General features: G+C 37.2%; 7 protein-coding genes across 11 annotated transcripts in view; 4 read left to right on the top strand and 3 right to left on the bottom strand.

Moving 5' to 3' along the window:
• Positions 1–11690, bottom strand: part of LOC122061555 — a 26008-nt gene extending 14318 nt beyond the window's left edge. Inside the window, exons 1-2 of one of the 2 annotated variants that reach the window (XM_042624871.1) lie at positions 11265–11690; positions 10534–10708 (exon numbers count right to left, since the gene is read on the bottom strand). The gene's annotated coding sequence lies outside the window, so the exon portion shown is untranslated. The remainder of the gene's footprint in view (positions 1–10533; positions 10709–11264) is intronic. The other variant, XM_042624870.1, reaches the window with a different exon arrangement.
• Positions 11691–15078: 3388 nt separating this feature from the next.
• On the bottom strand, positions 15079–23326 carry LOC122061557 (protein-L-isoaspartate O-methyltransferase 1-like). Its single transcript, XM_042624872.1, has 4 exons — positions 23075–23326; positions 17310–17580; positions 16266–16430; positions 15079–15551 (listed from the first exon to the last, which is right to left on the bottom strand). The coding sequence occupies exons 1-4, from the start codon at positions 23288–23290 to the stop codon at positions 15301–15303; spliced, it is 903 nt and encodes a 300-aa protein (XP_042480806.1). The 5' UTR covers positions 23291–23326; the 3' UTR covers positions 15079–15300.
• A 3437-nt stretch (positions 23327–26763) lies between these two features.
• LOC122061552 (protein SIEVE ELEMENT OCCLUSION C) lies at positions 26764–31013 on the top strand. Of its 3 annotated transcripts, none has more exons than XM_042624866.1 (7): positions 26764–27196; positions 27444–27551; positions 27754–28220; positions 28466–28578; positions 29068–29195; positions 29284–29775; positions 30256–31013. In XM_042624866.1, exons 1-7 carry the CDS (start codon positions 27032–27034, stop codon positions 30889–30891), a joined length of 2109 nt encoding a protein of 702 aa, XP_042480800.1. In that variant the 5' UTR covers positions 26764–27031; the 3' UTR covers positions 30892–31013. The 3 variants fall into 3 exon arrangements, with proteins under 3 accessions (XP_042480800.1, XP_042480799.1, XP_042480798.1); XM_042624865.1 differs by having other exon boundaries at positions 27444–27668; positions 27754–28124; XM_042624864.1 differs by having other exon boundaries at positions 27444–27668.
• Positions 31014–38621: 7608 nt separating this feature from the next.
• LOC122060613 (protein SIEVE ELEMENT OCCLUSION B-like) lies at positions 38622–41056 on the top strand (the record flags this gene model as incomplete). The annotated part of the gene is made up of 3 exons (XM_042623742.1): positions 38622–38810; positions 38923–39414; positions 40199–41056. Coding segments are annotated over 3 exons (1299 nt in total), but the record flags the coding sequence as incomplete, so codon positions are not given.
• Positions 41057–43289: 2233 nt separating this feature from the next.
• Positions 43290–47213, top strand: LOC122061553 (protein SIEVE ELEMENT OCCLUSION B-like). Of its 2 annotated transcripts, none has more exons than XM_042624868.1 (7): positions 43290–43625; positions 43696–43779; positions 43902–44371; positions 44616–44725; positions 44807–44967; positions 45099–45590; positions 46394–47213. In XM_042624868.1, exons 1-7 carry the CDS (start codon positions 43407–43409, stop codon positions 46898–46900), a joined length of 2043 nt encoding a protein of 680 aa, XP_042480802.1. In that variant the 5' UTR covers positions 43290–43406; the 3' UTR covers positions 46901–47213. The 2 variants fall into 2 exon arrangements, with proteins under 2 accessions (XP_042480802.1, XP_042480801.1); XM_042624867.1 differs by having other exon boundaries at positions 44804–44967.
• Positions 47214–50437: 3224 nt separating this feature from the next.
• LOC122061554 (leucine-rich repeat receptor-like serine/threonine/tyrosine-protein kinase SOBIR1) lies at positions 50438–52737 on the top strand. Its single transcript, XM_042624869.1, has one exon. The coding sequence runs from the start codon at positions 50632–50634 to the stop codon at positions 52570–52572; it is 1941 nt and encodes a 646-aa protein (XP_042480803.1). The 5' UTR covers positions 50438–50631; the 3' UTR covers positions 52573–52737.
• Positions 52738–65190: 12453 nt separating this feature from the next.
• LOC122060612 (protein SIEVE ELEMENT OCCLUSION B-like) lies at positions 65191–66891 on the bottom strand. Its single transcript, XM_042623741.1, has 3 exons — positions 66824–66891; positions 65524–65995; positions 65191–65426 (listed from the first exon to the last, which is right to left on the bottom strand). The coding sequence occupies exons 2-3, from the start codon at positions 65951–65953 to the stop codon at positions 65191–65193; spliced, it is 666 nt and encodes a 221-aa protein (XP_042479675.1). The 5' UTR covers positions 65954–65995; positions 66824–66891.
• Between the last annotated feature and the right edge of the window lie 4148 nt (positions 66892–71039).

Here is a 71039-nt window from a genome sequence, read left to right as displayed (position 1 = left end):
TAGCATACAAATACTCTGAAATTAAATCGTTCTTAACATCTAAAACCATCCTCAATAGTTATGATCAATAATATGGCTCATCTTCCCCCCCCCCCCTTCTCCTCCTCAACAAATCTATCCCGGCCAACCTCCCCCCCCTCTTTAGTGTCATCCCCTCATATTCTTAAATCCTTGCTGCTATCCACACCCACAAGCCTAACAAAGCCCCCCGTCCGGATGGCTTTAGTATGAGTTTTTTCTCCTCCTGTTAGGATCATTGGGAATGATCTCATCTTGGCGGTTAAAAGCTTCTTCCTCAACCCCTCTCAGATCCAAGGAATCAACCATACTTTCCTTTGCCTTATTCCCCAAAAGGATGGGGCTTCCTCCTTGTCTGACTTCAGACCAATCTCTCTATGCAACCTTCTATACAAATTCACTGCCAAAATTCTCGCCACCCGTATTTAGAAGTTTATTAACTCCCTGGTGAGTCCCAATCAATCTGCCTTCATCTCTGATAGGAGTATTATGTACAACATCATTCTCTGTCATGAAATTGATCATGGTTCTAACAAGAATCTCACCCTCGTCCACTCTCCTCAACATTGATATCCATAATGACTTTGATTCAATTCGGTGGGATTTCATCTTCCAAGTCCTCCTCTCCATGTCATTTCACCTCCCCTGTGTTGAATGGGTCTATGTCTGCATCTCTTCCCCCTCTCTCTCTCTATCCTTGTGAAGGGCTTCCCTATTCCTTACCGGATTCTTCACCCCTCAGGTGAGTATCAGGCAAGAATGCCCCATATCTCCTCTTCTCTTCTCCCTCGCTCTTGAGGTCCTCTCCAGATCTATCCAATCCCATACCGATGATCTGCTCATCTCCCCCCTTCCCAAATGTAAGCAATCAATCTCACCCACCTTGCTTTTGCCAATGATCTTATGATCTTCTCTAAGCCTGACACCCAATCCATCGAAACCATTCTCTCCTCCCTCCACCTCTTTGAAGCTATCTGTAGCCTCTGCATTAACCTCCTTGAATCCAACATCTTCCTCTCCAAAGTCCCCGACGACGCCAAGGCCCACCTCCTTAACCTCATAAGTTTCTCCCTTGGTACCTTGCCTGTCAAATACTTGGGCCTCCCTCTCATCACCTCGCGGATGACTGCCCATCATTGCACCCTCATAGTACATACACTGGTCTGGCGTCTTCGCCCTCCCTAAGGCCACCATCAAGGCCATTGAATCCCTCTTCTGCTCTTTCATCTGGAAGGGTGAGGAATCATCCAAATTCCTCCACCCCATCAGATGGTTCTCTGTCTGCCTCCCCAAAGCTGAGGGAGGGCTTAACCTAAGAAGGATCAAAGATGCCAATTTTGTGGGTATTCTTAAACTCATCTAGAAGATTGCTTCGAAAAGCAAAGGTATCTGGATCTCGTGGGTTTACTCTCCCCTCGTCCGCAAGGACTCCCTGTGGACGGTGCCGTCCTCCAATGATGCCTCCTGGGTGTGGAGGAAAATCCTCCAAGCTAGGCCCCTTGCTATCCAGTCCATACATTACAAGATTGGCAATGGCCTCTCCACCTTCCTTTGGCTTGACAAATGGCACCCCTCGAGCATTCTCCTTCTCCTGCTCAGTCGCGGTCTACTCTTTTGGCATTCCCAAAGATTTTCCAGTGTCCTACATCATTTCTGCGGACTATTGGCTTATACCAACCCCCCTAACCCTCTCCTCCCCTCCCCTTTTGCCCACTCACCCCATACCCCCAACTCCTTCAGATGACATCGTGATCTGAACCCCCTCCCCCTCTGGATCCTTCTCCTCCTCCGCTTGGCAGCTTGTCCGCTCCCGTAGAACTCATTGCCTCTATCATAAAATTATCTAGTTCAAATTCCATATCCCTTACCACAATTTCACTGTTTGGAGAGCCCTCTCCAACTATCTCCCAACCCAAGCTTTCCTCAACCATTGTCACATTCCTGCCCCCCCTCTTGCTGCCTTTGCTAGAATTGCTTGGAAAATATCAATCACTTTTTCATCGAGTGCCTTTCTCCTCTTCAGTTTGGAAAAAAGTCCTAGCCCTTTGCTGGCCTTCTAGAAGATCCCCCTCCCCCTTTCTCAGAAATGGATTTGGATAGACATGACCTTTGCTGATAAGAGCATCTGTGACACTACCAGAAAGCTTGCTTTTGGAGCAGCCATTAGCCGCATCTGGAGCATCTTTTGACAAGATTTGGAATGCCATCTACTTCGAGGTCACCCCTTAATTTGCCCTTATTCATCTCACCCCAGTTACCTGGTCCCCCAAGAACTCTCACATTGTCTCCTCTTGGGGCCTCCCTCAACCCATATTGTCTCCTCCTCTCCCCCCTCCCATTCTGGGCCCTAGCATCCCACCCCCATCTGTATTTTCCTTCTTTTCCCTTAGGGGTTGTATATCCCCCCCCCCCACTTTTTCTCCCTCCTTGGTAATGAATTTCTTATTCACCAAAAAAAAAATCATCTTCAACCAACTCCTAACTATCTCATCTAATAGCTGCTTTGTTCTGACCTTCCCATACCTTCAAAAGCATTCAGATCTACATCAATGCTAGCAAAATAAGCAAATCAGATGAAACTACTAACCATTCCAAGACACAAATGATTTCAATTCCTACATTTACAAATTCAAATTGCTCCGAAACAATATCCCCAATAGATACACACATCCAGCCACATGACTCTGAAAAAAATAAATAATTGCAAACCTTTCTTTCTGAACATTGGAAAAAGAAAGACCGTGTGTCCTGAGAAGATCAGCAGCCAAAAAGGACTCCAAACAGCATACCATATGATTGACAACCACTACCTTAAATTTTGAGTAGATGACAAACTACCCCATGGTCCACATCACCACGTAATAACAAGATCCCAGGGCCACGCCAAAAATATGATTAGAAATCAAGAAAATAGATCCCAAATTTCTGTCACAGCGTCTAAGTTACCCAAGGTGTTAGAGGGGGCCTAGATGCAAGGCAACCAGGGCGCTTGGAAACCTAGTCATTGCCTATGGTCACATCTATACTTGTCTGGTCCCAGGCATGTTTCCGGAAACATACTTCTTCATAATCTCAATCTCTTCCACTGAATCAACTTTGATGGATCCACATTAGCAAAAAGAAGTCCAAGCCACCTAACTCCCCTAACTTAGTAGACAAGATTAATGAGATTAAGAAACAAAGACTTGATAGAAAAGAAAAATAACCCGTGTGGACCTCCTAGATGCCATTAAGACACAAGCTAATGCACCTAAGCCTATGAGTTGAGCATAGTTGTCGAGGCGTCGCTTAGGTGACCGCATTGGCATCCAGGTGCCTTGGCAACTAGTGTCACCTTTGTCAAGCCCCCTCTAATGCCTTAGTTCGCCTAGACTTTATGACAACTATGGAGTCAAGTATTGATGTCTGAAGAGGCAAGCCTTATGGGAAAGTTCACTCATGCATTGGTGAATAATTGGCAAGATAACCGAATGGTTTAATTCCGGGGATGAACTGAAAAATTAAATTAAAAAAGAATTAATAGTGGACACTTAAGGAATCAGAACTTAAGATAACAAGAATCATCTCAACAGCTTGATGTGATCAACCAGGCCGGGTTGGTTCAAAATTTGTAAATTTCCATCTCAAAAGACCGATCTGATAAGAAGAGGTGTTCAAAGGTATATGAGGAAATGGATTTTCCCACTCAGAGTCGATGTGGGAATAATACAACTAACACTCCCCTCACATGGTTTACGTGTAGGTGGGTCAAAACCCACCTACACGTGGACATGACTAGGGAGAACGGAACCAGAAAGAAGCCACTCTGATACCATGTAAATTTCCATCTCAAAAGACCGATCAGATAAGAGGTGTTCACAGGTATATGAGGAAAGGGATTTTCCTACTTAGAATCAATGTGGGACTAACAAAACTAACAAAGTTCAATCAAATAATTATCATACCAAATTCAGCTCTGTAAATTAATTCAGCCAAAAAAAAAAAAACTATGCAAGGTGTTAGTAACTTGAAGAAGAAATGGATAAGCATATATAGAATCAGAAGGATGAATTAGATGTTATAACTAAAAGGGAGGTAAGGGGGTATGGCCAAATAAAAGTTCATATGTTTGTAAAAACCAAAAAATGATGTTTTACTTTATGTTTACTACATAGCCATGTAGAGAGTTGACGTTCTAATCCAACAGCTGGAAGGTCAGGGTTCTCCTTGGATCTACCACACGTAAAATTTTGTTGTGCATCTGAATTGCATATCCGAAATGTTTTTTTTAAGTAGTACTTATGTCATCTTGTTTTTCAAATTTTTGATTCCTCAACGTTCTTCAAAATATTTAGTATGCCCCATGGAAAAATGGAAAATTTGTACTATTGTATCCAAATAAATCTAAAGACAAGTTTTCTGCTCTGCCAACCAGAGGCGGTCGGGGGAGCAATCAAGAACAAAATTCTCTTCCCCCCCCCCCACGAAGTGACTGAAATGCCCCTTCATTCCTCTCCTCCGCCGACCGGAGAGACTCTCCCCTAAAAATATAATTAAACTCCCATAAATTACAGATTCTCTCTCTCAAGTGTAAGATACTTGCTCCAGCCCATTAAATAGTCAAGTTCAACAAATCTTACTTTTGACGGCGAGTTTGAGATTGCATTAATGACTTACATTTTTCAAATTTTCCAAAATTAACCTACATAATTTACAATAACTATATTTAATTTCTCCTTCCCCTCTCTCTCTCTCTCTCTATGCACCTCTTATGTCCAAGGGAGTCTAGAAAGTAGGAAAAACTTAGAGCAATCAATATATTTATGACCAAACAAATTGGGGCATAGAGAAACTCCTATACAGAGTCTTATGAATACAATCATAAATGAGGAACTCATTGCAACATGAACGAAATTGATGTTGAAGAGGAAACTAACAAGGATCTCAAGGTTAGAATTAAAAAAGTGTTAGATATACCATAAATTTTCATGTCAATTGGAGGAAGAAACAATGAATAATTATTCTGGTCTTGCTCAGTTAAGCTACGTTAGCCGCTTTCCCTCAATTATGTGTGAAAGAAATCAAGACTAGGGGAGATGCAATCAATACATTACACAGGTGGGAGAAATCTTAGGGATAAATTCAAACTTTTGAGAGAGGTTATCCTTTGTTTTGTTTCTCACTCAGTCAAATAGGAAAATGACAACAACAAACTCAGCCTTTCCTAACTAAATGGGGTCGGCTACATGGATCTGAGCGAGGACAAATATTAAAAATAATAGTAAAAAGAAAAGACACACAACAAAAACAACTCAAAATAATCCCACCTCAAATGGGGTCTGCTACATGTATCCTTGCCCTCCAAACAGTTATATTCGAGGTCACACTTGAGTCGAGACCTAAACTACGCATGTCTTTCCTCACTACTTCTTTTAGAGTGATTTTAGACCTGCCCCTAGCTCTTTTTATTCCTTCAATTTGAATCAGGTCATTCCTTCCTAGTGGTGCATCCCAAGGTTTCCTTTGAACATGGCCATGCCACCTTAAATAACTTTCTCGGAGCTTATCATGTATTAGGAAACTCCCAAATCAGCTTTAATATGGTCATTCTATACTTTCTCCTTCCTAGCTTTTTCGTTCATCCATTTCAACATCTTCATCTCTACTACACTTAATTTATCTATATCATGCTTCTTAACAGCCCAACATTCTGCCTTATACATCAAAGTTGGTAGTACAACTGTCCTATAGAATTTTCCCTTAAGCTTTAAAGGAACACGTTAATCACACAACGCTCCGGACACACCTCTCCATTTCATCCATCCCACTTTAATTCTATATGAAACATCATCCTTTATATACCTTATTTATTTATGGTTGACTCCAGATATCTAAAATAATCATTTTCAGGTATCTCTCTCTACTCAATTTTCACCCTTTCGTTATCTATCTTTGTGTAACTAAAGTTACACACCATTGCTCCGTCTTTGTTCTACTGATCTTAAAACCTCTTGATTTCTGAAGTTGATCTGCATAGCTCCAACTTAGCGTTAATCCCTGCTTTTGTCTCATCCACCAAGACAATGTCATTAGTGTTAAAGAGTGTTCATGATAGGGAGAGTGTCCCCATCGTGCTATGAATTGAGTCTTAGAGCTAGAGTTGTTTTCGGTTTCCTTATTAGATTGTAATTTAAGTGTTTGAGTCTTAGTAGGTTTCCTACCAAGACTCTACTTATGGGATTAAAAAAAATAAAAGTGAGCACCATATTAGCTTAGAACACTAAAACTATCATGGGTTTAGATATCTCTTTCGGTTCTTCTTCTTCTTCTTCACAAGTTTTGATTAGTTCAGCTTTCTTTACATAGTATTAGAGCAGGTTGTCAGTAACTGATTCTCTTCATGATTGCTGGTGTGAGAATTGTTTCAAGGTTCTATGGTTTATGGTGAAACCAAAGTTCATAGGAAGAGAAGAAGATTCTAGGGTTCCTAAAAGATTTGATGAAAAACATACCTGAATGTTTCATTACTGCTACACGCAAACAAACTCTTTTTCGGTTGATTCAAAATTTTGGAGGTGATCAATCCGTTGTTGGAATCGATTTTCTAGGGTCCATTTGTTTTTTTTTTTTTTTTTGGGGGGGGGGGATCGAATATTGTTGGAAGAGTTGTTGTTTGCATTGATCATCGTGTTAGATCAATCCTTCTTTGGGATCGATTCTTCTTATCAGGGTTTTGGATCGATTTCCTCTTAAGATTGAAGGAAGATCAAGCTAGTGAAAAAAAATTTGATTTTTGTCAAGGTTTTGGACAAAAATCAAATTGTCAGGGTTTTTGGGATCTTCTTCTTCTTTTTTTCTTTTCTTTTTTTTATCGATTTTTTGGGAGAGGTTTTTTGTGGATCGATTATGATGCTCTTGATTATGGGATTATTTGGGATGCTGATTATTTTTCCACGTGTACTTCTACACATAAGGAGGAGATTAAAAATTATTATCAGTTTGGGTTATTATCTGCTCAAGATTATTTCAGTTGCAAATTGATTGTTAAGTGTCTGCTCGTGTATGTCCTCAGCAACAGTTTTATCTTTTAAAGACGGTTATATTCAACAACCTGATGTTGTTTGGTATATTTCATAACCTTATGTTGTCTAGTACCTAGCAACCTGATGCTACACCTTTGTTGCACTGCCTTCTTTGGGTAGGTTTTTTATAGAGATGTTGGATGCTACACTTTTGTTAAAGTGTCTTCTTTGGGAGGGTCTTTTGCTGTAGCTGGTGGATGCTACATTTTTGTTGGAGTGCCTTCTTTGGAAAGGTCTTTTGATGTAGTTGTTGGATGCTACACTTTTGCTGGAGTGCCTTCTTTATGAAGGGTTTTTGGTATTATCGTTGTTCGTTCTTGTTGGAGTGCCTTCTTTGGGAAGGGCTTTTGTTGTTGCTATTGTTCGTTGTTGATGGCTTTACTTGGTTTATTCGACACGATATTTCTTTATCTACTAATGCTTGATGTGTTCGAGCAGATATTACCACTAGCTTTATGATGATTGATTGGAGTTCTTTCTGTGCTCGTTAGAGTTCTTGTTGGTCCAAGCTAGATATTTCTTTTGCTAAATGTATACTCCAACGTGAGGGGAAGTGTTAAAGAGTGTTCACGATAGGGCCATAGGGGGAGTGTCCCCATCGTGCTATAAATTGAATCTCAGAGTTAGAGTTGTTTTTGGTTTCCTTATTTTATTGTAATTAGGTGTTTGAGTCTTAATAGGTTTCCTACCAGGACTCTACTTATTAGATTAGAAATAAAGGTTCCATGATAGATGAGAACACTAAACTATCGTGGATTTAGATATCTCTCTCAGTTTTGCTTCTTCTTCTTCACAAGTTTAGGTTAATTTAGATTTCTTTACAATCGCATAAACCATGGAACCTCAGCTTCAATGTTCCTGGTTAAATCATCCATGATAAGCACAAACAAGTAAGGGCTTAAAGCTGATCATTGATATAACCCAATTTTGATTGGGAATTTACTACCATGACCTCCCACGGTTCTCACACTAATCATTGTGCAATCACACATATCTTTTTTAATTATTTCCACATAATTACTTGACACCTTTCTCCTCTCCCAGAGTCCCAGTACATGCCAAATAAAATTAAGTAGAAAACTGAGTAGAACATAAGGAAAATAAAATTGAGTAGAAAATTGGTCCAACCTAGCTTCTCATCTTCCTCTCAAAAGAGTGGAGAATAGCTAACTATAATTCATGGACAACTCAACAACAATAATAGATCTTTTCATGTACTTTCTCTTGATTTACTTGGTGCAATCAAACAACTTATGAAGGAAATATTTTCTTTTGTCTCACTTTCCTTCCCTTTTCTTTAACCCCAGAAAGCAATCAGCTAAATTTGTCTCAACGGAAAATATTTTATAGCAATTGCTTAAAAGCAAAAAGAAATTGTATTAGCCTAAAAAACTATAAATTATTCTATTAAAATACGATACAAAATTAGGAAAAAGTGGTAGCATCATGGTCTATGATACATTCCCCCCCCCCAGAAGAACGCCAATGCCATCATCTGGCTAAAAACTTTTTTCTTAATCACATTTAAAACTGCTTCATGATCATTTAGAAATGCATAAAAGTGGAAATCGCAACGAAATAAAAATAAATAAATAAATAAAAATAGAAGTTGATTTTCAGGGGGGAAAAGTTTGGAAAAATTACATGTACCACCCCTAAAACACCCTATCATCAAGTGAGTGACAATGCTTTAAAAATCAGAACCACTCCCACTTTGACTAACGATGTTAACTTAAAATTTTGGAAAAGAGAAAAATACGGTATTAACCCTGGTGCATCCCTCCATATAACCCATCCCAAATGTTTGAAACCCCAATTACTCACCATTGAAGACCTGCAACACCTAGGGCAACGCCATCGCCTATTGAAGAAGACTATCAACTACATCTCAATTCTGTGAATATTGAAACACCACTTTTCACCTTGACAAAAGTTCTTGTTTTTCTAATCATTTTTGTTTCTATAGTAATTGTTATTATACTTCACCAACTATCCTATTGTTCACTCATCGATTTCACACAAAATGGTATACAACAACAATCAAAGCATTCTTTACTAAATGGGGTTGGCTACATGGATCCAATAAGGTCTAAAAGAAAATAGAAACACGAATTAAAAGAAGTAACAGAAAAGGAAGGAAAAGAAGATAAGGTATAATAATATGCAATTTGACTCAAACTGAAATTCTATATTCAAAAGAAAACAACAAGCAATATGTGACTGTAAATTCTGAAACTTCCTTTATCTCCCCCCCTCTGAAAAAGTGAACGTTTCTGTTATATATCAACAACAGAGAGGGAGAGAGAGAGAATGCTTACAAACCTAAAACCTCCTTCACGGCCTACAAGAGATTCCTCTCTTGGTTGCTTTTCCTCCTTTCCTGCACCCTAACAATTTCTATCTCAAATCTCCGTCAGATAAGACGAAGGAACACCAAAGAGGCAAATAGTTAGAGAATCTCAAATCTCCCTCTCGATTTGTATCTCAAATCTCCTCTCTTGCTCGCCCTTCCTCCTTTCCTTCTCTCTCTCTCAATCTAGAAGGGTTTGGAACGAACGACTTTGAATCCCTAACTGATCGATTTGGGGGTTTGCAATGACAAGTAAACTTACTGTTTTACCCTTCGTCAGGGGTAGTTTGGCCATTGATCAAAATTTAACTGCTAATGTCATCACATAACGGGGTTCAACTAACGGAGTGGACTAATCTCTTATGATGTTAGTAAAGTAGGGGCTGTACATGTGATTTTTCAAAATGCTGTCACTCACTTGATGTTAGGGTGCATTTCAAGGGTGGTACATGTGATTTTCCCCAAAAAAATTCCACTAAAACAACCTGCAGCCATTAAAGAATCTACAAAGAACACTGGTGCATTTTAAGGAACCCACCCCCCACCCCATCAAAAAATAATTGCATGGAGATGAACTTTCCGCAACTCAAAATCCCTCCCCTTTAGGAAGACATGAATACATTTGATAGCTATGAATATCACTTACATAGTGAAACTGGATCAATGTAGCTGATCACATTTATTTAGAAAATCCTTAGTTGAGTTAAGCTGAATTACAAGTTTCCCAGCTATATTTCTTGCTCACTTGGACTTCTAATCATGTTAAAATCCTAAAGAAGCATGACATAATCCCACATGCAACTATAATCCTACTATCAAAGATTATACACCTACGGATCTATCTTCCCTCCATGTCATTTGACCTTACAATTTACATCACAATGTTTTCAAAATGATTTCAACTCAGTTTAATTACATCTATTGATTAACAGAATCTCTAACATTCAGGACCAAGCCAAAGAAAAAAGACAATCTTTCACTATAGATCCCACAAAAGGATCAAGTCCACTAAACCTCAACCCAACTTCCTATAAACAAGTCAAATATAAGAGCTCTGATTTCTAACGAAATTATAACAGGAACATTCTGCTCAAGGTTGCATACCTTTGTTTATTGATCTTAAGAAATACAAAGCACTTCTGGCTTTTCCCCACTTGTCTTTGGCAAGATTAGTTAAACAATCCATATTCCCTTGTCCCCTGTCCCTCCTTCTCTCTCTATGGTTGATTTAGGCACGTCTGCAGGGCCAGGGATCTTGGTGTGCTGGGGACAACATTCCCTGGATATAGTAGAAATTTTAATAAAAAGGCAGATAATATTATCATACTAAATTTATTCTCATCGAAGAAAAAAGCCAACCAAACATAGTAAAAAAATGGAAAAATGCACTCTTTTAATTATTTCCAACTTAAAAACGTAATTTGAGGAATCAGATTTAAGTGAATTGCCAAATTCAAATCGGCAAAGCCCAACTCGATTCCTGCTACCCTTTCTTGAATCACCTCTTGTAGCAAGATTCCAAGTATAATAAATCAAAAAGTCCAACAAATTCCCAAATTTTGAGAAATCTTTACTTCTTCCTCTTGATTTCAATTTCTAGGGTTCTAACTGATTCCAAAAAATCTTTGCTTCTTTTTCCTTATTACAATTTCTAAGGTCTTAATCAATGCCAACCGATTCCCAATTTTAATTTCTAGGGCACCAACTAATTCTGTATATTTTCAAACTTGCTTAAAAATTCACTCCAAATTTACCACCAACCAAAGGGCCTTAGGTTTTGGAATTAAAGATCATATTTATAGATAGAATATAGGATGAAAAGGCATGATAAGTACCCTTATAACACTGTATTTCCAGTAGAGAAAGCTGTGATTTGGAAGATCCATTGATATAGGCGTTCGAAATCGGAGAACCCCTGGAAGCTATAGGGGGATTTCGAGGGCTTCTCGTTGGATCCAAAATCCAAAAGCGGCGGAGAGGGCCGCCGAGTAAGATGATGAAAGAATTAAAAAGAGGGGTTTTTCACCTGAAACGATGCTTCTCCGTGATATTACTGTAAAAGAACTCTGGGACCTCTGGGACCTCTGGCTCTTACTTCTCTCGTGGAAAGCCTGGAGATGATAAATGGAAATAAAGGTCGACAAGAGGGCGACCAACGGATAGAAAATTCAAAACATGATCCTCAACCAGACGAAAGTAATGGGGCTTCTGCGGATGCGGATCATTGAACTCGGCCTTTGGCCAATCGGTATCTGCCGTCGGACGGGTTGAATCGGAAGTTTTAAGTTTCGATCCGGTTTGGTTTCTTAGACTGCGTTTGGTATTATTCAGAAAAATCGTTCTATAAAAACAAAAACAAAAAAAAAAAACGAAATAAAGCGTTTGATAAAGTCGTTTTCGATTGTTTTGAACGGTTTGAGCTGAACTTTCACACCCTTATTGCCACATAAATGAATTCAAATTTCATTTCGATGTTAACATTATCATTTAATTGTTAGATTATTTTTCAGTCTAATTTTGGTTCATAAATGGCTGTTTGGTAGCAAGAGAAATTTAAAGGAAAAAAATAAAAAAATTTCAAACTTGAAACAAGAATATACTTCTATAATCACTACCCACATTTAAATCTCTTGGGTTTGAAAGCAAAATAAAAATACTTTCAAAAAAATATCACCATTAAATATGGTAAGAAATTGAAAGTAATTTATACAATCATGTTGGCTAATCTTACAATGGAAACAAGTTTTCCTCCATCATGGGCGAAGGAAAAGTACACGCATCTAAGATCATAATCACTCCCCTTTATTGTACAAATTCGATAATACCCCATTGTTCCCATGTGACCATCCTAAAGCATTGACACCCATCAATGATCTTTTGTTATTCCCACTCAAACTCTTCCTTTTAGAATTAATCATATCCTTGCATCTTGATCCCTTAAAAAGAGCAATCCGTCCAGTGCATGAGACTCCCGTTACTGCAAGATCTAAGAGGGGCAAATGTACATAACCTCAGTGATTTAACCATTGTGCCATAAACTCACCCACTTAAAATCCTACAGTAGTCGTAGTAAAATATTTTCGGCTGATTAATTTATATCATATGCCTTAATACCTTATTAGGTGTCTACTAAAATCAATGCAAAAAAGATTACGATAGGTATAGTAGAATATTTTTTGAATATTTTTATCTCTTCTTATCAAGTTGCTTTTGTCCTAATCGGCAAATAGTTGATAATTTATCATAGCCCATGATATTTTGCATCACCGGTCACATATGAAAGGTAGTAAAGCTGGGTTTATTGCTATTACATTTAATATGTTGATTTCTAACAAAAAAAACATTTAATATGTTGAAAGTTTTTATGATAAGTTGGAGTGGGGACTTATTAGAGCTGTTTTTGAGTTCTTAGGATTTTGACTCTAAGCGGTGTGATTTGATAGGCATTTGATTTCTTCAGTGTGTATTCTATTTAGTTAGAGGAAGTTGTTCTGAAAACACTTAACCTTCTAAAGGGATTAGATAGGGATTCCCATTATGCCCTTTCATATTCATTACAGCTATATACATCTTGTTTAGATATTAGATGTGTCCAGAGATCTTAAGTTATTTAAGGTGTAAAAATTGCTAAATATGCTCTCAAGATATCTCATTTTTTTTTTGTTGATGATACGTTTATCTTTTGCAAAGAAGTAAGAAGGATGTTTTGTCGAATAAAGCCATTTTAGATTTTTTTTTTTCTTCGGATTTATTTGGTCAGCATATTAAATTTTAGGGGAAATGAATGGTCCCTAGTGGCGCAACCCTACACCTAAACATAGAGAACAGTAAAATAACACCCCACCCTCGTAAAACTCAAAAAAAAAAAGAAAAAAACACCTACTCTATTGATGCTCATGTGAACCCTTTTTATTAGCCACCGCATTGACGCAAGGGCCGTATGACCAAGGAGCATTTTTCCCGATTTATAAGAATAGAGTTTTACTTTAATAGGAATGTTTCTTTAAAAGACAAAATAATTTCAAGTAACTTATTGGAAGTTAAACAGATGTTAGCTACGGATGTTTATCTTGGCACTAATCTTGAAGTTGACCAAGGATGTTTATCTTGGCACTAATCTTTTTTATCTTATACTGAAGACGAGGGGTTTACAGTCTATTATTTATTGAGTTGATAAGCTTCTTGTGATTTGGAAAGCCGATCTCCTTAATCATGCATGTTGCACAATTTTTATACAATTTGTCTTATCTACCATTTATTGGATGGCTTGTTTTTCCTTTCGTAAGAGTGTGTAATAAGTTAGATTATTGTAGGACCTATAGGCAGCCCAAGAGGGAATTGGGTATCAGGAAATTATACAAAATTAAAGACCATGTGCACAATCTTTGCAATCGTTTTTCTCAAAGCTTCATTAGATATTAATTAACAAAACACAATAAAATAGTTGGAAGGAAATAAAGAACGAGAAAGTACATACACAAGATTTACAGTAATTCGACACAACCTCAATACCGTCTTATGTCCACTCCCAAAGTCTTCGCAATTAAATTTCCATAATCACAATTTTATTATCAAGGTAAGAAAAACACCATCATACATATCTCCCAAAGATCAACTCACTTTCCTTACAAAGGTAAGAGATGCACCTTCTCCAAGGATCAAAGCCTCAATACCCTTATCCACACAATCACCATAAAAATGATACACAATGGCTCAAAAGCAAAATTATAAGTTACCACTTTCACAGGCTAATATGCAAGGTTTAACTCATTCGATGTTCCACTTTGCTCAATGGTTCATGTTCAATCGCTGAAGTGATTTGTAAGTTGTAGCTTACAACCTATTTTCTCAATTGCTCATGATTTACAAGTTGAAGCACATAGGCAATTAGGTTTTTCAAGATTTATCTCAGCAAAGCTTCCCCACATATTTGCCTATCATCTTTTAAAACCTTTTGAATTCTCAAGGGTGGCTTGATTTGATTATTCTAGTTGAAGCTCCACCACTCCATAACACACTCTCCTGAGCAGCTTGATATGTTCTGGTTTGATGTTTTGGCTCAAGGACATGTTGCTTGAAACCTGTATATTCATTAAAGCATGCAGAATAGTATTTACACAACAAATAAAATGTGATCTCCAAAACATAAAAACTATTTATAATTAAGATATTTCCTTAACATCATTTTGTGCGATTTCCCACAAGGGGGGATCACACAAGAGCTTGTAACTTGATGGATCATTTTCCTGTTGATCTATGCATCTATTACCTCCAAATTCACAATTAACATCATTTTGTGCGATTTCTCACAAGGGGGGATCACACAAGAGCTTGTAACTTGATGGGTCATTTTCCTGTTGATCTATGCATCTGTGACGTCCAAATTCACAAAAGACCTCATGTTTAAACATCATTTTCAGATCTGTGAAGGATTTTTGCCAAAACCACGGTCACTTCGCGTTTTGGACAAGTTTTTCATCACCCAAGTTAAAAGAAAGAATCTCTTTCATCATATATGATTTTAATCCACGGATCTGACCCTCTAGATTCCTTCTTCACAATAAATGAAAGAGAAAAACTCGGTCCTAATTCCTAATGATAACATTTCATGACTCAAAAGATTCTGGCCACCACCTATGCCAAGTGAAATTGCTGCAACCCATCACCTCATTATAAGAGGTACTACTAACTGCAAAACTCAGGTTAAATTAAGTACAACACTCCCACAGCTCAAAAGTTTCTGGGAACCACATACAGCATCTTATATATGTACAAACTTACAGAATTTACAACGGCTTAATTGGATACCGGGAAAGAACATTTAATACCACACAGGGACTGCGGGTTCAGTTACCTCCCCCAAATCCACTTTCAATAACCACGCAGTTGATCTTCTCGACTTGTCAGTGGAACATATCGGACTGATGTTTCAGTCCGGACACTGATTGAGCCATCAAGATTTTTGTCCACCACTTTCAAATCCTGGAAAAGGTTCCCAACTGGAATCACCATTCTGCCACTGGGCTTTAGTTGATCGATAAGTTGTTGTGGAATCTCTGCAGCGGCGGCTCCCACGTGAATAGCATCATAAGGTGCAAACTCTGGCCAACCTAGCCTGCCATCTGTGGCAATGGAAGTGCTATGTTTAAGTTAACAAACTGATCACAGATAATTTACTATTGGCAACTACTATGGCCCATCTAAGGTGGCATATAAAAAAAACTGCCTTACATTACAAATACCTAACAATCAATGGTCACCCACAGCAAAAATACTCTCTTTTGGAAGGCAAGTTTGTGAGTATTAGGTCGTAATTTGATGGTGAAAGGGTTCCCACCCAAAGTATTGAAATCAGAATCCAGTAAACATGATTTGAAGTATCGGGATGATATCAGGTGGACTGCCCAATCTGCAGTTGGGATCAGTGGCCACTGACACGAGTTTTGAGCAGCCTCACACAGGCAAGTCAGAGATTGGATAACTCGTTCCTACATTGGAGGGATCAACTTGATGGGCCGATACAATGCAGTGTGCCACTGACTTTACCAGTAAGGTATGAAGACTCTACTAATTGAGCACATTCAAAAGGGCCAGGCTGCAGTTCAGACATTTTTGTTTTCTATAACTACCTGTACTCAGCCTTATCCAAACTAAAAAGACATTTTTATTTTCCAATCCTCCAAAATAATGAAATTGACAAAATCAGATTTGCAATATGAGATCTCCTAGATCCTTCCCTCAGTTGTGATTCAAATGCAGCTAAAATGATAGATTTGTGGTCAAGAGGTATGTTGTATTCTGTGTTGATTAGATTTAAGAGACAGGTAAGAACATACCGCCAACATGTACAGAAAGGGAACCTCCTTTCAGTAATGGTGCAGCTTGGCTTTTTTGGATATTATTGATGGAAGTGGTGACCAGCTCAGGAATGTGTTCTACACCCACTGCACAACCTTGTGGTCCAACCATCATTGCAAAGCATGCAGTTAAGTACCCGGTCCCTACATAAAAACCAGAGTAAGGAAACAAAGATTTTGAACGATATCTACTGGATGAAACACCCTATGACCATGCATGTAAGACTATGATAATAGATTAATGGCCTAATAAGCAACACAAATTACTGGCATATCAAAACTCCCACCTGACAGATAGCAAAAGGGCACAGATTACCAAAGTAATAATAAACTTGACAGCAAGGTGACTTTTAATTTCAGATAAGCACCATCTTGGGTATATATTGGCTGTTTCCTGCCATAATGGACACATGGTCACATGCTAATAAGAAAAGAGCAGTTTCGCCGTCTTGGCCTGGTTTACCACACAGTACACAGCATATAACTTATGCATCTATGAGAGTTATTTGGCAACTTTCCCCAAATACCACATGGCAGGTAGTGGCAGGCACGGATAGTACCATGTATAGAGACTTCCAAACTCATCCCACCAGTCAAGCTTCAGCCTAGACAAGCATGTGCTAGGGATCCAAAGTCGCAAAAATTACCCAAGATGCCACTTTTGTAATATAGATCTACCGGCATTCTTGTAACTTTGGACTTGATCTTAAGCCTGCAGCAGGCTCGTCAGCCTAGTATGGGCACCTGGAAATGGGTATAAATGTATCTTAGGTTATCCTCTGCTCATGTGAGAATCACACATATTCTCCTTTTGTTTACCTTTGGGGGGGGGGTATCTCTGTTGATGATCAGTCGTAAACATTATGGTTAGATCCGAAGTAGAGAAAGTGCTTCACAAAATGATTCATGGATGACAAAATTAAAACAAACTGTGACAGCTCCAATTGTCTGTAACATGAATATGAGTAGTATGCCAGAGCATGAAAATAGAGTAGTATGAAACAGATGGGGGAAACATGATACCTGAACCAACATCTAATGCATGCATGCCTGGCTGCAAATTCTTCTCCAACAGTTCAAGGCACATGGCATGCATATGAGGTGCAGATATAGTGGCATTATACCCAATCTGTGTAGGGCTGTCAACATAAGCCGGAATTCCATCAGGCACGAACAATCCCCTATCAACACTCTCCAATACTTCTGCCACCTTACTGGACCTAATCACCCCATACTTCCGCAAATTCTCTATTAGAGCTTTATTCTTGTCAATACGGCCTCTAGTCCAGAATTGCTGGAAAATTATTGTCAGGAACTTCAATACAATCTATTACTTATTGTTGGACTAATGTCTAAAACAATAATGGACTATCCAGCTTTTGTTGCTTGAACTGTTTAGAAGAATATATAATGATGTAGAATTTTATGAAGGAACAAATTAGCTGAAACAGAATTTGTATCTAGAAATATGTGAAGTCAAAGAACTCTATTTTAGGGCAATAAAAAAAAAAAAAAAAAAAAAGAACGACAGAAAAATAAGGAAGAAAAACAGAAAAGAATATACCTTTAACAGGGGAAACACCTCTCTCCACATCAAGATTCATTGAGAGGGTTTTAGATGGTGAAAATGAGGAAGTCCTAGAGAGAAATGAGTTGATCTTAAACCATAAGTGATGCAAGACCTTTACCAACTATTTTCTCAATGCATTAAACTGTGATGGGGATGATAATCCAAGTGGAAAAATATGTACTTTCTTATTGTTTATTGGCATCATTTAGACCAAAACTTAAGTAGTGCCCAATCAGACTATCAAACACATGGTATAGGGGAAATACACTAATTCTGCTCAGCTTTATGTGACGAACATACACATCAATGAACTTCATTAGCTTCCTTTAATTAGGACATGGATATGGTATCTCATCTCATCCTCTAGAATTCCCATTTAAAACCCAGTCTAAGTGATAGATAGAACTTAGTCTAGGAGCAAATAGTCTTCCCCTAATTTATACAATGCAATTTTGCATTAAAATACAGGGGGACATGCAACAACAAGTGTAATTTAAGTTTCTAGTTTACTAGCTGATCTTGAAACAAATCCTATAGAGGGCTCTTTTTTTCTTGCTCTTCAACAACAACAAACAAACTCAGCCTTATTCCAACTTAATAGGGTCAGCTTTCTTGCTCTTCATGATTGATAAATAGTGGAAGGCTTTGCAAAACATGCCAAGGTCCAACCTTCAAAGATGCCAGCATGAATTTTCTCTCATTTCCCTGTCACCACTCATTTCAATATTCCATGTTCTTTTTTCTTGATTTCTTTCATCCTTCTCTCCATTCTAGTTACCTACATTCCTTTATTCCGTGCCTCCTTTAAAACAACTATTTCTTGGTGCCTATTTCGCCCAATATCATTTTGTAATCATTCTTTTTTTTTCTTTTCTTTTTTTTTTTCCTGTAGGTGATCATTCATGAAAATCATGGTAAAAAAATAATCTTTTCAACTGTGTTGCTTGTTTAAATCTACTTTTCTTCACAACAGTGAGCCAAGCTATTTGTGTTAAAATTTATTCCCCCAAAAAAAGGGATTCTGTAAAAACCTCGTACAAGTTCAATCCAATTCCCAAAAGCATCAACGGAACCCCTCATTTGGCCCTGCCAAGAAATCCAGTTCAGCCATACTGCCATACCAATAGAAAATGTCAAAATGAAATCTCTTTTCAGCCATCATTGAAGGTTCCATCGCAGCGTCTAAAACCCTTGTGAAACCCTCCATGAACTCTATGTTTGCTGGTTTCCTTGGTCCATCTATTTTTAAACCCAAAACTTCATTTTATTTTAAAGAGATGCAATCCCAAATGAACCATGATATACCTGCTTTGATTATTCTTCCAACCCAAACTCAACACACTACAAACCGTCGTCCCATGCCAGCAGGTCCAGTCTGCATATAAATCTGGTTAATGAAAATGAAAAAGAGGGGCTATGCTTGTCAGAAGAACTTGGTCACTATCTAAACCTAAGAATCACATAGTTTTCTTCCTTACTATCTAAACCTACAGATCCCAACCACTAAAAAGTCACTAGATTGCACAGTGACATACCTAGGCAGCTCATTTATTAGCGGAACAAGGTAAGCCTATCTTGACTATTGTGATATCGAACTAATCTCTTGTGATTATATTAGCATGGGGCTGCTGCACAGGGAGGTATTCACCTGGAATGATGTTCACCGATTTAAAAATAAATGGGGAAAAAGGAGGTGGGTGGGGAAGGGCAAACGAGGCACTCTGGCCACTTTTCATTTTCATTCTTGAAAGTAGAATGGCAACTTGTACTCCCTTAGATCCTGGTAAAAAATATTTATGGTTGAAGCAGAACAAAGAAGGGCTGACAGAAGAAATCTTAAAATATAGATACACCTCAAGATCCTTGTTCTTCTTTTCTAGATTTACCAAGCAAAGGATTAATTAGGTTGCAAAGTGTTTGTCCAGAAGAACTAGCTAATAAAAGGAAGAAAGATAAGCTCATGCCAGCTATTTATAAGTACCGATTAGTCTGAGTTTCAAAAGGTTATCAATAAAACCCACAAAAGAAATGAAAGATCACTGTAGAATAACATTTGGCTTGATCTCCAATAACTGACCTTTCCCCCATAGGGCTATAATGTGAATTACACGGTAAAGTTGATGAAACATTAAGCATTCGCTGCTCAACAGGAAGTTTATTTGCTATTCTCGACAAATGACTGATGGGAAACCATGTCATTCCATTGTCATTCACGTTCTGTTGTATCAAATGAATTTACAAAGGAAAAAAGAAGTTTCAAAATACCTATTTTAGTGTTCCTTGTTTTTGTCTCCCACAGTGTTTGAACCATTGACCATCCTGATGTTGCTTTTTGTAAAGTATAGTAGTGGGAATTGTTTAGTCCCACATTCTTATGGAAGACGGTAGAGACGTATATATTGTATAGGAACTACAATGGAAGGTTTCCTTGGAGGAAAGAGTCGCTATGCTCTCTGGTCTCTAGGGGATTTGGGGTCAGATTTTACACACACACAATAACCCGAGTAGGGCTGAGTCGTGGTGTTTAATCAGCAGACATCTAGAGGAATGAGTTTAAGGCATATGACACAAGTCATGTGATGGACGCATCCTATATGAGAGGGGATCCCAGGTACTAAGTTCAAAGGGTAAAAACAAAGTCACCAGATGACTTGTGTGCAAGGATTAAAGTATCGGTATCGGTCGTCGTATCGGTCGGCCAAAATTAAGATACGTATCGGAGGGTATCGTATCGTATCGGAGATACACTAAGATACGCTAAAGATACACACATAAATGGATATAAAACATTTTTTAAACACTTTTGCATAAAGAATTTGTTAAAAAAAGCTATTGATAACATGTATTATGCATAAACACTAAATTGAGGGTATCGTACTAAGAATTCAAGGTCTATAGTTGTCCCATAAATGTAAAATTCTTGTCCCCAACCTTGATTTCCACTTTAGTTAGGGAAAAATATGGCTGACAACAACTTTGGAACAAAAACCCTTCAAAAAATTGTTTTTTTTTTTCTGAAAAATTATCCATATTGGCCATTATATGACCGTAGCACCGATACGTATCGATACTCACCGATACGTATCGATACTCATCGATACGTACCGATATATATATATATCGATACTCACCGATACGTACCGATATATATCGATACTCACTGATACGTACCGATATATATATCGATACTCACCGATACGTGCTGATATATACCGATACGTACCGATCGATACATACCGATACTCACCGATACGTACCAATACATACCGAAACGTACATTTTACCTCAATTTTATATTTTTCATAGAATCGTATCGAGGCATGTCATATCGTATCGATGTGTATTAGTGGTGTATTGATGCATATCGGTATGTATTGTAGGATATATATCGATACGAAATGATTTAAAAAATTCAATGTATCGTATCGGTGTGTATCGTATCGGCCGACTAAAATTAAGATACATATCGGAGGGTATCGTATCGGTATCGGAGATACTTAAAACCATGCTTGTGTGATACTACTATTTTTGGCTCATTTTGATTAGACAAAAAGACTAACCGCAATGAAAGGAGGATAACCTATGAACTCTTAATCAGTTGTAGCTTATAAATGTGGGATGTGTTAGCTGTGGTGCACGTTATGGCCTGACCTAAGTGGCATAGGAATTGTGGATGCTTCCGATGACAATTTTAAAGGCAAATTCTCTAAGCGCTCATGATTTTGAGATGGGGACAAGGCAGGTTCAAAATGACCACATATTCGAAGGGGACACTAGTAAGGTCGAATGCTAGGATCTGAGGAAAGGTTCAAGAAGTATAAGTTCACCTATGCTCTGTAGCATGGCTTGTTAGACCTAGGGTATATTCATTCAAGTTCAAAAGACATCTACAATTATGCATCCTAGTATTCTTATGTACTCAATCACTTCATTTTGTTTAGCCTGTATTTTCTCACTTGTGGGGGAATAACTTAAACTAATTTACAAAGGAAAACGAAATTTCAAAATACTTCTTTTAGTTTCCCTTGTTTTTCTCTGTCACAAGGCTTGAACCATTAACCTCCTCCATGTTACTCTTTGTAAAGCAAAGTAGTGGGAATTTTTTAGTCCCACATTGCTTATGGAAGAGAGTAAAGTATATAATGGGAACTATAAAGGTAGGGTTCTTTGGAGGAAATACTCACTATGCTCTTGTCTTGGGGGGGGGGGGTTGAGGTTGTTTTCATACATTGTGTGCCAGGACAGGGCGTGACGTGGCATGGCAAGGTCTCAGTGTGTGTGAAGTTTTTTTTACACTAGATTGGACTTGTATCTTTTTTCTCTTTTACCGATGTCTGATAGGTACGTTCTAATGTTGAAAATGACTTTTTCAACATCGGATGAGAATCATCCTATGTGTTACTGATGTCATAAATCTTTCGTTACGCACCGTCTAGAATGCTTTGGATACCGGTAACAACTAATTTTCTTGTCTTCTCTTTGTTGAGGACATATTTTTTTACCCCCTTTGTAGAGGTGTTTTAAGGGGCATCTCTCCTCTACACATAAATAAAGTTTTTGACACTTCAGACATTCTAAGTGTTTTATTACCCCTTTCTTTCTCATTTCTCTTTCTATGATTTTGCCTTTTGCTTATTGTTTTGAGAGTTCCTTTTGTTCCATTCTTTTGGTTGGGTGAAGACAACCTTAGTATGTCCCAACATGGCCCAGTAAGTGAGTGCAACAACTATTTGAAGGCCTAAGGAGTTTTTTATCTTGGAGGTCGATTCACTATTACCCATATTACACCATTGGGGGTGGTACTACCATCTTAAGAAGAGTGATTGGTGGCATGACTTAGCCCCACCAAGTGTTCGTGGTTCTATTCATGTTTCAAGCTCTCCTATACGTGGTTGAGATAAGTTCTGCATTCTCCATTCATCTGATTAAATCATCTTTCTAGTAGAACACAAATTAAATTTGAAGAAAAATAAAAGGGCAGGTCGAACAGAACCTTCATTTTCTTTTAATAACACAGACTGCTTAATCAAGAGCCAATCACTGTACGTACCTGTATCATTCTTTTCATAACAAAATCTATCAAATAAAGCCAGAAGGGATGGAAGGCAGAAGAACTTAGTTTAAAGCAGAATTCTGACGATAAATTCGATAAAGAAAACGAAAGAAAGTATTAAAAGAGAGGATATACTATTACTGAGGAAAGAGAGAAGAGACATACCTCCATTGGTAACAAAAGAAAGTTTCCAGTGCAGAAACTAGTGTTAGGAGACGAAGACGGCGAGGGATTGAGATGAGCTGAGAGGGTGCCGACGAGGGGTGGAGGAGGGCGGCGATGGAGGGGGCTAAAGTTCAGTAGCTGCTTCAGAGGCGCACAATAGCGGCAACCAGACGCGACCATGGAGGGCTTCATCCTTATTCTCGCAGGTTCTCCCATTCACTTTCTCACGCTTTCACTTCATGCGCACTTACACGAGGCAGACACATCCACCTGATTTCACACGTGTTGTAACCATTTTGGTTTCTTTGATGCAATGCCTGTCGTAACATAAATAATCGCTTATCGGCATTTCTCAGTTTTCCCGGTACGTTCTAGAATGGAAACATCTTAACACTAAGAATCTGTTTGGTTGCAAAGGAAGTAAGAAGAAAGGAATGAAGGGAAGCACACAGATTTCAAAGTATTTAAGCACCGTTTGATAATGTTTCTGCTGTTTCTATGTCTAGAAATAGTAAAAACGGCTTTTCAAGTTTTGAAAAATAAAAACAGATTTTTTGATGTTTGATAAATCTGTTTCTGGAAATGTTTTTTGTAGACATAATGCCACTAAAAAACCCAATAGTATCATCAGATGCCCAAAAGGGAGAGAAGGTTTGATTGCCATTTTTTTAGGTTTAAATAGTTGAGAGATTTATCCAGCACAACAACCTTTTTTTTTTTTCTCTCAAATTTGTTTCTAGAAACGACGAAACAAGTCAGACTTGTTTCGTCAAAGTCTTTTCTAGAATTGTAAATAATCATAAATTTTTATTTATATTTATAGAAATGGGTGAAATATAACAACTTTATCAAACGCTTTTTAGGTTGTTTCTCCGTTTTTTAAAATAAGAAAATACATAAACGAAACATTGTCAAATGGTGTCTAAGATGTTTTTTGCTTACATATTAGCACTTTGGAGTCCCCAGAGAGAAATGGGGATTTAGGTAGTCTTAACAAAATAAAGAAATTGACGCAGTAAGATGTATGGGGATTAGATCTCATTTTTGTACTAACGATTTTCGATTCCACAAGGTAAAGAAATTAACACAATAAGATGTAAGGGGATTAGATCTCATTTTTGTACTAACAATTTTCAATTCCACAAGCTAGAGAAATTAATTCTAACTCCAATGGAGAAGAAGAGGGAACAGAGCTAATTGGATTCTTAAAATTCAAGATGATCTTTATTTTATCCAAAACGACCTATACATAAGAAGGTCAGGTTACAAAAGAAAGAAAATCAAAATAAATCAAGTAACGAAATAGGATTGAAAAATAAAGTAGAAAACTAAGATTTCTAGATGACACACAAAACTTTGAAGAACAAGTACACCCTCTAAAATGTGGGAATTTGATCCCCGAATTTATGGTCCCTCTTGAACAACTTTTATTTTATACAAAAAAACATTCGTCACTCCTTTGCTTTTTCTTTTTCCATAAACAGATTCACTCGTTTGCTTCTCTTTCTTTTTCCTCTTTTTTTTTTGCTAACGACGGGTAGGTTTGACTAGTCCTGTGGACCTATACTGACCCCACAACCAAATGGACCAGATCATACTTGGGTTGAGTGAGAACCATTCAACTTTTACCGAAAGTAGTGAAGAACACTAAACACCGTACATGAGTGGCCCAAGGTATGCCTAGTGGAAATCGACTTAGGACATCCAAGTTTACAGCTAGTACCAGCCCAGTGAGCCCACCTACCTAGTTTATAAATGGAGTTTGTAAATGGGTTGGAGGTCACCCAGTTCATCCCAGCCCAGTGAGCCCACCAACTATCAACCCCTGTTTTGTTGCTTTGATTCTTGACAAGAAATGATCAGGTATTCCAATTGTTTCAGTGGCTGTCTTCTAGTACTCCATTCAACGCTGCTCTGTCTTGTTGGGGAAACGATCTAGGATATGTTTGGTTTGTAAGAAAAAAATGAATAATAACAATAATAATAAATAAATAAATAAATAACGAAGAGGTAATGATGAATGAGAACAAAAAATTAAGTGGTCTTTTCTCTCTCTCTTTTAATTTTTTATTATTGCAAAACAAAGTAACAAACAGAAAAATGGTTATTTATTTATTTATTTATTTTTTTTAATGATGAATCAGAGAATAATGTTTTCCTTCTCCACAACGTTGGGTTCAACATTCTCTCATATCTTATTGGTCATGGTTATAAATGTTTTCCAAAGTTTCATCTAAGGTTTTTAAATGCCTATGCTTAGGGGATTCTTCTTTCCCATGGATGAAAGAGAACTTGACTCATTCTTTAGATACATAATCTTCAAACGTTGAACTAATGAAATCAACAGAGGAAACGTCCTCAGCAGCTCCTTTTTGTTATAATAATGAACCTAGATTCAGTAACAGTTTATGTATCCCAAAAGGAGTAAAGTAGAGATGCCATATCGAGTAAAGGTTCATATCAATGGAAAAAAGGGAGACATAGATCATATGACCTCCCAGGGTATCTAATTAATTAATTTGTATACTTGGTCCCCACTTCCAAACGAAGCAATGAATTTGTAAATTCGAAAGTACTTTAGCTGGTGCAATTGAAGTTTCAAATGGGAAACTTTTTTTTCAAAGGGGAAACTGATGGGCTATGTTTGGTGCTCCTGAAAGGATTTCATTTTGAATTCCCATAGCATGTGTTTCCATAAAAATGAACCCAGCACAACATATATCAATAAATCTAAGATGTACAAATGAAAAGCCAAGTTGGTGGCACAAACCCTAATCATGTTTAACAGCCTCCTCTGGATTTACATCACTGGCCTGACTAGTCTAGTGGGTTCATATTGACCCCACAACCACATGGAAATGGTCATGTCATACCAGGGTTAAATGAGAACTATTCAACTTTCATCAAAAACAGTGAAGAGCACCAAACACCCCATGTGAGTAGCCCCAATAAGGTAAGAGGAGTCGAACTTAGAACCAAGCATTTTTTTAGTTTGTTTTGTAGCAATTTTTAGTGGTAGGATGTTGTTGGAAATAACCACGTAAAAAACTTTAGAACCTTGGATGCCTTCATATATAAATCTCCATCATTTTCATTTTCATTTTCGACAGATGAAAATGAGTCTAGTTTTCTTTGGAAGACCAAATCTGCAATCAGTAGGGGACAAGCACACTGCAATTAAGCAGTAAAAAAAAAACATTGAAGTAGAAGAAAGAGCAAAGCATTTATTCTTAATTGCTCATAAAGCAAAAAAAAGGTAAAAGTAAAGTTCGGATAGTGATATAAAGGACAACTTCAAGGCAAATCAACATGCTATGGGAATTCAAATGTACTAACAATCTTCAATTGATCATTGTTGGGCACTTTTCCTCTCAGATATGTGAATCAATCACAATCTTATGTGATAAAGATTTTCATAAGGAAGAGAAACTAAAATTCTCTATGCTGAAGGTGCTTGGATCACTTCACTTCACTGAGTTAATCAAGAGCCCTTTTGATTCCCTAAACATAATTAGACTAGAACCATAGTACTATTTCTCTTTGGGTGAGGGATGGGCTAGGGTCATACTTTAAAAAAGTATACAATAAAAAGGACTGGTGAACAAGGCCTCATATCTTGTTATTCCTGTCTTCTACCCAAGGGTAATAGAATGGCAACTTTCTTTCATCCTCCCTGGATTTTCTCTGGACTCACAGATCAGTAATCAAGAAATGTTTTAAACTATTATGAACACTAGAAGAATCTAGTCCACACAGATAATGCAGGGAGTTTTAAGTTACATATTAACAGATGCATACATGCCCAGGAACATAAGGAACAAATATTTATAAGTAACTTTGATCAATTTAACCAAAGAAAGTAGATTCATCTAGCTTTACTCTTCTATGAAGTCAGTTATAAACAAGGACACATGCCCGTGTGTTATTTTCATGAATTAACTCATTCTCTTTCTGGCCATGCAGTCGGTCCGTTGTCCACGTCCCCAATGTTCTTCATCATTAGCAGAAGATGTCCTGGTGAAGAAGATTCTCCTCACGCATGATCCTGATGGTCATTGTGTTGATTCTGAGTCGCTGCTTCAAATGATGGAAAATGTCATGTATTATGCTACCACATCAAATGTACTAATATGATCCTCACATTTGCATGTTCTTTAATGATTTTGTGGGTTAGTTTTTCTAAATATTGTGGTAATTCAAAGAAAACTAAGGCTGCCTGATGATCTAAGAACCTAGAGGAGACACATTGATCTGCTTTATTCTTTCTCAAACAATGCACATAAGTAAATTGTACATAACAAATATACTAGTTAATCAAAGAGAGTAAGCATGGGCTGTCCCTTAATTACCTCCTCATGCTATGTTTCAGGTTTCTAGGCTAGATCTACGAGCAATTGCGATAGAGAATTTATGGAACAGAGTAGTTGGTTCACATGAAGTACCTCTCTCAGATACCATCTATGGGATCTCACATGAAGCACCCCTCTCAGATACCATCTATGAGATCTCACATGAAGTACCCCTCTCAGATACCAGCTATGGAATCTCACATGAAGTGCCCCTCTCACATACCATCTATGGGATCTCACATGAAGTACCTCTCTCTCTCTCTCCCTGTTCCACTTCCCTTCTTATCTCTGTCTCCCTTAGAAACTCATTACTACTTCTCAATTTTGCAGATATTCTTCTCAATTTCACAGATATTGTGCAAATGCTTTGAAGATGGAGACTTGCAGGCAAGAATAATGGATGTGTTTGAGTTATTGGGAAGTTATTCATGGGATGCGAAAGTGGTTATAGTGCTTCTAGCTTTTGCTACAAAATATGGGGAGTTTTGGCTAATTATGCAGCTCTGCCCTCTCAATCCCTTGGCTGTATCAGTTGCAATGCTTAAGCAACTGCCTGGTGATTTGGGTGCCTTCAAGCAACAGTTCAAGGCTTTGACATTGCTTGTTAAAACTATGTTGGAAGTGACTAAATGTGTCATCGAATTCGAAGGTCTGCCACTGCAACATGTAAAGCTGGAGGCTGAAGCAATGGTTGCTACAAGGTCTCAGATCTATAGAGCAGCCTATTGGGTTATTAGAAGTGCATTGATCTGCTCTTCTCAAATCACAGACTTGGTGGCTACCAAAAATGAGCAAGAGCATGTTCTTTTCCCTTCATCCTTTCTAAACTGAGAACATGGTCTATTTGATTTTCTGTCATTGCTTAAATTCAAATACTCAACTCCTCATTCAGGAAGACAGAGAACATTTATCATTTGGTTATTGAGTATTATTCATGTCAAAATTTGTGATCTCATTCATGTCAGCAATGGAACAGTTCCCATTTGATGATTTTATTTCGCTTAATTAACAATAGCATTTTTTTTTGTGCAACACTCTTCAGGCACTCAACATCAACCACCATTGCAACATGGGAAATTTCAAGTTTGGTCTATTGGGTAAGCTGCATCCATGATAACCTTAGAAGGCAGGTGGATTTGTGCCACAATCAGATAGGTTAGTACTTGGGATGATTTAGAAGCTCTATCATCAGTAGTGATAGATCATGAAACTCTCAATTCAGAATTGTATTTGCTCTCTCTGAAACCATGGAGGAGCTAATGAATAAAACTGAATTAGGAATTTCTATACAAGAGATCTAATAGTAAACATATACAAGTGTCCTATTCAAAACACAACTCAAATCCCTCTCAAGAGATTGCATGTGATATAGCTCAATAGGTAGGGTTGTTGCTTGTGACTAGGTGCTTTATGGATCTCAAATCTGAGTACCATGGCCCAAAGGACCCACCTGCCTGACATTTACAATATTTCTAAGTATTAATAAGAGACAAAGGAGGAAGGGGAGAGTTATTTAATTGTTACATTAGAATTGATCTCTAGATGAATCCTCATATGCTCTGGTTGATTATGTGTGTATGGTTAGGATGCAATCCCTCTCTCTTTGTTTATACTGATCCCCTTCTTTAATTGTTTGGCTCACAGAGACAAAGCTGGATAGGAAGCTTTCAGATCTCTTTAAGGAAACCCATGATGACAACCAGGAGATACTTAAGAAGCTATTTGCACTAGAAGATGGCTTCCAACTAAAGCATGGCTATACACAAGCAAAGGTCTGCTTATATTAGGGGTGTGGGTAAAGGAAGCTCATTGATGTTTTAATTCTAACTTCATTTTCTAATTCGATGTGATTATGTTCAGGTAAAAGTGTCTGAGCTAAAAAATAAAGAAGTAATTCTCTTCATAACAAAGCCTAAGATAGGTTCTGTAGAAGATTTGTTATTACTGGTGCAACAAACATATGATCATCCTCAGCAAAATGAGTTTAAGAGACAGTATGAGATCATATGGGTCCCAATCCCATGTTCCTGCAGATGGAGTGATGTGGAAGAGAAAGAATACCATCAATTCTCTAATGCCTTACCATGGTATTCTATATGTCAGCCATGGAGACTTAGTGCAGCAATAGTGAACTATATCAGAAGAGAGTGGCATTTCATGGAGGAACCATTGATGGTTGTGTTGGATAGGTTTGGGAGGGTAAGCTCATCAAATGCAATGGATATGATATGGATATGGGGTGGCCCCAAGGCTTTTCCTTTCTCAGTTGCCAGGGAACTACAACTTTGGGAAGAAGCAAGATGGTCACTGGAGCTTCTAGTGGACGAAATTAACTCCTTGATGTCCTACTGGGTATGCTTCTCTCTCTTAAAACCTCTCATCTCTCTTATCATTTATCACTTATTTCGTTTGTTTGTTGAAGAATAAGAAATGAGAACATCCTATGAATGTTTTCAACTAGGATCTAGATGCCTTTCCATTTCTGCCTACAATCACAATCAGCAAAAAGTACCAAAATTCTTAAGAAACGAATGAGGTATAATGAATGTTTTATTTTTCTAAAATGAAATAAAATAGTGTCAGTTCCTCCCAGCTGTAGGATGCTCACTGCCATTCACTGTCAGTCGCAGAGGATTTGAGTCCATGTCTCTCCTACTCACCCTAAAAGAGGGCTAATGCTGGGAGTTCAATCAGACATTGGCTGCTAATTAGCCTACATGTCTCTCCACCTATCATTTCAAACTTTTATAATGCTAAGTTTACATGGTATCAGAACGGGTTTTCACAATATTCATGTGCTACACCTAACATCACAGTGATATATGATCTCAGGTAAAACAGGGAAGAACCCTATGCTTATACGGAAGTGATGATCTAGAGTGGATCAGAGAATTCACTCATCTAATGAAGGAGGTAAGAAGTGCAGGTGTGCAGCTGGAGCTGGTGTATGTTGGTAAGAAGGACTTTGATGAACATATAAGGGATATCATAGATACAATTACCAAAGGAAATCTAGGTGGGTCTCTTTCCTACCTAAAGATGCACTTCTTTTGGCTTCGTTTGGAGAGTATGAAAAGATCAAAACTGAGGCTAGGAAGGACTAGCGATGCTGATGGTGTCCTGAAAGAAGTGGATTCTTTGTTGAGTCCAAATGCTAGTGTTGATGGTTGGGGTGTAATAGGAGAAGGGTCATCCACAGATTTTATGAAGTTAGGAGGAAAGCAACTCATCGAATGCTTCAAGCTTTTCCAATTCTGGGGGAATGATATAGGGAAGATGGGTTTCTTGGGTGCAATAAGAAATGCTCTTGAACCACCATCACCACCACCCCCTGTGGTCAAGGACCCTTGTAACCGCTCTAGTGTCATTCCTTATATCGAAGGCTTAACCCAAGGGACTCAGGTTTGTGAAGAATGTAAGCGTCCCATGGAGAAGCAAATATTATACCAATGCCTTGTGGCAGAGTAGGGCTTATCTGTATATGTATGCTTGAACTCCAGGCTATGTTATTTTTGGTAAGAGAACTCTGGCTTTGAAACCATAACGAAAATACTAATCTCACTAGCTTTGACTGTGAAGTCACCATCCAATCCCATGTCAGATAAAGTTTTACTTATATTTAACCCCTTCTGTTTCGTACTTTACATGATTTTTGATGCCTGAGGTCCTTTGTGTATACATTCTATAATAAGCCTTTAGTACTCTTCACTTGATCTGAAAAAACCAAAGATTACCATGTAAGGATGTTGATAACTTTGTAGCTAGCTTTGGATTTTTAAATACAATCTTTTCTTTTTCATCAGAAATTAAAAAAAGCAACAAAATGAAGTCTCGAGTTCCAGTATCTTGGCTGATACCTTCCCCCTCACCCTTCTATAGTCTTTTAAGTATAAAAATTTCATTTTCCTATGCTTTAAATTTGTCTTGCAGCTAGGGGTGTCAAACCCTAAACTGAACTGGTAAAATTGGCTGGACCGAACTGAAAATAGCCCAGATCAAAACGAACTGAAGCCTTATTTGTTCAGTTTCGGTTTGGAGTGTTGCAACCCCAAAACCAAACCGAACCAAAAACTGAATGAACCCAAAACCAAACCAAAATCGACTCAAAACCCAAACCAAAACCAAAACCAAACTGGTAAGAAACCAAAAACAGTCCAAAATTCTTTAGAAAAACCAAATTTTGCATAGTTTTGTATACATTTGTATGGAAAGTCGAATCCAAACCGGACCAAATCGAAACCAAACCAATTACAAACAGAAATAAGAAATGAAACCAAACCGAAACCAAATCAAAATTGGAATTTCCTTGTTGGTTCGGTTTTAGTTTCAAAATTTTCACACCGAAACAGACTTAACCCGGACCGATACCAAGCCGAACCAAACCGTTGGCACCCTACTTGCAGCTAAACATATAGCCTATCTTATTAGTGCTCATACATGTATTTCTTTATAGATCAGGAAGGGTAAGATCAACTATAAAGCATGATAACAAGATTTTGATCATTGTTTATTTTTCCCTAACCAAACAGATTCTTAATGAGAGCAGCTAATGCTCAAGCCCTACGTAAGACAAACCCTTATGTCCTTCACTGTTGAGTAGTTTTTTTTCTTTTTTGGGGGGTTTGTGGGGATGGACTCAAATCCTTTGCGTTGAGCAATGAATGACAATGAGGATTCAATGGCTGGGAAGGTCCAGCCATGCATCCTATCTGTTGGATCCTTACTGCCGCTCGCTCACTGTCTCTCCAAGTATTATTTTTGTGAGGGAAGAGGACGGGCCTGAATTGAGAAATTAGTGAATTTGAAAGATTTGAACCAAGCCCAGCCCAATTTGGTTTGGAGTTGAGGTCGACTTCAGCCAAGGGCCTGCATTAATTGTTGCTAACTAGGCGAAGCCCAATCGACATTTTTAACGGCCGTCCTTGGGCTCACCTTTTGGGCCTACAAGTTGTTGGGCTAGTTCAAACGATTAATCGAAATTGTTAGAAAGGGTCAATTAGGTTCGGAGAGCCTGATTTATTAGCTCAGACATAGAGCTCTATTTGGTTGCAAGGGAAGTGGCAAAAGGGAAGTGAAGGAAGGGAACTGTTTACTCTTCTTTTTTTTTTTTTAAATAAATGCACATCCCTTGCAACCAAACACATAAAATGAATATCCCATAAAATACTTTTCACATCTCTAAGAAATATTTACATTTCCTTGTAACCAAACAGAGAAAGAAAAAGAAATCAGATAAACGAAGACCGGGCCGCTAGAGAAAAAGAGCATAGTGCAGACTAGGTTTGTAACTCAGGTCGAGTGGGATTAGGATTGATTGTTTCCAAGATGGATATGTTAGAATGGCCTTCAGAATGTTTTTCTCAGGATCTCTCTATGAAGGTTTGAGAAAACGGAATTAGATTCAGGATTTGTCAAGGCCAATACTGATCTAATCCTGATCTGGTTTGGCAAATAGAAATACCCCTAGATTCAAATACAAACTTTTTACTTTACTCTCTCTCTCTCTCTCTTTTTTTTTTTTTTTAAAGTTTTATCCTTTGTTCGTATCAATCAATCCACTAATATAGTATTGGCAAATCGATCAAGGTCGATACTGATCCAATTTGATTTGGTTCCTCAAACTCTGCTCTGTATTCTACAATTTTGAGCTACAGTTCCAAGCATCAAATGAATTACACAAATTTGTTGGTTTCTACTATTTATTGTTAGAATTTAAGTTTCAAACTATGGTCAAATTAGTCTTTTTAAAATGATCATTTTGAATTTAGTTTTCCTCATCAAAAGTGTCTTTTCTTTGTCTTTAAGACTTGTGGAGGTGTAATGAAGACATCTCACAATGTTAGTTCCGCATTGGTTTGGGAGGAAAGAAAACTTGGACATATGTAGGATTGTTTCTTATGGAAGCAAACCCTTTAGAGAGGAGCTTTCCTTTGTCATGTGTGTCTGTGTGTGGATTTCATGGGGTGCTTTTGAATCGTGCACGCACGTTAAGCCAAGCTGGTTCAGGGTCAAGTACAGGTGTGGGTTAGTCAAAGAACCCACAATTCGAATTCAAAGGCCTACACTCTATAAATACTGAACTATGGTTCTGTTTATAGATTATGCACATCCTACTGTATATGTTGTTCTATATGAAATGCGTACATACATACTATGGGAAGTTTATTGTTTATTGCTTATTGCAAGTGTTCTATTCCCTATTTTGTACTTCTCTCTTCGGTTCTATTGGATTCTTAAGCATTACCTTTGGACATACCTGTTAGAATCGCTTATTGGAGCGCACCTTAAGTGATAGAGAGTTGTTTTATTTTGCAGGTGATGATGTACGGTCAATAGAACCGCATACGTATATGGGAAGTTCAAATACTTTAAAGAGAGTAATTCGACTCAATTCTACATAAGTTAGAGGATTTCTTCCCCTATTTTAGAGGATCAATTTGAAAAAATAAGTCAACTTTCAATTTAAAATTATATAATTTTTACTATCAATATCTTATACCTATTGCCTGAACTATTGCTTACAATCTTTAAGGTATTTGAAATTAGGTATCATAAATCCAAAGAAGTTTTGACTTCAACCAAGGCATCAAAGGATAGCCCAACCCAGTCTGTCTTGGGTTGGCATTATATTATGATCCAACCATGAACAAGCCCACGGGCTGAAGTGTTAAGTTGAAAGTTGAAGTTTGTTATTGAGAAACATCAGGTTCGGGTCCAGGTATGGGCTCACGGGTCACCATGTTTCACGTTGCTGAGGTACAGTTTGACAGGTGGCAAACAGTGAAAACTGCCAACTTTAAGAGAAAAGTGATTGGTTATTTCCACAGAGTGGAAAAGGAAAGATAAGGTTGGTGGGGTCTACCAAAAAGCTGAAAATGAAAACCATATCCTACAGAGTGGATAAGGAAAGATAAGCATAACCCATCTGGAATTACTGCAACTAGCTTTACTTTGTTCCTATTATTACTTTTTTATTTTTTTGGTAAAAGTTCGTAGTACCACTTTAATAAGGTAAATCTGGTCGGTGGGACCCATGATTATTGATCTTCTTTGGGAATTTCCCATGGCCAAGCAAAGCTTGGGCCCACTTGTCTTAATTCTGTCTGATCTACGTTGATAAGGGGGTTCCCTCGTCCCTTAAATTGGTGAAGAGAACGGATCGAAAGCGGGTTCAGTTTGGTTTAATTTAAAAAAAAAAGTTAATAATAATCAAATATTATATTTAAAAAGGTTAAAATTTTGTTTTTCTTTTTAAATTTTAGAAATAACAATTCTACTTAAGAATCTTTTGAAGAAAACTTTTTTTTTTCCTTTAATTTTATATTGAGGATTTGAGGGAGGCTCTTGACGCGGAGGAATTCGCAAACCACAAAAATAACAATGTGGAGAATAATATATCTACAAAGGGTCTACATGAGTAAGAAAAGAAAGAAAATAATAAAAAACCAATCATATGTGAGAGAAAAATATTATTATTATGTGGATTCTTTTTTCTCTAAGCATATATATAAAATAAACAATAATTCTAAGAAGTGGAGGGTGAATCAACACTTAAAAAAATAATAAAAAAAAAAAGAGAAGGTGCATCAACACCTTGAATTTTATGTCTTTTTCTTTAGGCGATGAGGTCATTCCATGCCTAGAGGAGAGAAATAGAGAGCAGAAAGTGATGATGCCCCTTTTGCTTTCAGAAAGATAAACCTTGTCCATTATATAATTTATGGGAAAATATTCTCTCAACAACCAGGGTAGGGTAAGTTGTCACTTTTATGTCTATTTCTTACATCCTTATATGAAAGGACCCCTTCATTTATTTTGTTGCTATGAACCTATGCTTTGGCCTGAGGTGGTGTGCTTTTTCATTTGTTTGTCGAGGTATCATATTATTCCGTTATTTTTTAAATTTGGACGGGTCTCTTGGAGTTGTGCCAATGATATTATAAGGATTCATCAATGAAAGAAAATAATAATGAGATCACAGCGGTGGATGAAGGTTCACATGGGTAAAGGAAAGCAAAATGCTTCTCCTAAACCTAGATATGAATTAATCTAAATATTTATACTATGGTATCATATATTTTTTAGCATACATACAAAAGGTATATGTACATAATATATTATATTCAAATTCATTTTTGTATATATTTGAATAGTAAAATCACAGTCAGCTGAATCTAAGAAACCAAGAAGGATTGAGGAGTGGTGGAAACGATATCATAAAAATAGGGGACAAAGTTGTCATTTTATGTAAAGAGGAGAGAGAAAGGGAGAGAACAGATCCTTGTGTACTTTAATCATTCGCTCAAAAAAGCTTTTCCTAAAACTTAGTTACTAGAGTAGAGGTTTGCTACCAAGTCGTGTGACCCGTCCATCAACACCTAGGCCAATGTGAGAGCGTGCATGAACATCTACACAGGGGCTAAGGGCCCAAGGTAGTCTAATTTTCACGGGACTAAATGTCTAGGCTGAGGGCACAACCTGACAACGATATTTTCTTCTAATAAAAACTTGGTTCATGTTTTCTTGCTTAATAGCTAAAGGTACTTGGACAGGCGAGAACCAGTGAGCACTCTCTATTAAGGATTTAGTTATTGATATTGGTCTCTATATCGGTCTAATTTGAAATTGATACGATAACAATCCAAAATCGATTGTATCGAATTGGATTGATCAATATTACTCCTATTTTTCATTAAAAAAATAGTTTTTTTTTACTTATAATTTTACCCCTCATATTGATACGATACTTAATCTTAGATTGATCAGGTATCGAGATCAATCTTAACCAATATGATATGATAGATAATCTGATACTGATACCTAAAACCACCCTCCGTATTGACAAAATTTACAAATAGTCCATTTTAGGGTAGGAGAGACAAAAGAATGATGAGGCGCTAGCGGAGGCTCCCATGCAGGAAACATAATCCATAGAAAACTGACATAAAATCATTGTGGGAATGAATGTCACGTTTGACCAACGCCATATATATATATATAAAGCCCCCGACCGTGCTAGCAAAGCAAATATAGTGGGACCCTACAATACGTATACATGTTGGCGTCAGCATTCTTATGCTAGGTCCACGTAATTACAACAATCAACATATGGGTCCCGAGGCAATTTGGACGAATTACAGGAGTCAGTCAAGATCTCAAGCCCTGCAGATTGTAGACACTCCAGGACTTGAAGACCACTCCTCTCCTAACTCCTAAAGCTCTGAAGCTGTATCAAATGTCGGTTTCCTTGGGACTCCCAACAGATACTTGTACTTTTGACCTGTAAAGGACTCTCCCCCTCCGCAGTTGGAAGCAAGGAATTGAAGTAGATTAAACATTAACCCCATCTCTGACCTCCTTTACGTGATTTTTGATGCCTGAGGTCGCATGTATATACATTCTAATAAGTCTTTATACTCTTCACTTGATGATTGGTTGAGAAAACCAAACATGATTATGTATGATGTTGAAAATTTGTAGCTATTTTGGTTTTTAATACAATATTTTTTTCTCACAAAGGAAAAAAAAAAAAAAACCACTATGAGGTCTCGAGTTTGAGTTTCTTGGCCGTTACCTTCCCCTCCCTTTTTTATAGTGTGACCATCTGAAAAACATTATCTCTTTGAGTATAAAAATTTCATTTTCCTTCTCTTTAAATTTGTCTTGCAGCCAAACATATAGCCTAACTTATTTGTGCTCATACATGTAATTATTTATAGATTAGGAAAGGTAAGATCAACCATGAACTATGGTAACAAGATTTAGATCATTGTAGTAATGTAGTTGGGCATAACAAATTTTCTCCTACGGTAATAAATTTGTGTTAGTAAAGTGAAGTGAAATGAAAGGGAAAGATAGAAAGGATATTTTTCAATACATTGTTTATTTTTTTTTTCAAACCAAAGATCCTTAATGAGTGCAACTAATGCTCTAGCCTACTTAAGACTAACCCTAATGTCCTTCACTTGTTGGGCGTTTGGAGTTGGGGGGGGAAATGATTATTTTCTGCCGCGAGTGCAGTGGTGCGGCAAGCATCGGATGATTGAGATAACATCGGCACGTGCCCTGATATCGTCTCGACCATCCAATGCTCGCCACACCGTGGCACTCGCTGGAAAGGATGTTTTCAAGTGGGGGGGGGGTATGCACCATGGACAAGCCTGAATTGAGAAATTAATGAATTTGAACGATTTGAACCCAAGGTTGGTCCAATTTTCTTTGGAGGGTTGAGGTCGACTTCAGCCAAGGTGCTACACTACTATTTGTTACCAAGGTGCCGCACTAATTGTTAGTAACTAGGCGAAGCCCAATCGACATTTTTAACGGCCATGCTTGGGCTCTCCTTTGGGCCTACAAGTTGTTGGGATATATAAATTAAAGTTGTAAAAGAGAGTCAATTAGGTACTGAGAGCCTAAGATCTCCGTTTGGTTGCAAGGAAAGTTGCGAAAGGAAAGTGAAAGGAGGGAACTGTCTGCATTTTTTTTTTTTTTGAAAAATAAAGGCATTTCCCTTACAACCAACACAAAAACGGAATATCGCATAAAATACTTTTGACCTCAGAAATTATTGGCATTTTCTTTACAAGCAAACAGCTAGAGCAAGAAAAAGAAATCATCAGTTGGACAGAGACCGGGCTACTAGTGAAAATAGCATAGTGCATGACTATGTTTGGCTTATCAAAAAGGAAAAAAAACGTGACTAGGTTTGCAACACGGGCTGAGGGTGAGTGGGATGGATCGTTTTCGGCCCTACCTTATAATCAAGATTGATATGTTGGAATAGCCTTGAATGTTTTTCTTAGGAACTCTCTATCAAGGTTTGAGAAGATGGAATTAGGTTTGGGATCTGACAAGGCCAATATGATCCGGATTGGTGTGGATCAGATAGAAATAACCCTAGATTCGATTTTTTTTTTTTTTTACCATTATTTGTATCGATCCATTGGCACAGTATCATTTTAGAATTGGATCGATTTAGGCCGACACTGATCCGATTCCTCAGACCACGCTCTGTATAGTCTGACACTTTGACAAGTGGCAAGTAGTGGAATTTCTAACTTTTAGAGAAAAGTGACAGGCTATTTCTTTGTACCCAAACCTAGCCTAGCATAACTTTTTTTTTTTTTTTTTAAAATTCCCATAGAAAGGAAAACGACAGAAACATTTTTCTGGATGACTATCAAATGCAACCTTACTAAATTTCTTTATGTGAACACTGCGGTGGTGGTGGTGATGATGATGCAGAGGAGAAGAAACATGCCGAAGCTTATCTAACACTTGTGCGACTCTTTGAAACGATCCACATTGACAATATGAAGATTCTTAAAGCATTGATTTACGCTAAAGATGATCTACATCCACTTCTTGAAGGCCTCACCAAGAAACGGGTTTCTCTCTCTCTCTCTCTCTCTCTCTCTCTCTCTCTCTAAGCTGAACCAATCACTTATTTCTGTGTGTTTGACTCATATGCAAAATAATAATATGCCATGACACAAATAGGTTGGTGTTGATGTTCTGAGGAGGAAAAATGTGTTACTACTGATATCGGATTTGGATATCTCCCAAGAAGAGCTTTCGATTCTGGAGCAGATGTACAAAGAATCCCGAGACCAGCCAACAAGGCCAGAGTCTCAGTACGAAGTGGTTTGGCTCCCAGTGGTGGACAGAAATTTTCCATGGACACAAGAAAAACAAAAAGAGTTTGATCGATTGCAGTCGAGGATGCCATGGTACTCTGTGCACCACCCTTCTTTGATCGATCCAGCTGTGATTAAATACATCCAAGATGTGTGGCACTTCAACAAGAAGCCCATCTTGGTGGTGTTAGATCCACAAGGCAGGGTCGCCAACCCTAATGCTCTCCACATGATGTGGATCTGGGGAAGCCTTGCCTTCCCTTTCACTAGCATGAGGGAGGAAGCCCTCTGGAGGGAGGAGACTTGGAGACTTGAACTCCTAGTTGATGGCATTGACCCACAGATACTAAATTGGGTAATTAAACACCATAACTCTTTCCTTCTTCATCACATTTAACTTAGGCTGCGTTTGGTAGTCATTTAGTTTCAGAAACGAAATTCGTGTTAAAAACAGAATTTTCAGTTTTTGTGTCAAAGTGTTGTTTTAAAACAGAAAAATGGTGTTTGATGAACTTGTTTCAGGAACAATTACCCGAGTTGTTCACTTTTTTTTTTTTTTTTTTTGGATTTGGAACAAAATTGAAATGATAGAACAAGGTATCGTTGTTCCATCATTTTGCATTTCTTTTCCCTTTTCATTCCAAAAAAGTTGGAAAACACTAAGGTCGTGTTTGGTAGTCATTTAATTCCAGAAACAATGTTAAATGTAATTTTCAGTTTGTGTCAAAATGCCGTTTAAAAAAAAAAAATGGTGTTTGGTATGGAACGATTACCCTAGCTGTTCACTTTTTTATATTTGAAATGAAACTGAAATGACGGAATAAGGTTTTGTCTTTCCATAATTTTGCGTTTCTAGCTTCTTCTTTTTTTACCTTTTCGTTAAAAAACCGGAAGACATTAAGTTGATATCAAACACTTTATTCCTTTTTTTGTTCCAATAGAACGAAAAAAATGTCAAAAACTTTTTTCTGAATGATTAACAAATGCAGCCCAAGTTTTTTTTGGTTAAAAAAAAAAATCGATCATTTTATTTCGTTTTTTTTTTTTGGTTTCCATAGAACAGATTTTTCTTGATGACTACCATAAAGCCGCCTTAAAAGAGTTACAATTACTGAACTTTGTTCCATGAATCTTAACAGATAACCGAGGACAAATTCATCTGCTTATATGGAGGGGAAGACATTGATTGGATAAGAAAATTCACAAAGGCAGCAAAAGGGGTGGCCACGACTGCCCATATTCCATTCGAGATGGTGTACGTGGGGAAGAGCAATCCAAGGGATCGAGTGAAAAGGAACAACAACATCATCACCACAGAAAAGCTAAGCAATTGCTGGCCTGACCTCACATCCATCTGGTTCTTCTGGATCCGACTAGAGAGCATGTGGCACTCTAAGATGCAACATGGGAAGACCATCGAGAATGATCATATAATGCAGGAGATTGTGACCATGCTCACCTTCGATGGTAGCGAACAAGGATGGGTACTGATCAGTAAAGGATCTGGTAACATGGCCAAAGCCAAAGGTGACACGATCCTGAGCTGCCTCCAACAGTTTGATAAGTGGAAGGATAACGTAGACAGAATGGGTTTTCTGCCAGCAATCCATGATTACCTGCAACAGCTGCACACCCCGAATCACTGCAGTCGCCTCATCTTACCGGGCACTGTTGGTCGGATTCCAGAGATGGTGGTTTGTGCCGAGTGTGGCCGACCTATGGAGAAGTTCCTCATGTATCGTTGCTGTACCGATTAGCTGCTCTCCATTGGATGCTACTACTATGACAGAGACTAGGCTGTGGTACCTTATAGTATTGATATTGTGTGAAAGTAATTAATTTGATTGTTAAGGGTTCCCTTGTGTGGTGATTGTTTGATCCAGGTTAATTTTCCTTATTTTTCTTCTTTCTAGTAATTGTATTAATTACAGGAAATCCTTAGGTGTGCTGTAATATTTAATAGAATATTAATAATTAATGATACTTATTTAGTAGTATTATGTTTTTCATGGTCAAGGTCTTCACTAAATTTAAAATTGTGGTTAACGATCTCTGATTGCGTGGCTTCAACGCCCAAGCATAGAGGTCAGCTAAATGATATCTCCACCTCTGTGAAATTCAAAAATTCACTTCTATTTATGTTCATGTGCGCCCCCTCATTGGTCCTTGTATTGGCTTAGGAGCCACGTGATTAGATAACATTCTTTTTCCAATTTTATTTAGTTCCAAGATGAGTTCAGTTCTCTGCACATGTGTCATAAGCCAACGCTTGATCCTCTTACTTTCATAAATACCCCCTCTTAAATGGAAATAAATGGGTCTAATGTGTATGTACTGGTGACCACTGGTGACCATATATATACATGTGCAAATGATCATTTTTCAAAAAAATATGGAAAAATCCATCTTAAGTTGTCTCAAGAACAACTTAGTCACACTGGCTCTAGAGTTGTATTTTATTTTTGAATCCTAGGCTCTAATCTAGGTGGTAACAATAGTTAGTAAATATATGTATTATATGCTAATCCGTATGTATGAAAAAAAAAAAAAACATTTATTGTATACTTAATTACTTGTGTCCCAATACCGATACAATCCCATAACTAAATCGATGCTGCTGCCACTCATTCAATATAATACTTAATCACTTGCGTTGTTGAACTTAGTTATGCTTGCCATAAATCTCTTGTTGAGGGTTCGATATGTAGAAGTTAAGCAAAGCTAAGGGAATGTCAGAATCAAACGCCTAGTGAGGGAGAAAATAAGGACTTAACTCCAAGTACGTAGGAGATAACTGCCCACTCCCATCTTTCCATTTCTTCCATGGTGTCCCCCAAGTTATAGATGGCAGCCTTCTAGTATCAACCATGATTGGTTGGAAGAACTTCATAGGCGTGTAAGTCCCTGTATCTGTTTAGCTCCTTTACTAGCAAAGCGGCTGGCCCAAGATTTCTAGGTGCGGAGTCACTTCCAGGGACAAGGGATCAAGTCTGCAATTGGTTGGGGTGGAGGTGGGGGTGGGAAGTAGGTATTCTTAGGGGTTTTGAGGAGAGGGGTGGAGGTAAATATGAAAAAGAGGAAGAGGAATCATTTTCGTTTCTTGTGTCCGTCGATAATGAGGAAGCTTGGAGTCCAAGTACCTAATGAAGAAGCCTCAAGAGCATTCAGTCTTTCTTGAGAGAAAAATCCTCTAGGGCTGGAGAGAGAGAGAGAGAGAGAGAGAGATGGTTTAAAAAATATGAGAGGAACTCTGACCGTTTAGCGTTTTCTCATGTTCACACAATCCCTATTTTTAGGGCCCTCCTAAAAACAGGGGCTGTGTGGGTTGGGAACGCTAGACGGATAGAGTTCTTTTTCTCCTTCCAAAAAAAAAAGAAAAAGAAGACGAAGATAAAAGAACCCTATCCATCTAGCGTTTCCTATACCACAATACAATTGGGTGTGAAACTATCTAGCTGCCCCCACGTATTGGATATTTTCATATCCAGCTATGTCTAAGCGTAAGGGGTATCAAAGGGCAGAGTTCCTTTCCCCAATAAATAATTAAGAGAATATAATATAAGAAAAAATACAACTTCAATATACATATTTTATTGCACTGGATTTTTGAAAAGTACTATTACTATATGTATCCATTCCATATTATTGTCCACTTTGTTTTCATATATATCCCTTTCAATCCATAAATGACAAAAAATAGAACTAAGTGTTAAATCTTCACATGTACACCCAGGTGAATGTACGTGTAACTACCTTGATGACAAACAGGTTCTCCCAAACTTAGAAACATGATATGAGAATCAAGAACTGAGAACAACCCAAACCCAATAAAAATGGACCCCAGCAAATATCTGACCCGGGCCATGTTAAGCCTCGACAGTGCCAGTATATCAAAAGTTGTTGGGTCCTACAATATGTACGTCCACGTCTGCTTTCTTATGTGAGGTCTTGTTTTTAGAATAATCAACAAAAGCCGATGCCAATTTGGATTACAGTTTGATGTGTAGATGAGATGATCAGAATCGAAGGATCTTAACTTTTCCTTTCCTTAGGGCCCCAGTCTAGAGACACTACTTTTGATCTGTAAAGGACCTAGATATTAGGGTAGTGGGACCAAGCTCAATCTCCTTTGCCCCATTTGGAAGCAAGGGAGTAGATTCAGTTTGACTTTATTACAAAAATCCATTCCCTAGGCCACCCCTCTCCTCTCCTCAAAAACCCTACTGACAACCCCACCACCACCACCACCAAACGCATGCAGGGCTACTTATTCCCCCCCAGTAGGAGCCAATCTCACTTCTGATCACCTTCAAGAGAAAGGCCGAAAGAAAGAAGAGTTTGAGGAAGATGGCTAACAACAGTACTACTACTCCAAAGCCTCAACAGAAACCGGTGATGCCGCAGCAGGAGCAGAAGCAACCGCAACCGCAACCGCAACTGATGGACCAGATCCTGGCCACCCACTCTCCCGACGGCCGGAAGGTCGACGTTAAGCCTCTTCTCCAACTTACCGAGGAAATCCTCCAGCGTTCCATCACCACTAACCTTGGAGGCGCCCCCATATATGTACATATATCCTCACCTTTATGGTCTCTTCTTGCTTATGCTTAACAATAAATAATACTAATTTGTGCAGGCATTGGACGAGAAGACCCAACAGGAAAAATTCGTTGGCAAGCTTGAAACATTGTCTAACACCATAAATAAGATCGCCTGCGAGGTTTGATATATATTTTTTTAATTGGTCAAACTGCTGGTCATAGACAGAGCTTTTTGACTAAGGAGTCAACTCCATAATTGATCTTATGATAGATATTGATTTGCAAAGGAAATTAATGGCAGATATCGTACGGATGCTCGGTGGGAGATGATGCACATTCGACAACGATGGCATTGTTTAAGACGATGTCCAGCTACTCTTGGGATGCGAAGATGGTTCTTGGCTTGGCTGCTTTTTCTGTCACCTACGGGGAGTTCTTGCTGATGGCGGAGTTCTACTCGACTCACCCATTGGCCAAGTCCATAGCGTTGCTGAAGCAATTACCAGACACATTAGAGTACTCGGAGTCCCTGAAGCCCAGGTTTGAATCGCTAAAGAGCCTTATCAAAGCCATGATAGATGTGACAAAATGTGTTGTCCATTTCGAAGAGCTACCACCTGACCAACGTCTGTCGTTGGTTGAGGCCCAGGCCAACCCTGTTGTTGTTTACTGGATCATCAGGAGGGACATCTTTGTTGCTGTTTACTGGATCATCAGGAGCGTCATCGCCTGTGCTTCCGAGATCATTGGTCTCATTGGCTTGGCTAACGAGTATGTCATTGTCCATTCACCTAGCTCCTTCATTTAACTTTTAGTGTCAATTGCATGTTAATGCTTTCATTGCCATTCTCGTAAGGGCCGATCCACCACAGAGTTAGTTGTTGGGTAGATTTCATCTGTGAGGATTTTCCCATACAAGAATGGTTCTCATACGAGTACTTGATCCTCTCTCTTTTTAAATGAATGAATTTGAATCTCTTCTAGAATAATAACAAATTACAATTTGGGAATACAGGTACATTCCTTCAAAAACAAAAGCTGGGGAACTGTCCAGCTTAACGCATAAGGTCATTAACATTCATGACCACCTCAAAGAAGTTTTTCCTAATTGCTGTCAACATATTGGTGAGTGAATAATGGGTAGGAACCCTGTTCGAGGTTGAATTTATGCATTTTCTAAATTTCTTTACTGTGGTGGTGAAGCAGATGAGAAGGTGGAGATAAATGAGGAGAAACAAGAAGAAGCATATCTAACACTTGTGGGACTCTTCAAAACGATCCACATTGACAACATGAAGATTCTCAAAGCATTGATTTATGCTAAGAATGATCTACAACCACTTCTTGAAGGCTTTGCCAAGAAACAGGTTTTTACTCTCTCTCTTATATGTACTAATATTATGTTTCTCTCTCTCTCTCTCTCTCTAAGCTGAACCAATCACTTATTTCTGTATGTTTGACTCATATGCAAAATACTAATATGCCATGACACAAATAGGTTGGTATTGATGTTCTGAGGAGGAAAAATGTGTTACTACTGATATCAGATTTGGATATCTCCCAAGAAGAGCTTTCGTTTCTGGAGCAGATGTACAAAGAATCCCGAGACCAGCCAACAAGGCTAGAGTCTCAGTACGAAGTGGTTTGGCTCCCAGTGGTGGACAGAAATTTTCTATTGACACAAGAAAAACAAAAAGAGTTTGATCGATTGCAGTCGAGGATGCCATGGTACTCTGTGCACCACCCTTCTTTGATCGATCCAGCTGTGATTAAATACATCCAAGATGTGTGGCACTTCAACAAGAAGCCCATCTTGGTGGTGTTAGATCCACAAGGCAGGTTCGCCAACCCTAATGCTCTCCACATGATGTGGATCTGGGGAAGCCTTGCCTTCCCTTTCACTAGCATGAGGGAGGAAGCCCTCTGGAGGGAGGAGACTTGGAGACTTGAACTCTTAGTTGATGGTATTGACCCAAAGATACTAAATTGGGTAATTAAACACCATAACTCTTTCCTTCTTCATCACATTTAACTTAGGCTGCGTTTGGTAGTCATTTAGTTTCAGAAACGAATTTCGTGTTAAAAATAGAATTTTCAGTTTTCGTGTCAAAGTGTCATTTTAAAACAGAAAAATGGCGTTTGGTGAACTTGTTTCAAGAACGATTACCCGAGTTGTTCACTTTTTTTTTTTTGGAACAAAATCAAAATGACAGAATAAGGTTTCGTTGCTCCATCATTTTGTTTTTCTTTTCCCTTTTCATTAAAAAAAAATCTGAAAAACACAAAGGCCTTGTTTGGTAGTCATTCAGTACCAGAAACTACATTAAACAAAATTTTTAGTTTCTGTGTCAAAATGCCGTTTAAAAAAAAAAAAAAATCATGTTTGGTGTACCTGTTTTAGGAACGATTACCCTAGTTGTCCACTTTTTTGTATTTGGAATGAAACTGAAATAACGAAACAAGGTTTTGCCGTTCCATCATTTTGTGTTTTTAGCTTTTTTTTTTTTTAACCTTTTCGTTAAAAAACCGAAAGGCGCCAAGTTGACATCAAACACTTTATTCTGTTTTTTTGTTCCAATAGAACGAAAAAATGTCAGAAACGTTTTTCTGAATGATTAACAAAAGCAACCGAAGCTTTTTTTGGTAAAAAAAAAAAAAAGAAAATACGCTTTATTTAGTTTTTTTTTTTTTTTTTTTTTGTTTCTATATAACAGATTTTTCTGGATGACTACCAAACACAACCTTACCTTAAAGAGTTACAATTACTGAAATTTGTTCCATGAATCTTAACAGATAACCGAGGACAAATTCATTTGCTTATATGGAGGGGAAGACATTGATTGGATAAGAAAATTCACATCGGCAGCAAGAGCGGTGGCCATGACTGCCCATATCCCATTCGAGATGGTGTACGTGGGGAAGAGAAATCCAAGGGATCGAGTGAGGGGGAACATCAACATCATCACCAAAGGAAAGCTTAGCCATTGCTGGCCAGACCTCACGAGCATCTGGTTCTTCTGGAAGCGGTTGGAGAGTATGTGGTACTCTAAGATGCAGCAAGGGAAGATTATAGAGAACGACCACATAATGGAGGAGATCATGACCATGCTCACCTTTGATGTTAGCGAGCAAGGATGGGCATTGATCAGTAAGGGATCTAGTAACATGGCCAAAGCCAAGGGGGACATGATCTTGAGCTGCTTCCAACAGTATGATCAGTGGAAGGAAGTTGTAGGTGAAAAGGGTTTTATGCAAGCAGTCAATGATCACCTGCAAAAGCTGCAGACCCAGCATCTGTGAAGTCCCCCCTCATCCTGCCAGGCAACCGTCAGTAGGATTTCGGAGATGGTGGTCTGTTCGGAGTGTGGCCACCCTATATATTGAGAAGTTCCTCATATACTGTTGATGTATGCCTTAGTTGTTCTCCATTGGACTCACCGTTACCTTGCCTTACCCCCTACTATTACTACAACTACTATGATACTATGCCGACGATCGATACCCTATATTAATGATATTGTGTGAAGGTAATTAATTATGGAAATTGTTAAGGGACGATAGAAACTCCTCCCCTTGTGTTGTAGTTGTTTGATTTGAATTTTTTTTTCTGATACATTAATGGGCAAGATATAGTTGCATAGTCTCATGGCCCTGCACCAGCACGAGGCTAATTAGAGCGTGTGCATGCTCATCAATATGAATGAGATTTAATAAAAAGAAGAGTTCTCTATGTGAGAGTGTAGCTCTTGCACCCGTGCGGGACATAATGGAAGCACATGTAAAAGAATCAACATGGCAGCAATTTGCACATTTCATGGGGGTAGGGAAGGCATTTCACCCCCTTCTTTGTCTGGTGCCTGTCTCCACACTCCTGGACAAAGTCTTTTCTCCATTTCTATTTTTTTAATTCACAAGGGTGGGGTGATAACTTTGCGTCCTTGTGTCTACGGGCTAGGCCACATGATCAATCGACTTTATGTTTCCCTACTTTAATTAAGAATTTAGGAATATGCTCATCACATCAATAGTGAACGGATCAGGTTCACGTACGAGAATGTTCTCGTACACTCCTGATCCGTGGATATAGAATCTATTAAATGAAGAGAGAGAAAATGATTCTATATTTGAGAATCAGAACCATTCTCTACATTCTTGCGCGTGAACTAGAACCACTCTCACATCAGTAGGCCACATCAATGCGAAAATAGGGCAAGTGAAAAAGTTATCATTTATATAGGATCACATTTTAAAAACAACTAAATAATAGGGCAAGTGATCGCTACTTGGTTGTATAATCTCTGCATCAATGTGAGGCCAATGAGAGCGCACACAAAGGCATGTGAGAGAAATTGCACATTAGTGACATAGCTTCTTTTTCAATTGAATTAATTATAAATGTGAGTAGAATCCTTTGTGAGATGTATTAATTAATAAAAGGGAGTGGGTTCGTACCCCCTGCCCCTAGCGTAAGGGCTCATATAGGCCTGATTGCATGTGGAAACTTCAATAAAGGTGGGATTTTCATCTTTTATGAGAGGTAGAGCGGTCTTTTCACCCCACTTTGTGTTTGGGCGTAAGAGTCACATTGCCTATTAAGCTTCTTTTTCTCTTAATATTTTTTTTTTAGTAATAAGAATATTGATTACAACATGTGAACTCATAGCTCCTAAAAAAATACAAAAAATAAAATAAAATAAAAGAATCCATGAAATGGATATAGGCCAATCGGTCATACACACCATGGATCGCCCTTTCTGACAAGGGAATCAACTAATTACTGTTTCCTTTCCTTTAGAATAAACGAGAAACTATATGGCTTCATATATGAAGTTACATGAACGATGTCATGAATTATAAAAGCTATAGAAGTCGGAGGAGACAGACTGACGAGTGAGATAAATAATAAAATCCTTATTATTAGATTCAACAATAATATAACAATAATAATATGATCAAATCTTCACTAGCCTATAGAAAACTTTTTTTTTTTACTAAAAGTTCAATAAAATATGTATTAATGAAAATAAAGAAATGTACAAGATTATAGTCTAAACATTCCTAGACCCAAAAAATAAAATACATCGTTCCCTAACCCCATCTTCGATAGAATTCATATCCTCTGCAGCGAGCAGTGAGGTTGGTTGAGCATCGGATGGCTGAAAGCATTTGACCAGGCGTCCCAAAGAGCTTCCAACCACCCAATACTCACTACACCGATGCTGCGGTTGCAGAAGATTTTCATGCCCTTCGGCATGGCCATCAACAAGGGGCTAGAGAGACCTATAATGGAGATAATGGCAGCAGGGCTCGGCATAGCTTGTAGTAGACATATATGATCTCCAACTAACTAACCGAGAAGGGAATAATGCCTATTTATTTTAATTTAATTTTTTTGAAAAGTAATAATACTTATTTAGTAGCATTCTACTCTATGTTGGTTATGGTCAACACTCCCTGTGCCCACCTCTCATCTCCCGAAAACAATGGACAAAAAACATGTCTTCTTAGAGGGAAAGAGAAAAATACAAACATGAGAGTGTAGGCATGGAACATATCCCGAAAAAGGTTCTTTTTTTTCTAAATCTATATGCTAAATGGATCGAGTTTTTATTTTCCCTCTTATGTGTTGACACTTCTAATTAGAGATGTCAATTTCCAACCCATTCGACCAGTTCAGCCAAATCGAATCCTTACTTGTTTGGTTTATGAGACCGGTACAAACCGAACTGGTCCTGAAATTGATTAAAAAAAAACATTATTTTCAGTATGAAAAAACTGAATAACGGTTGCAGACCAATAGGAAACCGTAACATAAAACCGATAAAAAATTGATTTAAAATGGATGGAAACCGATATTTGGTTTAACGGTTTGGTTTTGAGTTGGCCTATTATCACCCCGCCAAAAAAAATTATAACCCGATCAACTTTGCAAGAAACCGGTAGAAACCGAACTGGTCCACGTGTGTTTCTTCTTAGTATCTCAAAGCCCGTTTAAGTCGAGTAGTTCAAGAGTAGTACTGTGGGTCTCTTGAGTTTGCGACTGAGATGAACGATGATCGTCTTCGGCGAAAATCTGATACGGAAAGAAGGATAGAATACTACGAAGCGAGGTATATTCAGACAAGTATAAAGACAAGTGCGACTGAAGTCCTCTCTTTTATTTCATGTCGTCTTCACTTTTCAGCTGTCTTCATCAGAAGCCAATCCAACGGTTCTAATGATCCATAGACTTATTACCACACCCCAGTGGAAAATTGATCCTTTTGTCTTTTCTGCTCAACCAAACCCCTCCAACGGGGTTGACTTGCTTGACCCAATGACCATCATTTGCATATATATATATTTTTTTATTTTTATAATGGCCACACAATTTATAACAAATAGTCTAATCATAGCTATGCTTGAAAATCAAGGAGAAAAAATTAAAAATTAAAAAAATAATATCTCTGATGGAAGCAAAGGAATTGAGTTTGACTTTATTAATTGATTCACAACTTGAAGGAGTATATAATGTACTATAGTTTTGTTGATTGTAATTTAAAGGTTTTTTCAAGTTGGGGTTTTAAAGTTAGTTTTTTATCGTTGCTTGGGTGTAATATCTCTTTTACATAGTGAAACATTTTATTCGCCAAAGGACGTGGCACATTACATTAGCGTGTGAACCTCATTAAATCTCTGTGTGTTGTGCAGATAGATATATATATATATATATATATATATTAGTGTTTGTTATAACATTTGTTTTTTTTTTTAACCAAACATTAATTATAATGATTATTTTTATATTTTACAAGTGTGTTGACTCTGAGTCAAATCTTCAGCCGCAACAGCCCCGCCGAGTACTGCTCGCTCCAACATATTTTCCACGCGGGTTCAGTTCAGAGACTTCAGACTAGTTTTCGTCAACTTTCTTGTACAAATTAAATTGCCAAACGTCTTTGAAGTTTTATAATTTAGACCTTTTTTGGGTCTTTAAATTTCAAGCTCCAAATCTGCTCCAGGGGAGGAAACCTGCTCCTTGCTGCTCTGTAATGGCTTCTCCTATCTTCCAGTTTCATCATCTCTATCTCCTTCTCCTGGTTGTAGTTCGTCTTGTCTTTGTCATCGACGCTAGTTTAGTTCTCCACAATTCGGATTTCCATGCTCTCTCCGCACTCTGGACCAGCTTAGGTTTCCCAACTCAACTCGGTATTTCAGCTTCAGGAAATCCTTGTTATGATACCGAAGGTATCTACTGCCAGAGGAAAACCTCCACAGAGTGGCCGCTGGTTCTTCGAGTAACTGGAATCGTCTTGGACTCTCAAGGCCTCAACGGATCTCTCTCTCCCGTTATCGGACAACTGTCGGAGCTGAAAGAGCTCTCCCTGTCCAACAACAACCTCGTTGACCATATTCCTCCTCAAATAGTTGAGTGCAAGAAACTAGAGGTCTTAAACCTCCAGAATAACCGGTTCTCCGGCGAAGTCCCATCGGAGGTTTCATCTCTGGTACGTATCCGGTCGCTTGATCTCTCTTCGAATAGATTCTCAGGTGATCTAAGCTTCTTAAAGTATTTCCCCAATCTAGAGAATCTCTCCCTCGCCGACAATCTATTTACGGGAAGAGTACCAAAATCGCTTCGTTCTTTTCGAAATCTCAGATACTTGAACCTCTCCGGGAATAATTATCTCCAAGACTCCCAAGTTCCATCTCTGAATCAGCTAAAGACCAGAAGTAATCTCCCCAGGCGTTACAAATTCACCGAGAATTCCTTAAACAGTAACCACAGCAACTCCGCAGTCGCACCATCACCATCGTCGGCCAGGAAATCCAATCACTCAAATTCCAATGCTCAAGCTCCATCTACCTCAGTGTCGTCTCCGGCACTCAAACACCACAAGCACAAAAGAAAGTTAAAAGGTTGGTTGTTCGGATTCTTAGCCGGCGTTGCAGCGGGATTGGTATCGGGATTGATGTTGACCTTCCTTTTTAAGGTTCTATTGGTTTGTATCAGAAGCAGAATAAAAGATTCCGGTCCTGTAATCTTCAGTCCCTTGATCAAGGATGCCGAGGCCATAGCTTTTCTAGAGAAAGAAGACGGCCTTTCATCGTTGGAGATCATCGGAAAAGGAGGTTGCGGAGAAGTTTACAAGGCGGAGCTTCCAGGAAGCAACGGCAAGATTATAGCCATCAAGAGGATAATTCAACCTCAGCCCATGGAACAGACAGATCTCGACGAAGAAGACAGCAAGGCCCTTAATAAGAAGCTGAGGCAGATCCGGTCTGAAATCCAAACCGTCGGGCAGATCCGACACCGGAATCTGCTGCCTCTCTTAGCCCACGTACCCCGGGTGGACTGTCACCTACTGGTCTATGAGTACATGAAGAATGGGAGCCTACATGATGCGTTAGGCCAGGTGTCAGCTGGGGTCAGGGAATTAGGGTGGAAGGTGAGACACCGAATCGCCCTTGGAATCGCTGCCGGTTTGGAATATTTACACATGAACCATAGTCCACGAATCATCCACAGGGACTTGAAGCCTGCAAATATACTCTTGGACGATGATATGGAGGCCCGGATCGCAGATTTCGGGTTGGCCAAAGCCGTACCCGAGGCCGATACTCACGTGACAACTTCCAACGTGGCAGGGACTGTGGGGTATATATCACCGGAGTATCACCAAACCTTCAAGTTCACGGACAAGTGTGACATTTATAGTTTCGGGGTGATACTGGCAGTTCTGGTGATTGGGAAGCTGCCGTCCGATGACTTCTTCCAACGGACGGATGAGATGAGCCTGGTGAAGTGGCTGAGGAACGTGATGACGTCAGAGAATCCAAGAAGAGCCATTGATGAGAAGCTGTTAGGGAATGGATATGAGGATCAGATGCTACTTGTTCTCAAGATCGCTTGCTTCTGCACCGTAGATAATCCCAAGGAGAGGCCCAATAGCAAGGATATCCGCTGCATGCTCTCTCAAGTTAAGTCCTAATTAAAACTGCTATGCCTAAGCACATTGCCACGTGGATTTTTTTTTTTTTTTTTTTTATGTATTTATTTTCTTCTTAATAAAGGTTATTAATAAGGGGGTGTTTGTATTAAAGTGTAAGTGATGCTACTGTCTAAAGGATAGTATTTTATATCCTTGTATATTGAACTTTGAAGTAATCTGTTTTGTTGCAGAGTTTGTGTTGTTCTTAGCATAAGTGGAAAATCTATCAAGGATTTCTCTTCTCTTTTTTTTTTTTTTTTTTTTTTTTTTTTTTTTTTTTTTTTTTTTGTGATTCAAGAGGGGAGGATTATTATTATTATTATTATCATAAATATCTGTCATTATTTTTTAAATGTCACAAAAATATATATTTTGTTATATAGATAGATGATATATCCCATTATGATTGCTGGATAAAAAGGACATGGTCTGGAATAATTGTGTTAAATCGCACACTTGAAGGGTTTGTGAGGGAGAGAGAGAGAGAACTAGTTATTGGTATACATCTTATACATGCTCATGCATGTATATCATTACTTTATGCATTACTAAGCAACTATGAGAGGGATTTTTTTTTTTTTTTTTTTGGGATGTGGGGTTGGGGATGAAAAGAAAACACTAACTAGACATGTGGCCCTGCCCTGGAACAAGCACCAAGACATTCAAGAAGAGGCATGGGTAGTCATTTAAGTGCCCATGTGTCTAAGCTTGGGATCACAATAATGATTTTTTTCTTGCAAGGTGCGCATACCACTATGGTGGCCTAGAGAGGGATTGGGCACCCAAAGGACCCGAAGGTGTGGGGGTGGAACAAGGGGTGCCTTAGTAATAGGGAGAACAAAATACAGCCTCTGGCTAACCTTCAATTGCCTGACTGCAAACCATTGCATTAGACGATGCTCAAATTCATAGGAGCAAATGGTTTTAAAAAAAAATTGTAAAAATGTAGAGCTTTAAAAAGAAATTTCAATAAAATTTATTTTTACCAAAAATAGAAAATAAAAACCTCAAATATTGCCCTCCACTTCTACACTCTTGCACATTTCTCAAATCAAAGCAAGCATATTTTTAAGTGAATCAAATAATCTCTTCTATAAAAATAAATAAATAAAGTTAAACTCATGACCTCTTGGTAGTAAGATGTTGGTTAACATTTTCAATAACAATTGTGAAGCTTTCTTTCATGGTACAAAAATAAAAAGGAATTGTGATTTTAGTGAAGAATATTATTAATTAAGAGAAATGATGTGTACGCTCTTCCGCATTTGTTGGCTTATCGTGTGAGATAACAGATAAAAAAAAAAATATATTGTTTGAATTCTTCACCAATCTGAGGATTTCATGTGTGTATTTACTTCGGCTGCATTTGGTGGTTATTCAGTTTTAGAAATGACGTTTTGTGTCAAAAACATAATTTTCAATGTCAAAATCCTATTTTAAAACAAAAGAATGTTATTTGGTGAACATGTTTCTAGAACGATTACCTTCTTTGTTCATTTTTTTTGCATTTGGAGCGAAACTGAAACGACGGAACAATGTTTCGTCATTCTATTCCATCATTTTGCATTTCTAATGTTTTTTTCTCCTTTTCATTTTAAAAGAACTGAAACACTAAGTTCACATCAAACATTTTATTTCATATTTTTATTCTCGTAGAACGAAAAAACATTAAAAATATTTTTCTGAATAACTATCAATCTCAAAGCCCGTTTAAGTCAAGTCGTTCAAGAGTACTGTGAATCCCTTGAATCTGTGAGAGTAAGATGAACAATGATCATCTTCGGCGAAAATCTGATATGGAAAGAGGAATACTACGACGCAATGGAAGTCCTCTCTTTTATTTCCTGTCGTCTTCACTTTTCAGCTGTCTTCATCAAAAGGGAATCCAACGGTTTTAAATGGTCGATTTATGGACAAATTACCATACCCCAATGGAAAATTGATCCCTTTGTCGTCTCTACTCAGCCAAACCCCTCCAACGGGGTTAACTTGCCTTGACCTCATGACTATCATTTTCATGCTGTTATAACTTTTATAATGACCACAGAAATTATAAAAAAAATTATCCACTCATAATGATTATTTTTATATTTTAATTATTCAAGATGATGATTGATGGCTTCAATAGAGGCTAAATTATTTAAGAAGAGGAACCCTGTCTGTCTACTATTTCTCATCTTGTTTTCATGCGATAGACATCTTTCATAGCCCCTGAAACAGGATATGAAACAGGAATTATATCCAAGTGTGGGATGCTAGATTGAGAATGTTCTTTCTCTTATTATTTAATATGGTGATAAATTCTAAATTATCTAAGCTTCACCATCCTTGTAAACTAGGATAGCCCAAGTTATGTCATGTGGTAAATTGAGCAGACTCGAAATTTGTAGACAATAGACCTCAAGGTTCTCAACCTATATGTCTCGGAGCAAAGAAAGTTTTTCCAAATGGTAAAATAAATCTAGAAATGATACGTTTTATGAAATCACAAGATGAATTTAAATTATTCAATTTTATAATATTTTAATTTAAATGGATTTTTTCTGGTTCAGACTTCAGAGTACATAACATTGTCTGGAATATTGGACCAATGGAACACTAGTAAGGACAAACACGATATGGATGTGAATATAACTTTCTGATTCGATTTGACTATGAAAAAGTTAAATGAGAGTTTTTTCTAAGCCGGCGGATGAATGATGAGACGATTCAGATATGACCCCCTCATTTCTCACATAATCTCTCCCCTTTATTGTACAATTCCAAATCAACTCACCTTAGGGTTTAGAAAAACTTGATCCTAAATTAATTTATGAAACCTCCTTAAAGTTTGATAATTTAAATATTTTTTTTGTGAAACCTCTGTGAGGTGTTAATTAAAATTTTCAATAACAATTGTGAAAAGCTTTCTATGATGGTATAAATTAAATATGAAAACGAATTATGATTTTAGAGAAGAATAATATTAAATTAAGGGAAAATGATGTGCAAGCTCTCTAAGATTTCCTATTAGGTGGGCTAGCATAGTTAAAGATTTGTTTTCAAAACCGGTTTAGTGGTGTTTGACTACAGATGGAGTAAGCAAAAAGAATCCAATATTATTGGTAAGTGATCTCTATGGAGATATTGGATTCTATTAGCACACCTTAATGGTATGAAACATTTATTACTATGTGTGGACCTAAGGTATTGTTTCCTAAATGAGGAGGAAACCCTAATTTTATTGCAGGGTTGGTCCCTACCCTCACCCCTATATATAGTTATCACTGACCCATTAAGTGAGGCTAACGACCAAAAGCAAAAGGGAAAGAGGGTAGACCAAACCAACATTGATCATGTTGTACGAGAAACATACAATAAGACATTGAGGAGTTATTATTCTTCAGCCATGGATTCAGGTATGCCTAAAACGTGTTTATTGTAGTGTTTGTCGTGCATGCTTATCGGTCTTCATGAATCGTTCCGTATTTATTTTCTATCAATGGTATCAAAACCTCGTTCATGAAAAATCGATCGACTGCACCACCAGTAATAAAAATCAATTTCTTCTCCTTGAATCGTTTTGTTTTGAAGAAACGAAAAAAGTAATATATTATATATTATTACTAATGGACAAAACTTGCAAAGTTAAATTTAAAAAAAAAAAAAAATTGGAAGTCTGCTTCCTGTTCCCTTTTACAGTTGGCTACCCGTAAGCTTCCCGTCGTGGAGCCATGGCAAAGGAAAGCTCAAGATCAGGTGAGTTGAAGTATCCATTCTTGGGCGGGTCTCTGATCCTCCCATAAATAGGTTTCTTCTTTGGAGGCGGTGGGCGCACTGAAGCCATCGGGATCCGACACTTTCCATGCTTCGGCGTCTGGCATCCATCTTCTATTCTCCCCATTTGGAATGGGCATGCCAGGAGAATTGCACCATTGAACCCGACCCAACACGAACTGAACCAATGTTCGATCACCTTAACGCCCCACTTGGTTACAAGCTCGCGCTACTGAGCTCGGCCTCTGCATTCATGGCCTTTGTTCCTGCGTTTGTAGACGCTTTCGAGTTCAGTTGAAAAACACATAAGAAAAAAGGGGAGGAAAGCAACATAGTTTATCTCAATTAGTTTAGAGAAAAGAAAAGTTAAAGGCGAAAAGCCAGAGAAGGCCGGCAGGTTCCAGCCATCCAGGAGGAAATAAAAGTGCCAAGGGAATATATTCCGTTCCTGAATTAAAAAAAAAAAAAAAAAAAAAAAAAGTAAATTAACACCATCATTGTCTCCAGAAGCAAGAAAACAGGTTAATAGACTTAATATGTTCAAGAATAAAAAAAAAAAAAAAAAAAAAAAAAACAGTTGCAGGTCGACGGCTGTGTTGTTTTGTTCAAGTAACCCAAAGAAACATATGTTTATCTTTATTTAGGGTTTTAAAACTGCTATGTTTTGGTTTTACATTTATACCTTTAATGGTCTTCACTTATAATGGGTTGTATAGTTTATAACTTTTGAGCCTTTAGGCTTAAGCCCAACATTGAGTTAAGTTTGTTCCTTAAGTTTGGGCTGGTGGACTCAAGCCCAATATATATATATATATATATATTTTAAAGAGTTCAACTTATTATTATGGTTCAAAGAATTGAACCAAGTGATTTTACTTCATTACCCTTAAGCTTTTAAGTCACAATTATTGGGTTTTATTGGATTTGGGCTGGATCCATATGGTTTGACTTAGTTTTATATTCTATATTTAGAAACTAAATGGGCCAAGCCCATGTCCATATTTGTTTAAGTGTAATGGGTTTAAAAGCTCATAGGCATTATCTCAAATAGGATGGATTGAACCAACACAATTCGAACCGGTTAAATCAAACAAAATCTAGTGAATCAGTCAATAGGTGAACCAAATTAGATTAGAAATCAAGTTAACACAAACGGATTCGTGATACGGAAGCTATCTCCAAAAGAGAGTATTGTATTACTTTGGGACGAAGAAAGTATTATGTTAAGTTAACTAAAAAAAAAAAGAGAAGGGAGGAGGGGAGAGCTATATGACCATTTGTTCAATGCATTGAAATAGCTTTATGGGTCTTAAGGAAATCAATCTATACATTAAGCTTCGGTCTAATAAGTTTGCATAGACTTATTGATTGACCCTAGTTTGGTTTGAATTTTGTTGATCATTTAGGATCTGATTTAATTCCAGTTTGACCTGATTTGACTAGCCATACTTGACTAGTCGAACTAGTGGGAGGATATAATTATGTATTTTGAAATGTTTTTATGGTTCAACCAGTGTGTGGATGTTCAATATACTGGGTTGATTTTAAAACAAGAAAATGAGACCCAGATTTTGTGTTCCATAATTGTTTTGGAACAGCTATAGTGTTTTGTCTTTATTCTATAGTGGCTTCAGAATTGTATTTCTGTTTATGCGTATTTTTTTTTTGCATTGGTTTATCATTACTATGATATTAAAAAGTCATTTATGAATGACATAGGCAGAAAATTAATGGCATTTTATGTTTGCATGTCATATTTGGAACACTCTATGATGAATAAATATATTGGAGTTAAATTGGGTGTAAGCTTTCACACATGTTTAGCTGTAAAACGTATTTCTAGGGAACCATGAAAGGGTGATGTGGATTCCACCAAAGTGACGTATCTTGTTCTTTCATGATTTTCCCTAGGGCAGCCTAGTAGGTGACATTTGCCTAAAGATGATGTCACCAAAGTTAAAAAAAATGACAGTAACTTAAGGATTCTGATCCCAAAGGTAAGGGGATCTCAAAAGTTATTGTTCTTTTCATAGTTAATACAAGAAAATGAGAAGACCAATGTATTCATGTCTTAAAGGATAAGGATACAGTTTCAGCTATAACTCTTGAGTGATATGGTCATTACAGTGAATGCACATGAATCTCACCAAGTTAAACTTTCTTATTAGTGTGGTCTATTTAAATCGATTTTTGTGAAGATTCTTTATGGGTAGAGTTGGCATCTTAAAGATTAATATTAATGATAATACCTATACTCACATTTGATATGTTATGACACAAGATCATCCTACGTTGCTTCTACATGTTGATGGTTTATTAACTATTTTCAGCATAGTTTTAATGAAATCCAGTTTTTGAGTCTAATAATTGTATAGACCATAAACAGTTTATGCAAATGGAATTAAAAATTGTTTAATTTTGATTTATTGAAATGACTTCTGAAATCTGTTTATACTGTTGACTATTTTGGCCTTGTTTATTCAAGCCAACAATTAGATATAGTTCTAATATGAACTGATATTGACTCTTATAAATGGTACTTTTATTAGGTCATCTAGTCCTACTCTCTTATATTAGTGGGAGAATAAATTATTATCCTATTGAGGGTGATAGATGTATCACACATATTTTATTATGTATATTACATTTGTCGTTTCATAAATTTTAAATCAATCTGGGGTATTTTGATATTTCTTCGATGTTATATTTATCATCTGTGACATCAGGTTTCGTCACGAGACACATAATTATGAGTTTTGACACCCATTTATGATTCAAAATATCACAAGTGTATTGTTTAAGTAATATTTCTTCGAATTAATATGTCATATTTGTACTTATGATAAAGTTCAATTTTATTGAAAATTCATCGAGATAAAACAGATATATTATATTTGAATGATTTAAATGAACTCATTGAAGTTTTAGTGGTATAAAGCCTATGAAGTTGTTTATACTTACTATGGATCTACGCCAACATTACCTTTATTTATTAAAGGCTTATTGTTGTTTTAGCCTATAAGTTATTCGGTTCATGTGCCCTATTAGCTAAATAATTTTTTTTTGACTTAAAGAAATTAAGGGGCTTTATTATGATTGACTTTAAAGTTTATAGACAAATATTTGTATTAGATATTAAAGTCATTTGAGCTTAAAGATCATACTTGTATATAATTTCTTATATCTAATGCATTATGGATAAGGTGACATATTTCATGTGTTTTTTTTTATCATGAATAAATGTTATGAACTTTCATATTTAGCATGTTGTCATTATAGAAAATGTCATATTTAGATTTTCTATTTATTTATGGTAATGCCTGGAAGTACAAAACTGTCATACTAAGAATGTACTCACTTTGATAACTGTTAAATTATGGTGTTACCATATTGACTATAAGGGTTTATAATGGGTTGCTTTTGTGGACTTATGTTGAATATTTTATTAATTAAATACTGAAATAGCTCATCTTGTTGTTTGCACCCAAAATCTAAACCCACAGGCATTTGGTAGCAATCCAAGTCTATAGGTTTTCATAATTTCAGTTATTATGCTTCCACTCAGTGGCTAGTTACTGAGATTGTGAAATTACTATTGACTATTCAGGATGGGTTGCAGTCAAGGAGACCATATGGCGAATGATGTGCTCTTGCCACCACAGGTGAGTCTTCATTTGGTCGGTTTCGCTTGATAGTGTGAGGGTGACGTTTTGGGCTTCATAGCTTTGAAGGTTCTTGTCTTGCCACTACAGGTGATGGAATCTTCAAAGTGGTGTTGTTTCGAGCTTCTCGCCTTGCATGTGAAAGATTTCACTACGTGTTGGGCGATCTTACCACTACAGGTGTGACCCCGATGACGTTTGATATTTTCCCAGTTTTTGTTTTCCTACAGTTATTGAAAACAATACTGGGATAAATCTGATTAATGGCCCAATTAGTCAGATTTAATTATATTGTTGGGAAGTTTAATATGCCTTCTGTTCTTGCATATTGTATATTTTGGTAAATATGTATTATTATATTTGTCAGTTTTGACTTCTCAGCTATTTTCTGTTAAAAAAGTTTGAATGGTTCCAATTTTAAGGAATGGAACTAATCCTTTAATATTTCTTTGGCTATTATGATAATAAATTTTAATCTTGAATTGATGAGCCTCCTAAGCCAGTGGTTGTTAATTATGTTCAAGCTAAGGTTCTTTATGAAAATGGGAGGAATCGAATAGGTCTATCTAAAGATCAGTGGGAGTAAACTCATGAATCATAAATTTCTGTAGAACTACATTATTACAGATTGTTGACTATATATCTAAACCATTGAGGATGTTCTGTGACAACTCCACTGCGGTTCTTTTCTTTCATAACCGTAAAGGTACTTCAGACTCTAAACACATTGACATTAAGTAATTTTTTGTCGGAGATAAAGTTCAAGAGTCACAGATTACAATGGAACAGATTGCTACAGAAAACATGATTGCAGATCCTTTTACTAAGGGCTTGACTCCAAAAGTCTTTCAAGAGCATGTCAGTAATATGGGACTTGTTAGTTCTTTTGATGCATTTTATTAGTGGGAGTTTTGTGCAATATGTTCGGATTTGACTTTCAGTTTTATTTTATATATATGATCCATTATTATTGTTCTCAAGAATATATATGCATTTTTATCATGGCCATTTGTTTATATGTATACACTTATTTATTTGCCTCCTACAGAAATTTGAGGCTATATGTGGTGTATTTACCTCATTCTGTATCTGAGTGTTTAGTCAATACACACACATCTAGTCGCTAGCAAAGCCACGTTTGATTGAGGTCTAGTGCCAGTGTTTTGGGACATCCAGACCCAGTCCCAATGAGCTTCTTTGATTGAAGCTTGAGCGTTTGGGAGACGCTTGTAGTTAATGAGACCTTCGGTATCTGTCTCATAGGGCTTATATGGTTTTCGAGCCAGGACTAATTTGGAAATAGACATGATGATCACTATTGCATGTTATTTTCATATCACACTTTCATACTGTTCAGACCAAGTCGGTGATGTTATGAGCACTTTGACCTGTGTGGTCTCATATCACTTTAGATGTGATGATCAATACGATTGGGTATTTGTAATTCTCATTCGGACCAAGGCATTTGGTTTAAGGAGCACTTCATTCGACACTGTTTTGTTTGTGGCCACATTCAGTTTATCTAAATCGGAGAGTCGTTTTAAATAAATTTTAAAATCTAAAACTTGTGACATATGCTGCCCAAGTGGGAGATTGTAAGATTTTCTATTAGGTGGGCTAGCATAGTCAAAGATTTGTTTTCAAAACCGGTTTAGTGGTGTTGACTACAGATGGAGTAAGCAGAAAGAATCCAATATTATTGTTAAGTGATCTCTATGGAGATATTGGATTCTATTAGCACACCTTAATGGTATGAAACATTTATTACTATGTGTGGACCTAAGGTATTGTTTCCTTAATGAGGAGGAAACCCTAATTTTATTGCAGGGTTGGTCCCTACTCTCACCTCTATATAGTTATCACTGACCCATTAAGTGAGGCTAACGACCAAAAGCAAAAGGGAAAGAGGGTAGACCAAACCAACATTGATCATGTTGTACGAGGAGCATACAATAAGACATTGAGCAGTTCTTATTCTTTAGCCATGGATTCAGGTATGCCTAAAACTTGTTTATTGTAGTGTTTGTCGTGCATGCTTATCAATCTTCATGAATCGTTCCGTATTTATTTTCTATCAAGCTCTTGTTTGCTTATTGGCTTGTTGTGCGAGATACCAAATACACTGATAAAGCGTTGATAACTCCCCCAATACTTAATTATTATCTTGTAAGAAAATGTCAAGGAATGAATTATTAGAATAAAGAAATCAGAATAAATGATTGCTTACTAGGGAAAATAGAACACAATTTGCAGTAGCAACAAACTCAATTTTTTTGGTAGAAAAATAAAAATGTTATCATGCAGTACCTTTAATGTACTCACTGAGGGGTGTAGAGTGACATAGCGTTGGGTTGGGCTGGGTTTTAAGAACTCTAGCTTCCCAAAACTCAACCCAGGTCCAACCCAATTTTCACAGGCTCATGCCTATCAACTCGGCCCTAATTGATCCAAATTGGGTTGGACTAACCTTGATTTTTGTCAGAGTTGGATTAATTATGACTCACCTTGTTTTTGTAGTCAAGATCAAGGTCGTGTTGAAGAAGTATATCGAATATTGGAAGCAATTATAAAATTTTGTGTTCGTTGAAGTTATAAACTTTTGTATAAATTAGATATAAGAATCAATAACCTAGATTTCATTATTCTAAATAAAGGGATATATATAGGATGACAATCCTAAATTTTATTATATAAATTAGGGCTAAACTCAAAGCCAAGTTGGGCCTAGCGTCAACCAAAGCCTAGCCCAATCTTGAAGTGTTTTTCAAACCTAACCTGCTTTCAGAGTCAGAAATCTGATGCCAGGTCATATTTGAGATTAGGGTGGGTTCGGACGATCAGGGCCAAACTAAGTTACACCCCTACTTTGGGCACATATTTCTATGAAAAATGGTTCTCTTTGAGTGTGCAACCTATGTCAATGCTCCCTATGTTTATCTCTCTCTTTCCCTAATAAGGGGAGAAAAATATTACAACTCAGACCAAAATTGAACCGAACCAGCTGATTGTTAACGTACTTCCAATCTTTACAAAAATTATAAACAAGTAGTTATTAGTAACACAATTGTTTTTTTATAGTTGAGAGAGTTGACCGTAAGGATGTCAATTTGGAACTGAAATTGAATATCCATACCAAAACCTACTGTTTAAAATCGTACTGATTCAAACCAAATGAGATTTGGTAGATTTTGGTATGAAAATGGTATCCTTTTTGGTTCGATAGGTATCAGGTTTTTAGACAAAATGGTTTGATACATATCAAATCGAATTGAATTAATTGTTTTAACCAAAAATCAAATTATCGACTACATATATGATATATCTCGTATAAGGTTTTTACGGTAAACGTTGAAAAAACCCTATCCCTATTCCCTATGTCCCCCCAAAATCCTAAGTCCCTGATCATTCCAATCCTAATTTCTCTAATGCCAAAGAAATTGGAAGGCTTTTCCTCCTTGGTTGTATGGGTGTGTTACTATACTGAATAAGAAACTGTATTTGTACCGAATAAAAACCATATTTATACCAAAAACTATATTCTAGTATACATGTGAATCGACATAATTTATTTATATTGAAAGAAAATAATATATAAAAAAAAAGAAGTAAAATTACAAATTATTAGACACCTTATGGAGAGTGGTGTCAATGAGAAAATCCCAATTTTGATAACCTTTTGGTAGACAAAGATAGATCTACCTCAAAATTTCATGATTCTTTTACCACATCAATGGAACAAGGATTATAATTGTAAGCCTTACGAAGAAGTAGAAGTAGAAGGAAGAAAAAGAGAATGTTGACCCATTTGAGCATGCGTTTATGTTTATGAATGGTTTGATGCAAGAGTTGAAGCCTCCATGTAGCTTGACTCCAAAGGTTGTCCTCTTTGATGGGGATAGGGAAGTTTATGCTTCCCTTCATTTTTATCATGGGGAAGGCATTGGGGCTAAGAACCCTACCTTTTGAGTCCAACGCCACCAGAATGTGGTTCTTGTTAAAGTGCCACACCTCTTTGATGTACTTAATCACTGCATCTGTCCTGTCATGATGCACCCATTTCCATGGCATCTGTGATAGCAGTAATTTAAAGTCTCCCTCTTTGGCTTCTGTCCATTCCCCCAATGTGAGACACACCACTTCGAACTCAGATTCTTCTGTTGTTGGCTGGTCCTTGAATTTTCTGTACATCTCAACCAGAATACCAATATCTTTTTGGAAGACATCCAACTCTGATATCAGAAATAACACATTTTTCTTCTTCAGCACTTCAACGCCAACCTGATTGTGTCATGTACAAAGCATGCATGGAGAGATAAGTGAGCCTTTCATGATTCAGCTTTAATGAGCTTAAAACAGTCTTAATCATAGTTGGAAAATTCGGTTTTGACTTGGGCGAGTCACATGAGTCAAGTCAAAAATTTTGAAAACCTGATCAAGAGTCATGTAAATTCGAACAAGGAAAAATTAACAAGTCTCGGTCATGAAATGCTTGACTCAAATAAGACGAGTCTTTCTTATCCAAGTCACTAAAAACTCAGTAAGCCAAGTTGTTTTTAACAAACTATCAAACTTGATTACTATTTCAATAGTTCATTTATATTATTGAACATCTATAACATTGTATAAGCTCAAAATAATTTTTTTTGGTAGATATAAGCTCAAAATTCAATGATATGTAATCTTCTTGTTTTTTTTTTCTTCATATTTTATATATTTATATGATATTTTTATTAATTTATACATATTTATTTTATTCAAAAAATATTTGACTCACCCTGATTAAGTTTGACCAAGCCAAGTCACCAGGTTTTTCTTAAAGGTTAGTCGAGTCAGAAACCTAGTCTTCCATCTATTTTAATGTGGTATAAGCTCAAAATTCAATGATATGTTATCCCAATTTTTTTTCTCCATGTTTTTATGTATTTATATGATAATTTTATTAATTTACACATATTTATTGTATGGAAGAAAGAACCCTACCTGTCTTGGTGTTGGCAACACCAAGACATAGGCAGGTGCAGAAATACTACAATACACCCACCAATCTCGTACGCTAAAGATACTGCTAAAGATACTCGTAAGTGCTAGCGTAAGCAACACTAGACCAGCAAGGCTCTTTCCCCTTGACTTGCCGTTTGACCAGGCTTAATCACCATGTTTTTCTTGAAGTCAAGTCAAATAAAAAAATCTGGTTTTCCAACTATATTTTAATTCTAATAGTAGAAGTAGCCAAATGTGGTAGGAACTGATCAGTTGAGAGAGAGAGAGAGAGAGAGCGAGAGAGAGTAAAATCCCGTTGCTGGGTGGAGATTTGGAAGAGCGGCGGTAGACCATCTTTGGTCTTGATCAAGGCATTGAGAATCTCTATGTTGTGAATGTGGGTTGTTGCGAAGAGTTGCACAAGCGCTTCATATTCTGCGGATAATTTCATCTTATCTGCAGAACCACCACCATATTTATCAACATAAGAAACTTTAGAAGATGCAAAAAATTCAACCCTAACGGATTTCCTTCCTTCTCATTATTCACTCACCAATGGACTGTTGGTAACGATCAAGTTCCTCTTTAAGGTGGCGATGACTAACATTGAGATTCTTCAATAACTTGAACAACTCCTCGTTCTCAATTCTCGATAGAGTATACTCGTAACCCATGCCGAGGAAGCCGAAGAACTGTGGCACACAGGCGACGGCGCTCCTGATGATCCAGTAAACAGTAGTTTCGACAACCGATTGGTCGAGGGACTCCTGGTTTGGGAGCTTGCTGAAATTGACGATGCAGTCGATCAGGTTGACCATGGCCTTGATGACGCTTCTCAGCGTCTCCAGTGGCTTTGATTTGTTCGCCCCCACCCCTTCCAGCAATAAGAAGAACTCACCGTAGGTGACGGCAAAGGCAGCCATGACCAGAACCACCTTCGCATCCCAGGAGTAGCTTGACAGCGTCTTGATCAGTGTCGACATCGTATTATCCCCTTCTCCTCCTCGAGTGCATTTGCACGATATCTGCCATTAATTAATGAATTATCATAACAATATTATTACATTAATACTATTATTTGTTTCCTTTCTACCCAAAAAAAAAATATATATATATATATATTATTTGTTTCCTAAACCCTTGTTTAGCCGGTTTAGGCTTTGTTAGTTCTATCTATTTTTTGTTTGTTTTAATATAATTTCCATTCATCCAAAGAAACAAAAAGGTGTCACTTAAAAAAAAAAAAAAACCATTTTCTTGCTAAAGCGGTCACTATTCCAAATCAAGTATAACAATTCACAATTTGCCGCTTAGTAATAAATGGATTTGTACTTTGTGTATGTGATAGAGGACCCACATACATCTTAATCACCAAAATTTAGACAAATATGAACAAGAAAGGTAACTCAAAATCTGATTCAAAGTTTTAGTAAAATTACCAAATTACCATCAAATAGAGAAAATTTAAAATACAAAATGATAGATTTTCTAATTTTAGTTACTTCTGCTATTCATTTTAAACTAAATTATACCAATGAGATGCTTATCTGGTCCTCTATTACATTAGACTAACCCATGTCCTGCATATGGTAAATAGTGATGCGTTATATTTCACTTAGCATAGTGACGGGAAAGAAAATCCATGTTTGTTTCATTATTTAATAGTGGTCGATATTAATTATATACTTCATAATTGATCTGATCAAACTATCCAAATAGCAACCAATATCATGCCAATAAATTAACATGAAAAATAGAAAACTTTTTGAGGTTTCAATTCCAGTACTGTTACCTACCGGATGATAGTACTTCTATAGCATCTTCAATATAAAGAGAGTATGTTCAAAACTAACCTCGCAAGAGATCTTATGTATTGTGTGAGTCAATGCTTTGAAAGTGACAGCAGGGGTATTCTCTTTCAAGCTTTCCATGGCATGCCCAACCTACGGATGCAAATTATGATGAATTACTGGTGAGGATCTTATGAACATAAAGTATGAGAGCAAGCAAAAGCATAGCTAGCAAGAAGAGAATATCCAATCCCAATGATAACATGCACTTCTTATAATTGGTAGTAGTAAAATTACTATGTATGTACTAAATTACTACTAGTACTTCAGTGTATCTATACATGTAAAGGGAGAAAAAAATGCTACCCATCTATGTTTTCTACGCTCAGATATTGAGCCCTATTTTTATTGTAGGTAGGGGTATCTTTTAGTAGTCCCTAAAAACGAGTGTGGATCAGGTCCTCATACGGTCTCATCCACACACATAGAATCCACCGTAGGGTTTTTCCTTGTGTGGATTCCATGCATATGGATTAGAATCGTACTAGAATGGTCATCATACGACAACCTGATCCACTCTCCTTAAAAACAGGTGCTGTGTTTAAGCGAAGAGAACGCATGCAGAGTAGCTTTCTTTTCTCCATATGTAAATTACATACAGGGTCACTGAGGTCGCCTTTGGCAGCAGTGGTGGTAGAGAGTTGGAGGATGTCCTTGATGAGTTGGATAAGAGGCTCGACGTTGACCACATGACAATCATGAGCATGGGTTGTTGTTAGGATTTTTATGTGGGCTTAACTGATACCGATTGATCCATTGGGCCCAAACAATTATAGATCCACTCTGATTAGGAAACTCCTAGCTCTTTCCATTGTGAGAGTGGAATAGGGTTTTAGGGATTCTATTATAAATAGAATACTGACGGTCCCTGCAACCATTACTTTACTTAATGCCTTATTGGTTTTGGGAGCACGGCTTTCTCACAAGAGCAAGTGTACAGAAAGAAAGGAAACCCTAGAGTAAGAGGCTGCAGAAGATCTCAGTAGAAGAACTCCACTTGCGTAGTTCGTCATTGTCATCTTCATGGGAGTAATGTTTAACCACATGGGACAGAGGTTCATGATCTATGTTCATGGGACACAGGTATTTCTTTATTCCCATTTATGGTTCATGTCATGGTTGTCCCATTGATTATTATAGATATGATAAATCTATATGGTTATGTATTTTAAGATGGGATACTTTATTGTTCTAAATTTTGGGACTACACCTATGATTAATTTTTTATGATTGATTGATTATTCTTGTATTCTAAACACTATAGGGTTATTCATATGTTTAATATGGTAAAGAATCCCCAACACTGTCAGGTAGTGTGCCTCTTGCGTTAGGGTTTGGGTCAATGCGAGAACATGAATAGACATCCACATAGAGAGGTAAGGCAATCTTTTCATCTGACCATGTATTTGAACGTAGGGTGTATGAGTCTGTGACCCAATTGCAATCTTTTCCCCAAAAAGAAAGAGAGGAAAATGAGAGAACGTGTATTATCAATCATTGGCTCCGCATGTTTCAGTGACTAAAGAATCAATTATAAGGGGAAAGATTCTAAAATAGTGGTTGTAAGTTGAATCAGGTCCTTACCAAAAAGATTGGATAACAGATCATGGAAATTATATATTTTTTGAATAATTAATTGATTTTTCTTTCTCATTAGAAATAAAAAAATCATGGCATCATACATTTAAAGTCAAAAGCGGAAGGATCCCACTTTTTTGGGTGGGGCCTTGTCTTAAATGTTTGTTACTGATCCAACTTATACGTTCACCTTTTCATATGATTAAAGAATTTGAGGAAAATGAGGAAGAATAGAAATGATTGGTTTGAACACTAGTGCCCTCGATCATCTTATATATTTTTGACATTCTTTTTCCTTTTTGACCACGTAGATCATTTCTTTGTATGAACCATAATGTATTCTAGCCTTAAATCTATTGACTTGCATGCAAAATGCCAATATACACCAACAATATATTGATTCTCCTCATAATCAAAAAGGGGTTTTCACCATGTGATGCATGACTTTAGCTATTATATATTTTTAGACTGATTTTTTTTTCACCCACGGCGAAAAGAGAACTTTCAGTGGTTGGATGGAACTTTTAAAAGATATTTTAGACCTTCAACTGCCCACAATAATTAAGAGATTAAGGTGATAGAATGGGGTGAAGTGAAACTTTCTCTTATTTGGATTTTGAACTTAGATATAAAGTTGGAAACAGAAAATTACATGAACAAATTAGCTAACTGAATTTAAAAGAAGGGTAAATCTGCTTGTAATGTAGGTGGTAACAAATGCAGCAAAAAAAAAAAAAAAAATGCCCAACCCTTACCTCCTTTTTCTAAGCAATTAGGAATTGGTTATTTGAGTAATTTCACTTTTGACTTGGTTCAATTGATTCATGTGGCTTAGCTTTGTTAAATGGCTCAACTTGAACCAAAACCACAAATATATGGGTGGGGCCCCCTATCTAGGAAAGAGAAAATTCCATATACCTTCATCTCCCCCCTCTTCTCCTTTCTTTGCTCCCGGCCTTAGCTACAAGCCTGTTAACAAAAGGATAACTCCTTCACCTATTCTTTTGCAATCCCTGTAGCCCAGGAGAAAAACAAGCTACCATTCTTTGATAAATTTCGCAAAAATAGGTTATAGATAGTGGTCATGGCGGATTCAAGGATCTTAAATAAAATTGTGAATGGAGAGAGAGAGAGAGAGAGAGAGAGAGGGAGAGAGAGAGGCTCTTGCAACACATTAGGATTTTCTTTTTATTATTCTTGTCGTCGTAAACTCTTTAAGATTGAATTCCCTTTGTTTGTTATTTCAGAATTCTTTACAAGTCTAATTATGGTAGAGACACAAGTGGTAGTTGTCTTAGAACTCTACTTGAGGACTCTTAGAGTCCGTTTGATAACGTTTCAAGAAACGGAGTAAAAAGCGTTTGATAAAACTGTTTCGTTTCACTTATTTTCAGAAATAGAAATAGAAATTTTTACTTATTTATGCTTCAAGAAGCGACCCAAGCGAAACAAGTTGTTTCTAGAAATGACTTGTGACCATTCTTTCATTGGTTACTATCGACTTCTAAAAACATGACTTATCAAACACCTTCAATTCCGTTTCTATTTCTAGAAACGGAAATTTATGTTTCTGCCGTTTCTTGAAACAGAAATAACAGAAACGTTATCAAACGGACCCTTAGTATAAGATCATTGAGATTGTTTTTGGAATCACCCATCACCAAGTTCAAAGGACTTCATTTGTAAGGCAAAAAGTTTCAATAGAAGTTGAACTTCTAGGGAATAAACAAGAAACAAAAAACCAAAAATCATAAATAGAAAAAAAGGAATAAAAAGATAAAACGAATAATTAAACTTGAAAATAGAAGTAAAGGAACATGACAAAAGTCAGAAGAGAAAAAGAAAAAGCTTAATGATAAATTTATAAAATAATATTTTTAAATATTGATGATAACGACATTTTTTTGATAATGACATAATGATATTTACTTTTAAATTGTTTATGAAACCTTTTTAAACCTTAAAAAATACCATTCGGGCATATCATTCAATTAAAGAACAATTAAACTGATCCCTTCAAAGAATCACTTTACATCGGTTGTGAGTTGAGATGTGATTGATTATATGAAGGCCGTTTTTCAGACCAGCAGTTATAACAGGATCCAGGATCCCCTAGTAAATGCGTTAAATGCCACTTGTATAGGGTTAATAGGCTTAGAAGCAGTCAGTAGTCCCATTGGAGTAAATCTGCTCAACTCAAATGAGACAAAAATTGTGTGGTTATTTCAATCAGAGCCATTAAAATAGTGAACTTCTAAATTCGGCCAATGCCAAATACCCATGGTTTGACAAATCGGTATCGGATTGATGGATCTATATCAATATCGGATTGATATTGATGGAAACCGATACCAATTTTAATACGGGACTATTAAATCTTTGTTAAAAATGCATCTCAAACATGTTTCTAAAACTCTGATTGGATCGGGCAGTATTGACCTGATCTGATTGATGTTGACCTTGATGAGCTCTGATTTTGATTTTTCTGATCTCGATACACAAGTATGATCTAAGGACAAAAATATAATTAATTTTTTTTTTATTTATTAGAAATTAGGTAGATCTATTCAATACAATCTAATCCAAACTGATCCAGGTTGATATTGAATCGATATCAACTTTAATCGATGCCGAGTTTTAG

The sequence above is a fragment of the Macadamia integrifolia genome, chromosome 14, assembly GCF_013358625.1.
Source record: "Macadamia integrifolia cultivar HAES 741 chromosome 14, SCU_Mint_v3, whole genome shotgun sequence".
Taxonomy (NCBI): domain Eukaryota; kingdom Viridiplantae; phylum Streptophyta; class Magnoliopsida; order Proteales; family Proteaceae; genus Macadamia; species Macadamia integrifolia.
This window is presented reverse-complemented; position numbering and strand designations above follow the sequence as displayed.

What these genes read in the sequence shown, in the direction of transcription:
- LOC122061557 (XM_042624872.1), bottom strand. Translation starts at nt 23,290, where the DNA reads ATGGGAGAACCTGCGAGAATAAGGATGAAGCCCTCCATGGTCGCGTCT. An exon ending in TGCATTAGATGTTGGTTCAG is followed by an intron (nt 16,431 to 17,309) that starts GTATCATGTTTC and finishes GTTTTTATGTAG; the next exon opens with GGACCGGGTACTTAACTGCA. An exon ending in CCTTTCTGTACATGTTGGCG is followed by an intron (nt 15,552 to 16,265) that starts GTATGTTCTTAC and finishes CCATTGCCACAG; the next exon opens with ATGGCAGGCTAGGTTGGCCA.
- LOC122061552 (XM_042624864.1), top strand. Translation starts at nt 27,032, where the DNA reads ATGCAGTCGGTCCGTTGTCCACGTCCCCAATGTTCTTCATCATTAGCA. An exon ending in GCTACCAAAAATGAGCAAGA is followed by an intron (nt 28,221 to 28,465) that starts GCATGTTCTTTT and finishes AACACTCTTCAG; the next exon opens with GCACTCAACATCAACCACCA. An exon ending in ACTCCTTGATGTCCTACTGG is followed by an intron (nt 29,776 to 30,255) that starts GTATGCTTCTCT and finishes ATATGATCTCAG; the next exon opens with GTAAAACAGGGAAGAACCCT.
- LOC122061553 (XM_042624867.1), top strand. Translation starts at nt 43,407, where the DNA reads ATGGCTAACAACAGTACTACTACTCCAAAGCCTCAACAGAAACCGGTG. An exon ending in CTCATTGGCTTGGCTAACGA is followed by an intron (nt 44,372 to 44,615) that starts GTATGTCATTGT and finishes TTGGGAATACAG; the next exon opens with GTACATTCCTTCAAAAACAA. An exon ending in TAATTGCTGTCAACATATTG is followed by an intron (nt 44,726 to 44,803) that starts GTGAGTGAATAA and finishes GTGGTGGTGAAG; the next exon opens with CAGATGAGAAGGTGGAGATA.
- LOC122061554 (XM_042624869.1), top strand. Translation starts at nt 50,632, where the DNA reads ATGGCTTCTCCTATCTTCCAGTTTCATCATCTCTATCTCCTTCTCCTG.
- LOC122060612 (XM_042623741.1), bottom strand. Translation starts at nt 65,953, where the DNA reads ATGTCGACACTGATCAAGACGCTGTCAAGCTACTCCTGGGATGCGAAG. An exon ending in TCGTTACCAACAGTCCATTG is followed by an intron (nt 65,427 to 65,523) that starts GTGAGTGAATAA and finishes GTGGTTCTGCAG; the next exon opens with ATAAGATGAAATTATCCGCA.